This window comes from Physeter macrocephalus, chromosome 1 (assembly GCF_002837175.3).
Source record: "Physeter macrocephalus isolate SW-GA chromosome 1, ASM283717v5, whole genome shotgun sequence".
In the NCBI taxonomy this organism is placed as follows: domain Eukaryota; kingdom Metazoa; phylum Chordata; class Mammalia; order Artiodactyla; family Physeteridae; genus Physeter; species Physeter macrocephalus.
Window position 1 is genome coordinate 99,961,218 of NC_041214.2, and position 72,089 is coordinate 100,033,306.

Sequence of the window (72,089 nt, forward strand, 5' to 3'; positions counted from 1 at the left end):
GGCTGTTTTTTGTCGTTCAGATCTGAGCTTAGCCATCACATTTTCAGAGAAGCAAAGAAAACACCTACTCTACCATAGTCAGCCAATCACAGTCACATCACCCAATTCTACCTCTCTGTGTAATGTTTACCGCTTCCTGAGACTTTCTTTTGTTAGTCGGTTTTATTCTCTGTCTCCCTCTACCAGAGCAGGGATCTGTCTCTCATGATTATTGACTGTATCCCCAGGCCTAAAACAGGCCTGGTATAAATCGATGCTCAATAAGTATTTGTTGAACAAATAAATGAATGAATAAAAAATTGAACTGCCTGAGACTTTGGACTCTGGTAGGTGAAACCATTCTCCTTCACCATATCCCAGCTCAAACCTAACTCCCATGCACTGTAGCACCCAAATCAGTTTCCAGCTTCTCTGGAAAGTCTTCCCATCCCACTCAGATGCTGCGTTTTCTCTTTCTCACACACAGCTCTGTCTGACGGGTTCATTTGAATTCGATCACATCCTACCTTGAGGCCTCTCTCTGGCAGCCTGCTGCCTAGTCCTGTTAACTCTCCCTTTGCTTCTTAACTTAGCACATGTGCATGTTGTACCCACACACGTGCAAACACACATCTTTGTACCTTCCATAAGCAGTGCAGTGAACATAGCGAAAACTCAGTAACTAGTTGTTGAATAAATTTCTCAGAGGCATATCAGGTAAAATTAGGATAACATAAGGCTAAGTTGTGTAGGACAGAGCCAATGATGAACGAGGTCAAAGCAGAGACCTCAGAGCACTTCCTCAGTTCTACATGGATTCCCTATTGGTATAATGGCCCATATTTCCCATTGCCCTTTCATTGGTTTGTTCTGTGCGAAGTTATTTCATCTCTTTTTTCCTCTCTAGGATGCATCCTGTGCTCCAAAGGTAATGTTATGCATGGATTAGGATAACATTATTGAGGACAGGTTTATATGCCCAGTGGGCAGCCAGCCAGAAATTGCAGCATGAATGACATTTTTTTTGCTTGGCAAAGAAAGCGTTGCTTCACCACCCCGGAGCTCAAACACCACTTCACCTGGTTGGTGAAGGCTTCTTGCTATTTTATTGAAATTATACTCCTGAAAACTCAAATAGCAGTTGCTCCCTTAGAGTCTGGTTTGTTAACACTAGCTCTTTCTAAAGTATGTAAAAGAGCTAAAATAACGTTTTTAGGAGTGAATTTTCAAAAAAGATCAGCAATTCCACAGGTTACTCCGGCTTTTTTCCCCATCTGCTGTGACAGCAGGTGTGATTTCACAAGCCCACTCCCATCAATCATCCTCTCCAACCTGTCTCTGGTGCCTGACAAGGTGTTTATATGCATAACATGGAAACCATCACTAGATCTTGCGAACGAGTAAGGCTGCCTTTCGCAGTCCTCCAAAGGAAGACTTCCATGGAAACCTAGGTGCTGGGTTCAGGTGGGTGATTTATTTAATCACCACGGTCTTACCTCCATCCAGGAGTTGCAAACTCAAAGCCTTCAGGGGCAGGTGGGTATTATGAAAGTCAGAAGCATCCTAGTGTAAAACAACAGAGGTGAAAACTGCGGCCAAAGTACATAGTGCATACTCCATCTAAAAAGTATTTGCATTCATTTTACATAAAAGTGCGCTGGCTAAACCCAAGTTTAATGTGGCCGGGTATAATGTGGCCACCAGTTTTCAATCTCCATGCTTCTATTAAGTCGGTATCCTAGCCTGAGGCCCAAGCACTGATGCTTTCCAAAGAATCTTAGAATTCATAAAATTATGGACAATGGAAACTGGAAATGATCTAAGAATTTATTTATTTCAACTTCATCTTTCCAAGTAAGGGAACCAAAACCCAAAGGCTGATAAACCAACCAAAGGGTATACAGCAAGCATGTAGCATAGTCAAGACAAAAACTCTAGTCTCCAACTCCGATGATTTTTCAGCTGCTTGCCATCAGTTTCCCTATGTGTTAGTAACAACATTACGCTTCATGTTTGCTTAATATAAATATCACTTTAAAGATTTATCACAGTGATTTAATAACAGTAAAAGGTTCAAATGATAGAGGCTGGATTAAAATGTTATGTCAACACAATAAAAGGGAATTTAGTCATTTAAGATAACAATAATGTAAGGTGTACAATATTATTCACAGTTATTTTAGATGATAAACAATGACTACAAAATTAAGATTTCAACTATGTAAAAGTATGTGGGCATGTGGACAAGGACAAGAATGAAATTTGCAAAATGAAATTAATTAGAGTGGCATGATTATTGTCTTCTTTTAAAAATCATTTTAATGCTGTTATAATATTCCTTATAGCATTTTAGATTATTCTCTTTTAACATGGGGGTTCATTTTAATCTCAGAAGTAGCCAGTTACCACTTCCTTCCTTCTTTCGTGTTAGCAAAACCTCGTATTTTGTTCAGTTACCCAGGCTTTTTCCTTTGTGACTAAGGAGAATGTCCTGATAAATCTGTCAATAGCAGTGTGATTCCCTTTGTTAGTGATTGGCCCAAGCTTGGGCATATGATATAAATCTGGCAAGTGAAATGTAAAAGAATTTGGTGTGGAACTACTTGGAATGGGTTTCCTAATCTTAAAAGCAGGTCTCTTTTTCCACTTCTGGATGTTGTTGTGAGAATATGAACACCTGGAGCTGCTGCAGCCATTTTGTGACCACGTGGCAAGTCAGCCTAAGGACAAGACCTATAAGCTGGGATTAGCAGAGCAGAAAGATAGAAATGATCCCTAATGAATTAGTGTGAAGTCACCTACTTCTGTACATCTTCTGTGTGATAATCAACTCCTTATTTAATTCAGTTGAGAAGTTTTCCAGTTGTTTGCCAAAGCCCCAGCCAAAATAATAAACTTAATTCTCCCCTTATATTTTGGGAAGCATAGTGGGATACCTTTGTGAAGAGGGGAGCATATCCCATATTTTCTTCTCCTTTTCTCTTCCTAAGGCATAGGCAGCATGACTAAGTTGAAATTCTCTGGTGTCTCATTTCAGGGGTGTGATCAGGATGGATACAAGCACAATTCTTGTGCCTGAACTACCAGTTATGGTTCCACTTAGCACCCTAATATGAACAGGAACTGATGACAATCAGTACTTTAATATGGCATCTTTAAACCATAAGAGAGTTGAAACCAGTGTGAGAGAGAAATCCTCTCTTAAGGGAAAATAAGATAAGAAAGAGGAGGAAATGAGCATTTCTAGGAATAGGAATGCCAGCCCAATAAATCTGAGTTTTTAAAAATTCCCCCAAGAGTTCTAGTGACACCAAATACCCTTGTTTGGATGCTTATATTTGTCCTTTTTCAAACCAGCTACTTTGTAATAATCTGTCATTTTTCTTTACTCTGGGAGTGACTGTATTTCAATCAGGGCAGTGCAGTAGGATATCTGGACATCAATGACTTGCATTGACATCAAGCTTGCAAAGGGGCTGTGGAGGGGACAAAAGCTACCACTGAATGCAAGATCACTGTCATTAACATACAAAGTTCTACAACTCCTGTCTGCTGGGGAGAACTGAACTTTTGAGGATTAGAAAATGTAACCCACAGAGAATGTACTGCAGATATACCTTATACATGCTGAGAATCTTGAAAAGTCAGGTATGAAGATAAAGGAGCTCCTTTGTGCTCTAGGGCAGGGATCAAACTATTATAAAGGCACTTACCCAAGAGAGGCTTACTCAAGCCTCAATTTATGGCAACAATAATATAGTCTATTTTTAATCTGAGAGAACATTTCCTCCTGGGAAATCCTAAAGTGTTTAAAACTTTTTTTTTTTTACAAAATAAACAGATATTTTTCATCTATATTTAGGGATTTGCCAAAAAAAAAAAAAAGCACAACCTATTCTATAATAGAATGTTGTCAACTATGAAAAAGTTAAAGAACCTCTACTATTCCTCCATCTTATTCCCCCTATTGTCCCTCACCCCTTAATGTAAAACAGTTGAAACGTGCCTCACCCAGTCTAGAGCTTCTAGGTCTCTTTTGGGCTCCCAGATCCTTGCTTTCTTAGCCATCTCTACTTCTGTCATAACATTTCTCGTACTTCTCCCTCATCTCTCACCCCACACACATACAGCCTCCTGATTTCCAGGGGAGCAGTAAAAACAAATGGAAAATAAATAATAAATTTTTCATGTCGTGTCTGTAACTGCATCTCTTTTACAGCCTTTTTCTTTACACTAGTGCTTCTCAAACTTTAATGAATAACCTGGGCATCTTGTTAAGATGCAGATTCTAGACTCAGCAAGTCTGGGGTGGTACCCAAGATTCTCCATTTCTAACAACTTCCAAAGCGAAACTGTTGTTACTGCTCCTGGTCCATGGCCCATACTTTGAGTAACACAGTTTTATAAAATCAGTTACATAAACAGCATCTGAGATTCAAACAAAATTAATTAAATGGTAATTGCTTCAGAATGGGATTTGACAGAATTTGAGATGTGCTCTTCTGAACACTAAATATGACAAGTTCTAGAAAGATTGAATCTAAGTATATTACCTATTGCTATACAATATAATTATTTGCTTAAAACAGTATCAAACATTTATTGTGCTAATGAATCTGAAATCTGGGCAGAACTTTGCAGAGACAGCTTGTCTCTGTTCCACACGGCCTCAACTGGGACAGCTCAATTGGAGATTGGAGGAGCCACTTACAAAATGATTTACTCTTAGGGCTGGCAAGTTGATGCTGGCTTTCAGCTGGAAGCTCACCCAGGGCTGTGGGGAAAACTGTCTTGGTTTCTCTCCATGTGGATCCCTGCAGGGGTTTCTTGGGCTTTCTCAAAGCATGGGGACTGAGTTCCAAGAAAAAGTGTCTCAAAAGAACAAAATGGAAGTATGTGGCATTTTTATGGCCTGACCTCAGAAATCACATAGCATCACTTCTGCCATACTCTATTAGTCGAGAGAGTTACAAAGGCCTACCAGGTTCAAGAAGAGAGACATAGACTCTACTCTTGATGGTGGAGTGGCAAGGTTCTAGAAGAGCATGAAGGATGGGAGATGTAATTGTGGTCATCTTTGGAAGAGACAATCTGCCACACTCAACAACCCAAAGTCCTTTTTGAACAAATGATAAATTAATTAAGACACAAATATCTCTAATTCCATCCCATCCCCATTCCCTTTTATATGTAATTTGGGGAAGAAGAAAAGAAATAGAATATTGGGGGAGAAAATGAGAAAAAGGTAAAAGAATAAAAGATTATCTGATGGAGAGTAGGAAAAAACAGGAAGAAAATAGGTGGAAAAGTGAAGATGGAAGTATAAAAAGGAAGTAAGATAGATGCAAGCACACAGAAAAGTTGATATAAATATGAAGACAGATATCACTTATTTACTTCCTTACCTACTCTTACTCTGCTACCTGTAAAAGAGTGGAGTGGGTACTAATCTGATTGGTTGGGAATCTTCCACTGTCACTTGGTGTCATTCTCTGGTAAAAAAGAAGAAAGATTCGAGCCCAGTACTAGACAATAAAAAATGAATTGACCTATTTTTCTCTTTCATACATTTATTACAGCAGCAGAGTGAATTCAAACATAAAACCTAGGGCTTTCTCATCTATGGCAAGACCACCGTGTCATTGGTGAGGAATGGGGTCTGGGATTAGGAAGATGCTATCATATTACCTGGACCACTTACTGCATTTGCCAAATTACCTTTGCACTCTACAACTTGAGGTCTGATTCTAGTGAAAAACATACCAAAGGGCTATTCCTTGATGGTATTTATGTAATTTAATATCGTCATGCGAAGTGAGAGAGTAACACTGACATATATACACTACCAAATGTAAAATAGATAGCTAGTGGGAAGCATCTGCATAGCACAGGGAGATCAGCTTGATGCTTTGTGACAACCTAGAGGGGCGGGATAGGGAGGGTGGGAGGGAGACGCAAGAGGAAGGAGATATGGGGATATAAGTATACATATAGCTGATTCACTTTGTTGTACAGCAGAAACTAACACAACATTGTAAAGCAATTATACTCCAATAAAGATGTAAAAAAAAATTGTTATGATAATCAAATCTACCAGTTCACAGTGAAAAATCCTAGTTATGTTGACACATGGAAACAAAATGTCCCTCTGTTCATACAGGGCCCTGAAAATTGGCTCCCAATCCTGCCTCATTTGGTCTCCACACTGTCCTGCTGAGTGTGATCTCTGTGGCAGCTTAAAGTGATGTGAGAAAGTCATGTTGCACTCAATGGTTGGTGCTGAAGGCAAGATTCCTGTGATGAAACCGAAGAACTGCTACCCTGGAGCAGCATTTCAAAGACTAGAGGGGAATATTTCTACCACAGACTTCACACCAATTCCCTTTCAAACAAAACCACTGAGCATGCCTATGTATCAGACACCCACCACCTCTTAACTCTTGCTCTAAATCTCCCAGTTCAGGCTCAAAATATGAAGACTTCCCTGATGAAGCACTGTTGACTGGAACATCTTATGTTCCAGTCATGCTACTGAGATGGATTCATGGAAGGAAAATGAGAATGTTCTATATTTTTCTTGATTTCTACCCAAGCATATCGGTTTTGTAGGCGTCCTGGAGTCCTTCCCAGAAGGCAGGTCTCCAAATCTTCAATGCCAATCACGAATAAGAGTTCTGTTTACTTAAAAGACTGAAACTTGTTCAGTGTTGTATGAGTGGAAAGTGCCAGATTAAAAGGAGCAATTGCTGACTGTCATCTACATTGAAGTCCTGAGAGAAAGGACCCCCTTATTCACCACCCACTTTCTGTTCCCTAAGGCAGTCAGGGAATCTACTAGAGAGACAGTTGAGTCAAGACTGAGTTGACTGCCTAGATGTGTGACTTTGGGCATGTCGGTTAATTTCCCTCTTTATCTTCCTCTGAAATTTGCCAAAGAAAGACATTACAAAAATGCTGAGGAGAATTCTGCCAGCAACATTTATAGCTGCTGTGTGAGGATACACCATGTACTCTCAACACAGAAAGTTTAGAAATGTGACCTTTCCTGCTACATTCATGCATTATCAGGGCAGCATTATCATCAGATATGATATCATCAAATGTTAAAGAAAATAAACATAGGATACTCAAAGTGGAACCATGATGCTGAAAAAGAGCAATAAGACCCTGAGCTCCTTAATATGATTCTGCTAAATTCTACTCGTACATTCTCTGCTGTTATATATCAGACATGCCAAACCTTGACAGTGCATATTCTCTTGGTCCCCGAATCCAAGGGAAGAAGAGCCTAGGGGTTTACATTCAAGCTGGAAATTCCAGTTTTAGGGCATATTCGATATATTTGTGCCACGTAACAGTACATTTATGCCCCGTAAATCATGAGCAACCTTGGATATGGCACCTAACCTCCCTAAACTTCTGTATTAGTTTGCTAGGGTTTATGTAACAAAATACTACAGTTTGGATGGCTTAAACAACATGAATTAATTTTCCCACACTTCTGGGGGCTAGAAGTCCAAGATCAACTTGTTGACAGGTTTGGTTTCTCCTGAGGACTCTCTTCTTGGCTTGCAGAGGGCTGCCTTCTTGCTGTGTTCATGTGGCCTTTTCTCTGTGTGTGTCTCCCTGGTGTCCCTCCCTCTTCTTATAAGGACACCAGTCAGCTTGTATTAGGGCACACCGTAATGGCCTCATTTTTACTTAATCACCTCTTTAAAGACCTTATTTCCAAATATAGTCACATTCTGAGATTATGGATTTGGGGAGGATACAATTCAATCCATAACAGCCTCTGTAAAAATGGGCATCATGAGGATTTACGTAAGATGCAGATGGGAGCATGAATTAGAAAACGCCTTATAAACTATAAGTCACCATAGCAATATTGTATCACTGATATCATCATTTTTGTCATCATAATTATTATTCTCTATGACATATTGTCAGTCTCCTGGGAAATCTAAATTTTCCATCTTTGGAAGAATTGTAGCATAGCAGTTAAGAGAACATGCTCCAGAATTAATTGATGTCAGATCCAAATCCTGGCTCTACTACTTGTTAGCTGTGTGACCTTCAGAAAGTATTTTAACCTCTCTAAGCCTCAATTTCCCTATTTATAAACTAGGAATGGAAAAACAGTACCTACCTTTTAGGGTTGTGGAAAGGATTAAAACAGAGAATGCAGTAAAATGACTGGCTACTAGTACATGCTCAATAAATGATGGCTGTTATTAATAGCAATGTTTAGACCTTGTTGTTGCTGCCTTTCTCAGCCAGCAGAGGTCTCTATCATAGTTGAACTGGGACTAGCTTCCCCGTGACAGTCTGGACTGCAGCTGCCAGACATATCCACTGTTGGCAGAGAAAGTAGTAAAAGAATTACCACCCTTTCTGAAGGAAGGAAAAGAAATCGAAAACAAGAAAATAGGGAATAGTTAAGATTCCATGGTTAAATGTTATATGAACAGGTGACAATGAGTTAAGATTGTTTAAGTTCTAGTGCTGCTTCAGAAACTGACTTTCACTGACTGCCCTTCATTGCATCTCCTTTTAGCCAGTTCTAAAGTTGAGTTTTTAAAAACTTACCCACATATACCTCAGAAGAGCATTAAGAATGAATTGGCAAATGTTATTGTAAAGTTCTCTGAAAACAAGGAGTGCCACTAAATAAACATTTAACATTTCTCACAGTATTAAACTTATTTCAACTTTATCACCAGTTATACTTCATGCCTTAGTTTTGCTTCCGCTGTAATATATTTCCTTTAACCTTCTTTTCCAAGACAGGCTTACACCTCCAAGTTCAATTATTCTGTCAATTGTGTTTTAAAGTGTACTGATTTCTATTAACCACTTGTGGTATCAATTTGTTGATCTGCTCATTCTTCTGAACCAATCATCTTTACACCCACCAAAAGCTGGAATGACAATTAAACTGAGGAAAGTGAGAATTATTCAAGAGAAATTAAAGCATAGAAGTAAAGACAGTGGGAAAACTGAGATTCAAAAGAGCACTGAGGGGAAAATACACATGTACTAAAAAGCATAGCACAAAGCACATAGAGGCACAGAGGGAAAAGAGGAGAGGTGGAAAACGGATCCTGCTACACCTCTCTTTCAGCACCAAGGACAGAGCTCCTGAAGGGCTGACCCAAGCAACGTTCAGTTTAGGGTCCCTCCCAAATTCTCTAGAGAAAATGATGCATTCGAAAGCAGCTATGAAACATGCAGTAAGGTCTAATAGGGAAGCTGGAAGAGCAGCACACAAGTGATTTCACCTGAGAGGCAAAAATGGGTGATTTTCTTTCTGTTCATTTCCACAGTTTCTGTGTCCTGGGAAAGGCAAAGTTTGCTTTGCTTGGGCATGTCTGCTGTTAGTAAATGGCTGCAGGAGCTGAGGTGCTAAACCCCACAGTCTCCAGAAATCAGAAGAAATTTTCAGGGTAAGTAGTTTTTCTTTTCGTTTCTAGTTTAATACACAGTGTTTTCCTGAGAGGTTATTTAAGCAGTTTGGGGTTCTGTGGTTCTCTAAGAACATGCATTAAAACTCTGTAACCTCTCTTATTTAAAAACCTGAACCCCTGAGGAAACTGTTTTCATTTTCTTCTCATTTTTGGGGCAGTAGAAACCTGTTCTCTTTCTCTTTTTTTCCCCCCAAATTAGATCCTCATGGGCTCTAGAAGCTATATCAAGGCAGAATTAAAAGATGGAAAATAAAAAGCTGTTACTAATCCTGAGATTTTTATGGAAGTTGATTGTTTTCCTCTTAAGGGTTTTACTTAATTGGAAGGGTCTGTTATTTTAAATTCCCCATTTCAGCACCCTGGTAATCCAGGGTTGAGGGTTTGGAGAGGCACTGTTTTCAATGGTCTATTTTAAGTCAGGCTGTTTCCAAGTCAGAATCCAATTATTCCCAACAGAGATATGCAGTGCTTGAGATGATAATTGTGTATATTTTCTTTACTGATGGCATATGATTTTGAGGGTATTGTTGTTGTTTAATTGTAGGACTTTCGTTACTTACTGTAGCTTATTGGGTCAACGGAAGTTGTTGCAATTAGTCATTTTTCCAGTTCATGCCTTTAGTTTAATCAAACACTATCAAAATGAATGCACAAATAATAATGCAGCAATAGCAAAGTGAAACTTGGATTCTAAACACATTCTGCATGCTTGTTTGCACTTTACAGGTGAAGCCCTTTGCTTACTGACACTAAAAGGTCAGTAAAATGTCTGTCCATGGGTAGGAGTGAAGAATCACTGCTTGACATAGCATTGGATCTCTTGTAGCCAAAGAGAAGCAGATACCATATGAGAAAGATTCTTACTCAGACACGTTTATTTATAGTTGAACATTTTCAAGGGTCTGCTTGGCTAGCAGTGTTGCAGGGATGTTGAGCATAGAAAACACTGACAGTATCCAAATGCATGCCTGATATTAAAGAATCTATACAGAAGCCTGCTTATTATGGAATATGAATTTAAACAAATACAAAGTAGATTTTACCCGATACTAAATTCAATTTCTAATGTATGGAAGTTTGTCATCAATTAACATTTGCTTATTGATTGATTGACTAATCCATTGAGTTCCCCATTTTATCTCTGAATAGAATGGTAGGATGCTCAGACATTAGAATTTGTGGTGGAAAGTAGGGATGCTCTGCTTTACTGGGAAAGTTTAATGAAGAAAAGCTATATTACCTTAGCTACTGGATCTCAGTAACCAGATATGATTTTTCTCTGTACATTTACCAACAATGTAGATGTGCCCAAATATATAAATAGGCTATGTATTTCAATGCACTAGTGAATTTTCAGTAGGAAAATAAACTAGACAGCAATTTTCAAGAATAAAGTGCCATAGAAATGCTAAAGACTACCTCTAATAATGATGACAATGTAACTCCCACTGTTTCTATGTGCAGTGTGCATCTGCATTGACTTCACTGAGTTTGGTCAGGTCATGTGCACAAGATACTCTGAAAAGGCGAGGTTTTAAAATTAGCCCCCTTTTCAGGTTTGTCTCCTTCACCTGAATAATGGGGATGTTAAGAACATGGAGTTCTGGAAACAGATCTTGGGTTGAATCAGCTCCATAATTACTGGTGTATGACCTCAGCAAGATACTTAACCTTTCTGTTACTTTCTTCAACTGCAAAAATGGGGATAATAATAGCACCTATTTCCTTCATCAGGTTGTTGTGAGGGTTAAATAAGATAATGCTTATAAAATGTTAGTTATAATTATTAATTTTTTCAGGCAATATAGCAAGTTTGCATTGAAGCCCCAAGCCAGAGAAGCTCTGGAGACTACAGATCAGGATGTAAGTGAGTGAAAGTTTAGAGATGGCAAAAGACAGAGATCTATGATATAAGTAGTTGGTCTTGTGACCCTGCTATCAAGGCGTTTTGTTCTGGGTTTAGGAAAAACCATTTCTATCTGGAAATGACTGCCCACATCACCTTCCACTCCCAGCATAGACACATTAAATAAGTCACAAGTTTTGGATTTAGGGAGACACAAGATGAAAGCTGGGCTCAATGTAGCCCCCTACACATTGTGTAATCTTAAGAAAGTTACTGAGTCTCAATTTTTTAACCTATAAAAGGAAGATATCAATATCCACCTTCAGGGTTACTATAAATATTAAAACGAGGTAATATCTGTACAGTACTAGTGCCCGGCACACAGTAGCAGCCAGAAGTGGTAGTGAATATTGTCTTCAGAAGGAGGTTGAGAACTCAAGATGTTTTTGTTTTTCTTGTTTGTTTTTTGCTTAACTTGATAGCCTTGAGGAAAGAGAACAAACATTTAAAACCCTGTAAGTCTTAATAAATAACTTCTTAACAAACTCAGTGGGAGACGACTGGTATGGAACCAGGAGCCCAAACGAGGCAACCTACAGATAGATGTTCCAGGCAGACTGTGGTTCCACACTGAGGGACTGAATATCATCAAATCAGGATGTCTCTCATAGCTCGTGGGGGCCTGACCACGCTCTGTCCCCCTGCTTTTTAAAGCAGATTATGCACTCACTCTAAGAGATGCTAGAATAAACTATAAAGACTGTGTAAGAAATTCAAAGGCTCATTAAAATTTGTAAGTAGTATTATGTATAATGATTCTTGAAAGAGTAAGACCAGCAATAATCTTCTAGTCCTTGCCTTCTCCACTTTCTCACCTCCGTCCACTCTTAACTAACACTCTTTACTGAGGTCATCAGTAATCTCCTAATTTCCAAGTCCATTAGACACTCTGCAATTGTAGTTTATTTGACCCATGCACCTATTCCCACTTGCCCTTAAACAATAAAAGCTACAATATTTTAAGTGCAACGTGCCAGACATTATGTTAGAGCCATGAATCTCAATGGGGAGAGCAATTTTGCCCCACAAGGGACATTTGACAATGTCGGAGACTTTTTTCACTGTCACAGCTGGGGCAAGGGGAAGTGCTACTGGCACCTAGTGAGTAGATGTCAGGGATGTTGCTAAAAATCCTACAATGCAGATGACAGCACCCCCTGCCCCAACAAAGAATTATCCAGCCCCAGTTGTCAACAGTGCCAAGACTTTACGTATATAATTTTATTTGACTGCGCAATAACCCTATAGAGTGGGTATGATTATCCTCATTTTGCTGATGAGGAAACCAGGCTATCATTATGAATTACTTAGAGAGTGATTATCAAGTTAATGAATTCTCCAGGCTCTTTACTTCTCCTACCTGAGACCAGTTTACTATCTGATAGCATATCTATCAAAAGGAGAAAGAAAGGAGAAAACCCAGCCCAGTTCTGTGTTATATAAGCAATGCTGGTTAAAAACAAATTTTTTTTTAATCTAAGGAGGGAGGAAGTTGAAACAATGAAGCTGAAAAGTGGGGAGTAATCTAGCATCTCACTCATTTTCTGCTTTCATCTCCCACACCCACAACTCATGAGGAACTGCCTGGGCAACCAAGGCTTACCCCCACCTGCTGCTCTAAAGAATCTAAGAGCAGAGACAGTGCAATGCACAAAATAAGTAAATCAGAAACTCAGGCAATGGTGATCCAACGTCAGGCTCAGAATTGATTTTCAGAGTTGAGGGTTTCCCTTCATATAGTTAGTCATTGACACTTAGCTGTACTATTTTTAAGTAGCTGTCAAACCTCGGCAGAGTAAAATGTCCAGCAAGATGGTAACAAATATCCCAAGGTTTTATGCCTCCCTCCTACCTGACAGGGAAGATGAGGCTAAGACATCATGAGCCAACTACAGACCCTAGGAAAGAGTGATTTCCGGCCATTGATTTCCAACGTGGCCCAGTTGCAGAAGGAAAGGCATTCTGGGCCTGAGCCTGCCTCGAAGGTGAAAATATCCTTGAACAATCAGAAAGCTTTGTATTTTTCCAGAAGCTCTTGGCAGCAACAGTGCTATCTCCGGGGTAGTGGCTGCCCTTCTCTGAATAATGAGAAAATTATAATTATTATCAAAAATTATTATTATGCTTTAAAATATATTTAGTGCAAACAGTGTGCCAAGATAAAGAAGGATTTTTTTTAAACAATTCTCTGAATTCATTCCAAATCACTCACCCCTTACAATTATTTGTTCATTTTAACACTTTCACATTCCAGGCTGAAACATTCAAAATGGCATACAAAATGACAGCCAGGATTAAGCCAATCTCCTAATCAAAGGAGAGCAGCAGTTAGCAGAATTGAGAGCAAATCCTGGCCACCAAGCCAGCCTCTACCTCTGCCACAGCCTGGAGCAAGAGTTCCCATGGAGACCCATATACTCCATGTCTAAATATTTTAGTTATAATTAACAAACACCATTGAATGAAATGTTTACTCCTCCTGCCTTGATAAAGGTACCTTCTTAACAATCTGGAAGGCCAGATTTGAAATTAGGGTTCCTGGGCCTTAAGAGTTCCATACAAAATGTGAGAGGACAGGAGAAGCTGCCCCACCTGACATCCTGTCCCAGGGACTCTGTCCTCTTCTCTCCACACCTCGGGCTACATCCAAGCTATTCATCTGAGCTCTTCCAAACAGCTACCCTTGGAACCCATGGGTCCCACACATACATGCCACAGTCTTCCTTCAGGGTGACAGATCCGAAATGAGGCTGGTGCTGCCCTAGAAATAGGTTCCAAGCAGTTTGGGCAGAGAATCCTGTGATCTTGGTACCAAGAGTATGGTCTAGAATGGGAGTGTGGACTCTTGATGGATCTGCTCCTTGGTGCCATGGGAGAGCATGACCTTATCCTCTAGGAAGGATATGACCAGATGGGGTCCAACGTGAAGCCCTCGGAAGCACAGAGCCCAGGGCAGGAGTCACTCTTACCCAAGTCTCAGGATCATACCATAGGCTATAAGCCTGTGCTTCCCCCAGCATGTGGCTTTGATGCACTGCTACCCTTGGCACAAAGTCATTTCCATATTTTTCTTCAGGACACAATGACTTTTGTCCCCCACAGACACACACAAACCTGGCTTTAAGAGCCCAGAGTCTCTTCTGGCCCCAACAGGTTGGTGTCATGGGGGCAACCAATGGGCTCTGTTGCTTTTCCCACGCTATGTCCAAAGTCCCCACGGTTGGAGGATTGGCTTTTCCCAGTGGGCTAGTGATGTGACAGTTGCTATGGCTTTCAGATGTCAAAGGAGGGCGTTGGAAGGCCTGCATGCCAGTTCTGCCACTAGGAAGCTGTGACATAAGATTTGTTACTCATCTCTCTGGGTCTCAATTTCCCTGTTTGAAAAGTGAGGGCATTGGACTAGGTCAGAGATTGAAAACTGGTGATGCATGGGTCATTGGCCCATGGATGTGGGATTTTGGGGTGGAGGGGGACGGGAGAGTTCATAAGGCTTAAATATTTTTAAAATTAGTAATAAGTCTTTAAACATTAGGAGGTTTCAGGAATTCCCTGGTGGTCCAGTGGTTAGGACTGGGCGCTTTCACTGCCATGGCCTGGGTTCAATCCCTGGTCGGGAACTAAGATCCCACAAGCCACATGGTGCAGCCAAAAAAAAAAAAAAAAATTAGGAGGTTTCAAATAAAATTCGGTACATGGATTTTCCCTAAATATAAAAACCACTGTACTGCCTCTAAACCCCATTTTTCTTGAGATTTTCTCCCACAGCCCAGTCTCCCAAACCCACCATGTCCTGCTACATAAGACCCAAGAGAAAGAACGGGACATTGAAGGAAGTGAAGGGAGGCATGGGAAAGGCAAATGCGGGCAAGAGAGACAGGGAGGGAGGAGACAAGGAAGCTAAGAGAAACAGACCAATCAGGGAAAAAGAGCTAAGACTTGCATAGCTTTCTAGGTGTCGGGCATGGCTGTCAACGTCTTCCATATGTAATAGCTCATTTAATCTTCACAAAATCCCCGTGGGACGAGTTCCATTATTTCTCCCATTTTACAGAGGAGGCAACTGAAGCTCAGAGAGGTGAAGTTACATGCCCAAGACCCCAGAGTTCGGAAGTGGTAGAGCTGGGATTCTAATCCTGCAACAGCTCCCCATCTCACTCAGAGTCCAAGCACGGTTCTTTCAATGGCCCAGCAAGACCTCTCAACCTCACACCCTTCCACTCTGCCCCTGCCTCACCCGGCTCTTTCCACTGGCCTCCCTGCTGTCCCTTCCACCTGCCAGCCGCCCTACCGCCCTGCCTTTGTACCTGCCATTCCTCCTGCTCGGCTATCAGCACAGTGGGCTTCCTCCAGGTCGTGACTCTACGGTCACCATCTCCATGAGGGCTTCCTGCTTACCCAAGTACTCACACACACACACCATCCTCACCCTGTCCTCACCCCCTTCCCTAATTTTTTGTTCTCCAAAATACATGTCATCATCGAACATACCACATCTTGGATTTATCTTGTTTATTACTGTCTTCTCTGGAATGGAGACTTCATGAGGGCAGGGATTTGTATCTATTTTTTTCATTGCTGTATATCCAGGGCTTAGAATACTGCCCAGCATATAGAAGTGCTCAACAAAATATTTATCGAATCAAAAAATCAAAAAATGTACCCAGGGCTTCCCTGGTGGCGCAGTGGTTGCGCGTCCGCCTGCCGATGCAGGGGAACCGGGTTCGCGCCCCGCTCTGGGAGGATCCCACATGCCGCGGAGCGGCTGGGCCCGTGAGCCATGGCCGCTGAGCCTGCGCGTCCGGAGCCTGTGCTCCGCAACGGGAGAGGCCACAACAGAGGGAGGCCCGCATACCACCAAAAAAAAAAAAAAAAAAATGTACCCAAAGCAGCCAAGCTCCAAAGAGTCTGACTTGACCGACATTGTTTTCTATCTCCTCCCAGTAAACGTGTCGGGGTCCCTCCTCTCCCTCCGGGCTATGGCGCCTCTCAGCCAGCTGGGGGGCCACATCAACACCACGTGTGCAGCAGAGAACTCCACCGGGGCCGGCCGGGCCCGCCCACATGCCTACTATGCCCTCTCCTACTGCGTGCTCATCCTGGCCATCATCTTTGGAAATGGTCTGGTGTGTGTGGCTGTGCTGAAGGAACGGGCCCTGCAGACCACCACCAACTATCTGGTGGTGAGCCTGGCCGTGGCAGACCTGCTGGTGGCCACGTTGGTGATGCCCTGGGTGGTGTACCTGGAGGTGAGTAGGTCGCAAGTGCAAGCTGCCCATGTGACCGTGCTTGTCTTTGTCTTCCGTGAGCTCCTGGCGTCTGGGGTCAGAATGCTCCCTGCCATGATCCAGGGTCTAGGGAGGGAAGGAGAGCTCCTGTCATTCTCCCTTTCATGAGGGACCTGAAGGTCCTGAGAGCAGCATTATTCCAGCATCACTTGCCCACGTCAGAACCAGGGAGCTGGGAATGATTCTCTCCCCAGGCCTCCAGCATCCAGGTGACTGGACTTGAGTGATGGGACTTGTCCTAGAAATGCACCAGGCTTACTCTCTGTGCCAGTCATGTTGCAAAGACACAGGGGGTGGGGTGGGAGCAGTCCAGTGGCCATCTTCATCAGTGTTTCAATGTATATAGGGGTGGCGATGTGCAGGAGGCATGTAGGGGCAGAGGAATTAATTTTTTAAAAAAGAATTTTCTTTTTTAACTGAATGAGAGGAAAAGAGAGCAAGAACAGTCTGCAGATAGATCAGACTTCTGATGGTTCAGTTGCCCTCGGACTCAGCATTTTCCTCCTGGGTACCAGCCCTCCGCAGACTCTGCTTCCAAAGGAAAAGATGAAATTTATGTTTTTGGTGCCTCCCTCACCAGTTAGATAATGCAGCAGACCCTGGAGAATTCTGCCAGAGAGAAACATTTCTTAAATTTTAAAGTATTTTCATTTGAAAGTGCAAAACAGAGTCAGGAGGTGATCAAGACAAAACATCCATTTGCTAACAAGGAAATCAGGGTGCCTACACCTGTTCAAGAAACAGATATTCTTACCAGGAAAACATGCAATTACTAAAGAGTTTTTTTTTAAACCCTTAATATCCTATTAATATTTCTCCTCTGCACTGTGTATCATTCTAAAAAGGTATCCAATGAAGGCTCAAAATGATGCCATGATTAAGAGAAATTAAAATTCATCAAATTAATATCTCAGTTAATATTAATAGTGAAGATGACAGTTAATTAAGTATGACATATCACAGGAGAGCAAAAACCTCGAACATAGACTGCTTAGGCAAGTAACCATATTAAAGAATGACTGGGAACTAAAATTAGACTTATGATCTCAATGGGGAGACATTAAGGAAAGAAATCAAGGAGATAGAAAAGGAAAGGAAAAGAATAAAAACAACTAGGCTGATTGGGATAGATTTAAAAGCTAAGGGAATACTCAGAGAAAAAAATATGCATTAATTTTTCCCAGTTAGGATTATCCTGATGTCAAAGGGTCTTGTAATTATCTTGACTTTTCTCAACCCAATTAGGCCGAGACATCCTTGAAGTCAGAAGCTATGTCTTTGTTCTTTTTTTCCCTGTAGTCCAAACATACTACCTGGCACATAATATGTACTAAATAAATATTTGATGTATGAATGATAAATGAATCTGGTCTGTAATGTATGCATTAGATGGGCCATTCCTGCTTATACCATCTGCAGCTACACCTATTGTTACAATGAACTATTTACTTTTATTTTATTTTTTAATAATGATACTGAAAAGGAGTTAGAAGTATATGATATTTCTGTTCAAGAGTGAGGCAGACTTTAGGTGCTACAACCCAGTGTGGATGGATTAGTCAATGATTCAGAACATCACCGCACCCTCCTCAAAAGTGTTTCTGTCCATCCCTATACATTACAAGGATTCTTAAGTCTGCCAGAAGGACGAATGTCAGAAAGAAAGGCAGGAAGAGAACCTTCACTCTGATTAGCATTTTAATTGCCTCTGAAATAAAACCAGGCTTTTGGTGTCTGTGCACTCAGGGCACTCATTGGCTGTCCATTTGTGATTGCTTCCAGGACTCTGAATGGATTATATTGGAAAACCTCTGTAGATACTGGTATAGGAGATGGACATTGTGACCTTCTCACACTGGATACCCCTGGCATCCCCTTCTAGCTACACCTGCCAGTATGGGTGGTACGCCCACTCTACTGCTGAGCATAGAGGAGTAACTCAGCAACAGAGGGCCAGCATGAAATCTTGCCAAAGGCCTTAGTGCTCTCTGCAGGTTGTATCTATGGGTTTTCCCCTGTGAGAAGAGCTCTGGTAGAGCTCTTGTTTCCCCTCATTAAAACCAAGATGCGGGCTTCCCTGGTGGCGCAGTGGTTGAGAGTCTGCCTGCCGATGCAGGGGACATGGGTTCATGCCCCGGTCCGGGAAGATCCCACATGCCGCGGAGCGGCTGGGCCCGTAAGCCATGGCCGCGGAGCCTCTGCTCCGCAATGGTAGAGGCCACAACAGTGAGAGGCCCGCGTACCAAAAAAAAAAGAAAAACAAAAAACAAAAAAACAAAACAAACAAAAAAAAACCAAGATGCCCTCTGTCCAACAGGTTATTTATAACAGGTAGGTGTTCAGTAATCAAGAGTACAGTCACATAAGTTTAAAATCATACAAAAAAGATTTGGGGGAGCAGAGACATCTCTCCACTGGGAAATGGGCTTTGCGACCTCTTTTTGGTCCTACCCACTTGCTTCAAGGCTCTAGTAACTGCAGCTTAGTATCTCTACGTCACTTTCCCCAACAGTCAACTAAGGGTCTGTCTCAATAAAAGACAGAATATGACATTAGGTAGCCATCATTAACAGACAACCAGTTAAGATAAGAGAAGGCTCTATTCCAAAGGATCAGGTCTCTCTATCCCACCCCAGCCTGTATATTTCCCTTAGTCTTAAATGTCTGCCTGCTTTCTGTGGACCTCAGAAGTAGACTGGGTGCTTTAACGAGAGAAAAGAGCACTTTGAGCTCTTAAAGTGATTGTGAATACATACATTCACATGTCTCAGAGAAGAGCAAAAAGTGTTACTCTCACTAACTTGTCCTAATGACGAGTAGCTGGTCTAGTAATTAGAAGATCATACCAAAGAGCTCCCTTGAAAAGAGGAAAAGATGCAGTGTTGACCACAGAGATTGCTGGAGGTTTGAGGGCCCCCAGGAGGACAGAACAAACATGAGAAGAACACCATGAGGGGGCCAAATTAGCTGTCAAATTCCCAGCTTCCTGTGCTTTGATTTGAATGTATCCATCTTGTTTGAAGGGAATATTGGCTCACATTGGCCAGACCCCTTCCTTCAGAAGAAAACTGGCTCATAATGACAGACACCAGTATATATGAGTTATGAATGTTTTGACTGTAAATATTGGAAAATTTGACTCACTGTGGCTTAAACAAATAGGAGTTACTTTTCTCACATAGACAGAATTCTGGAGGAAGGAGTTCTGTTGGTATTGTTTCAGCTGCTTCAGGTGTCATCAAGGACCAGACTCTCATTCTTTCTGTTCCTCATCCTTGGCAAACTCACTTCCTCATGCTACTCACAAAAGGGCTGCCATAGCCCCAAGCATCATGGCCATACTCAAAAATAGGATGGGTGGGGACAGCAGAAAAAGAAAAAGTAAATAAAAGCCCTTTCCCTGGAGTGGCTTGAAGCATCTCCCTAAGGAACATCATTTGTCTAACTGGCTACACCTGGAACATAAGGCCACTTTTAGATGCAAGGGAGGATAGAAAAGGAAAAGTGAAAAATGTGGGTTTTATTAAAAAAGAAGATGTGGGGGTGATGTAGGCAATAAAATGTCATATAACTTTGTGCTTCTGCTGGAATTCACTGGGATGAATGTTATTCTGATGCAGGGCTGTGCTATGAGAAAGACTCAGAATTGGGAGTCAGAAGGCGTGGAGTTAAATGAATAAAATGAAAGTGACGACTATACTTTCCCTACCTCACAAGGTTGATTTAGACTCAACTGTCATCAACTGAAAAAATGCTTCGATAACTACAAAGTGTGATCTATAAATATCTCAGTTTAGACAATTTTATTGTTAAGTAAAAGAAATCTTAACTCCGATTGACTTAAACAATGAACAGAATGCATTGGCTCTCATACCAGCAAGTTTAAAAGTCCTGTGGTAGGGTGGACTGCAGGCACAATTTGAACAGGGCTCCAGTTCCACTTCTCTACAGTTTTCTCAGCTCTGTCTTCTTCCATATACTGACCTTATCCACAGGCAAAGGGTAAGCTATAGACCTCACATGTGTGCACCACACCATTCACAGCAAAAGAGAAAATCCATGTCCCAGAATTTCTAGTAGAAGTGTCAAGATGTACTTGGATTAGACTGGCTTATGGCACACGATTTTCTCTGAACTAATCACTGAATAGAATAGTCAGTTTAGCATAGGTTATGTGTACCTTCCATAGAACACACCAACTGCTCAGGAATCTCAGGGATTCCCAGTGGAACCCAAGGACTATTGGAAAGAGGAAAGAAGACAGTCAGCAAGTATGCACCACAGTGGCCTTCGCTGGTACCATTCTCATCATGAAGGTACAAAGAAGACTGGGCCTGGACAATATATTAAAAGGGATTAGCGGGGGCCAGTCACTGACCTTCTTCAGTTTCCTGAGTCCTCAGGCCTAGCAGAGAAGTTGAGGATAAGAGCAATACAGGTGACCTCAGAGTAAATTATATTCCAGAGGGCCCTGGCCTGGCCATCTCTGTAATTCAGTTTGCAGCATTTTCATGAAAACTCTTTTCTGTTCTGTACCAAATAGCTCTATCTCAGATTCCCTCTCAAGTTTTTAATTTCCTGCTCTAGAAGCTGCAGTCTGTTTGGAGCTCCCTCTCTAAGCACCAACATTCCATTGTGTTCCACTCGGTTAAGCACCTTTTGTGATGTTTAATACACTTGTATCAGGGCAGAAAGGCAGCGTAAGCAACCAGGGGAACATTTAGAATACTAAACTCAGAGTACTTGGGTCCCAGTGTGGACTGGAGAAAAGATTTGAGGGTTAGGGAATATAAACAAGCAAAAAAGTGCCAAGTGGGTTCAGGCAGGGAAACTCGCCGTAGAGAGCCTGATCAAAGGTCAGAGAGTGATGACAGGAAGGAGAAGTGCTGTTTTGGGAGACAGGTGCCTTTGGACTTGTAATGATATTGATTATTAAAAATAAAGACATTTTTAAGAAGAATTTTACCTTTGCTCAAAAAACCCCAGATGAGGGGCTTCCCTGGTGGCGCAGTGGTTGAGAGTCCACCTGCCGATGCAGGGGACGCAGGTTCGTGCCCCGGTCCGGGAGGATCCCACATGCCGCGGGGCGGCTGGGCCCGTGAGCCATGGCCACTGGGCCTGTGCGTCCGGAGCCTGTGCTCCGCAACGGGAGAGGCCACAACAGTGAGAGGCCTGCGTACCACAAAAAAAAAAAAAAAAAACCCCACCATCCTAGAGCCATAAGAATTTCAAACAGGAAAGCCACGAAGGGTGGCCTGAATGGGATCAAAAAAAAACCCCAGATGATAGCAATTTAAAAGCTCCCTACTGGGAAACAAAAGCAGGAGCATCTCACAGTCTCTTCACCAAAGTCTGGATTTTGATGGAAGTCATAGACTATGAAAGCTGGAAGGGCTTGGAGAGTATTTCTGCTGTCATTTCTAAAGTTTGATCCAACCTCAAGAAATTTCTGGCCACATCTCAGTGACCGGGATTCTCTGTGGGCATGGGCCTCAGGGTCTGCACTTTAAAAGAGCTCCTCCATGACTCTCATGAACCTAAACTTTGAGCTAAACCTTTATGACCAGGAGCTGCTTGTTCAAAATACAGACTGATGGGTCTACCCCAGATCTACCAAACCGGAATTTCTAGGGGTGGTCCTGAAAGTCTATAGCAATTGTAACAAGCCCTTAATACCAGGCCCATTCCCACCCCAGCTGATTTGTGCAGCCAGCTGTCCATCTGCTACAAACTGACAGGTAGGAACCACTAATCTGTAAAAACCCCATTTCACAGATGAGGAAATTGGGATTCAGAGAAGTGAAAAATCCTTATTTAGTACCCTATTTTGTCCCACAGCAATCCCCTCCTGCAAAAAAAAAAAAAAAGGAAGGAAGGAAGGAGGGAGGGAGGGAGGGAGGAAGAAAAAAAAGGATTTCAAATGTGGCAAACAAAAATGGAATGAAGAGGCTAATTAGAGAAGTAATTCCATCTTTGCTCCTTGGATATCTCCCACAAACAACTAAAAATCCATCCCTTAGAACAAGAGTTCTTAAACTGGGGAGTCCATCAACTTGGATGTAAATAAAATTACTTCTTTATTTTCACTAAACCGAAATTAAGCACTTCCTTCAATTATGAATGTCAGCATCAACCCACAGCAGAAGAAATCCTTAGCGTCCCCGGCGGAAATCACAGATATTTATATTTTCAAATCGCATTACAGTTTTTGCAGACCCCGAAATACCATTTACACTCATCAGTGCTTTGAAACTACTAGGTCTTGTCATTTAGTGCATTCTTAAAGAATCACATATTTTTTTTTAAAAAACTTTGGTAACTATATTTTGATATAATCACTATCCTTTGTGATCCACTGTATTTTATTTCATGCATTTAAAAACATTCTTCTGGGGCTTCCCTGGTGGTGCAGTGGTTGAGAGTCCGCCTGCCGATGCAGGGGACACGGGTTCGTGCCCCGGTCCGGGAAGATCCCACATGCCGCGGAGCGGCTGGGTCCGTGAGCCACGGCCGCTGAGCCTGCGCGTCCGGAGCCTGTGCTCCGCAACGGGAGAGGCCACAACAGTGAGAGGCCCGCGTACCGCAAAAACAAACAAACAAACAAACAAAAAAAACATTCTTCTGAGAAGGAACTATGAGGCCAAAGGCATCCAAGGTATAAAAAATGCTTAAGGAGCTCTAGGGACAACCATTTCTTTCTTTTTTTATATATATGTTTTTTTAATTTTACTAAAGTACAGTTGATTTACAATGTTGTGTTCATTTCTGCTGTACAGCAAAGTGACTCAGTTATATATATATATATATTATTTAGGGACAAAGTCATGCCCCCCCACACCCCCTAGAGCCAGCATTTCCCAACCCTCCCAGGCAGCAAAAATCACTGGAGGGACTGATTATTCTGAGTAGGGCCTAAGAATCATTTTAACAAGAGCCTCAGGTGATTTGGGAAATGCTGCCTTATCAGAAAATTTGGGAAATGCTGCCTTAGGCTGTGTCTGTTGAAAATCAATAGCCAACTTCAGTACCTGAAGACATTCTTGCTTCTCCCACCTTCTGTATTGCCAAAGGGAGTTAGTTATATTCATTAGCAAGTGAGAGTAACACCATCTGGCCTCTGTTTAATTCCAAAGTTGAGTTATTCATTAAAATTTAGGAAAAAGGTAGAATCATGTTTCTAAAAAGCCTTAAATCAATCAGATTTTTTTTTTTTTACTTTGCTTTGCTTCTGCTTTAATTTCAAAAATCACTTTACCTTTCATGTTCTCCCAACACTCTGTAGTACTCATCTCACTGTCAGCGCTTATCATACTGTATCATAGTTATTTTCTTAGCATCCATCTCCTGGGCCCTCAGTTCATCCCTTCCCATTCACACATGACTCCCGCTAACACACAGATACTATATTCTGAGGTCCTGGGAACAAAAACAGGTTTAATTCATTTCAGTACACCCACCCCAGCAAGGTATCAGCCCTATAATGGGCCCTCAGTGAACACCGGCTATGTGGGTGGGTAGACAGACCAATGCCAACTCTTCTCCCTCCTATGATAAGAGAATGGAGTTAAACTGTACACTTCCCAGCAGCAGCGTGTCAGCGTGCTGACCTCTGAGAGGCAAAATAGAGTAATGGTTGATATTAAGGGTTTGAAATTCCAGCTACTTTTACTAGCTATGTGTCCTTAGGCAAATTATTCAACCCCTCTCGGACTCCATTTCTTTATCTATAAATTGGAAAGAACATTTACCTCATTTGGTTGCTGTAAGAGTTACTTAGCATGTTCTTGGCCCTTTCAGCTCTTTATTGATCTTTCACTATTATTTACTTGGCGTGGAGGACCTAAGTATTTCCATTACACATTCCACCAATTAGGGAAAACCAAGTGATGGCACTTTAGCGGGAATTACTTAAATTAGCTAATCAGGTTGTTTTCTTCTTGACACTTAGCTGAGATCAAGGAGTGAATGGAGATTTTGCTGGCAGAGTTGGAGACAGGATGAGAGGAGAGCCAGAATGGGGTAGCACAGTGGAGGCCTGGAAGCCAGAGGGCAGCTTGAGGGCTTCGGTCCTTAGGGGCTCAAGAAACCAGGGACCAAAGAAATCTGCCAGGTACATATTTTCACTAGGCCCCAAAGTCAGTAGGCCCCACTGTTTTGTGCTGTTTTTCTACAACCCTGGGATACAAGCAATCAGAAGGAGGTGTCTCATTCCCTAAAAGGGGGTTGATGCAGTCTGTCACACAAAAATCCTTGATGGCACATGGTTTTCTCCTTCTCCCTTGTGTCACCCACTTCCATCCCTTTCCAACAGCTGCCCCTTCCTTGCCTGACACCCCCATACAGCAGGTGTGTAACAACCTACATTCCAGTGCCCCATCTGCCTCTATTGCCATGCCTCTCTGGGCAAGGTACTGAACCTCCCCAAGCTTTAGTTTCTTTCTCTGCAATGAAGATAGCAATAGTCCTCTCTCACAGGACCATAATCAGCAATAGAGGCCATGTATGTAAAGTTCAGACATTGGTAATTATTAGTATTAACACAGATTATGTCAGAGACCATTCATTCTGTCAGAATATATTTGCAGGCTGGGCATTGCTCTAGGAGCCTGGATGCAGCAGCAAACAAGTAAAAGTCCCTGCTCCTATCAGGTTGATTAAGTTGCAGTCATTTAATCTCCTATCAAATAAGTGTATAATTTGTCCTCAAAAAGCTTTAAGAGGGGCTTCCCTGGTGGCACAGTGGCTGAGAGTCCGCCTGCTGATGCAGGGGACACGGGTTCATGCTCCGGTCCGGGAAGATCCCACATGCCGCAGAGCGGCTGGGCCCGTGAGCCATGGCCGCTGAACCTGCGCGTCCGGAGCCTGTGCTCTGCAACCGGAGAGGCCACAACAGTGAGAGGCTCGCGTACCAAAAAAAAAAAAAAACTTTAAGAGCATATACAGTTTTTAAAAATTCAGGTATCAAGTTATCAGAATCAATATTTCAAAGTTATAGAACTTTCTGGAATGGGTCATATGGGTTGGTGACACACATAGATTGAGTTCTCAATAAATGTTAGCTTGTATTAATGATATTAAGATCTCATGATGATCTCTAGTTACTTTATTTAAGAATGCCTTGCTTCTCCAGTTCTCTTCAAGAACAGGGCCTGAAGATCTTTTTTAAAAACCTCTTAAAACATGTAACAGGGCTTCCCTGGTGGTGCAATGGTTAAGAATCTGCCTGCCAATGCAGGGGACACAGGTTTGAGCCCTGGTCTGGTAAGATCCCACATGCCGCAGAGCAACTAAGCCCGTGCACCACAACTACTGAACCTGCGCTCTAGAGCCCGTGAGCCACGACTACTGAAGCCCGCACGCCTAGAGCTTGTGCTCCACAACAAGAGAAGCCACTGCAATGAGAAGCCCACACACCCGCAACGAAGAGTAGCCTCTGCTCACCGCAACTAGAGAAAGCCCACGCGCAGCAATGAAGACCCAACATAGTCAAAAATAAATAAATTAAATAAATTAAAAAAAAAAATTTAGGGCTTCCCTGGTGGCGCAGTGGTTGGGTGTCCGCCTGCCGATGCGGGGGACGCGGGTTCGTGCCCCGGTCTGGGAGGATCCCGCTTGCTGCGGAGCGGCTGGGCCCGTGGGCCATGGCCGCTGGGCCTGTGCGTCTGGAGCCTGTGCTCCGCGGCGGGAGGGGCCGCAGCGGTGAGAGGCCCGCGTACCACAAAAAAATAAATAAATAAATAAATGTAAAGCACATAATATACCCTCCTCCAATGAACTAAGTATTAGGAGTTTCACAAGCACTTGTTTTATGAATGAATGAATGGACAAATGAGCAAACAAATGAATGAACAAACAGGACATCCAGCAAGCCTGCAGTTTTCTATTGTTCTAATGATCGTCTCTCACCTACACTGTCCCCCAACATATGTACACAAACAGGCACTCACAATTTTGCAAAAAAAAAAAAAAGTGGTTTTCCCCAATTTAAGGCGTAAATTGCATAGTAAACATATGTTAAAAGAGATTTAGTATACAAATTTCACCTTTTGCAAGAAGCTTTTACAGCATACAACTGTCCTATGGATTGAGCAAAACCATCTTCTATTCTCCTGGTTCCTCTCATTGTGTTATGACTATACATGTCCCTTTTAAAAAGTTTTCATTCTCAGAATTCCTTTAAAATTCATGTTAAGCCTTTATTTACATAGAGCCAAATGGTTGGACTAAAAGAGAGAAAGTAAATCCACAACTAAATGAACAAAACTGATGACTTCATCACTAGTTTGAACTTTTCATTGTTGCTTTTAAACAAAATATTTTCGGTCAGAGTTTCTCATAACAGAGCTTGGAAATGACCAAATATAGGGAAAAGATCAAATGCTGAAAAGGAAATAAATCTAAGGGGAAAGAAATTAGTAGGGAAGGAGAAAGAGAGAGAGCCTTTCAGGAACTTGCATTAGTGCCAAAAAACAATGATGTATAGTCAAGTGGCCTGGTGATATAACCAGCATCTTGGATGAGAAAAATTAGACAGAGGGCCAACAGCATCTTCATGCACTATTTTTTGTAGCTTTTTTCCTTGAGAAGCTACTTCAGAGGCTACTGTACCTATGTTTCACTCCCTTTCCTCTTGAATAGCCATTGCGCCTGCCCAGCAGAGGTAACATGAACACCCAGCTACAGCCTGGGGTGCAAAGCTTCACGGGTTTCCCCTTGAGAACCATGGTGCCCAAGAATGGCAGCCCCAAGGGCAGGAAGCTGGCAAATGCACAAAAGCCTCGGGGCCCCAAGAGTGGCATTTGTGGATGAAAGTGATAATCTCCCTAGCATATCTCTCTGGCTCAATTAGGTAATGTAAAAAAATTTTTAAATAAAATAGAAATGTGCTAGAATGTAACTTAAATTACCTAAATTCCTGACTTACTTATAAGTGTTACTCGGAGGAGTTATGGAGCTTGGAACACATGTGTAAATGCGTGAGGTCAGAACCATCCTCAGTGATTCCGTGAATAGTAAAGAGGATCTGGGCCCCTTCCCAATGCCCTGGACACACCTCCCCCCGGACCTCTTGGTGAGTGGGACCATGGTGACGAAGGCAGGCACACCGGCACAGATTTATTTTACATAGGCTCTTATAGATGTTGTTAAAGCTTCAAAACCGGAAGCCAGATAGATTTTCATTTTGGAGGTAAGTTTTATGAAAAATGTGTTCAGTTTATTTCCTGGTAAATGGTGAGCTCTCCACTGGGCGGAGGGCTTCAGAAAGGCAGTTTTGGCACGGTGCACACATCTGGCAGTCACCCAAGTTCTTTTACTCCCAGCTGTGCATCTATGGGCGTATCACTTAACCACGATGAGCTTTAGTTGCCTCCTGAGTTTGAACCAGATCAGCAATTCACAGACCTTGGTGTGATGGGAGACAGGGGGGTTTATTTATTTAAAAATGAAGATTCATGGGCCCCAGATCCAGAGACTGTGACTCAGGAGGTCTAAGGAAGGGTGCAGAAATCCACATTTTTAATGAGCACCCCACTGTGGACCACACTTTGAGAAATTCTGGACTAATTGATTTGGAAGATCCCTTCCAGCACTAACATTCTATGGATTTGTCCTTTCTTGGGCGACCAGTCTTGGGCAGCCTGACAGTCCCTCGATGCCTGCCTACCCTTGGTAATGATGTTGTACCAATAGGGAGGGCATGTCTGCGTCTGTGCAGGGCAGCCTAGGGAAGGCGGTAGAGTCAAGCGGGTTGCTGTCTCTTCGCTGGGGGGAAACACTAACATCCTTGTCTCTGATACCCAGGTGACAGGTGGAGTCTGGAATTTCAGCCGAGTTTGCTGTGATGTTTTCGTCACTCTGGATGTCATGATGTGTACAGCCAGCATCCTGAACCTCTGTGCCATCAGCATCGACAGGTAAGGCTGGGCTTCCGTTCCAGACTTAGGAGAGAGGTGGCCTAGGTCAGGTGGTGAGGGAAACCACCTAGGGAAGCTGCTCTTGCTATATCCAAGGCACAGGCTTTGCATCTGAGGGCACTGGGGTCACTGCCATGTACAACTTAACTCTGGGACATTCTCTTTTCTCTCTTTTTCTTTTAAGCGATGGTTTGTAGGTGAGAGGAAACTCCTGTGACAGGAGAGAAATAACTATCCTATAAGCTTTCCTTTCCCCCAGAGGATTCTGGTTTTGCTTTTCTACCACCCTTGGGGCTTTTGTGATTCCTAATTTTTTGTGGGGAGAAAACGTGAGGGGGACAAAGAGGTGAGATGAGCTGACACATTTAGGAGAGACTGTTCCTGTTGTTATGGTGTTTTGGTAAAGGGAGGGAGATAGAGAGAGAGGGGCAAAAGACAGAGAGAGGAGAGAAAAGCTTGGGAGCTTGGGAGTACCTGGGAGGAGGGAGAGAGGAGTAGAGAATGGTAATTTTAGAAAATGTGACTGTGCCCTATTTATTTATTTCCTTCATAGAGTTTAAGAAAAACAAGTAAAGAACAATGTTTTTTAGAATTGCCTTTTGGTTGCTGGAGTGGATTTCTGTGATTTTGACTAGAGCCTTTGTGTGTTCCACCAGAGTAACATCATTCTCTATCCCTAAGAGTGTACCGCCTCGGCTCTGGGGACCTCTGTTCCTCTCTCTTTCAGTTTCCTCTCCTCTTTCCCTTTCCCCTTCCTGAGTCTTAGATCTGCCATGGCTCCCAAGGACATCTCCAGGCCCACTGAGCGCCCTGGGTTAAGGAAGTCGCTTTTGAGCTTATGGCCCCTGTTGCCAGCCAAGAGCCTCCAATCTTCCCTTCTCCAAGTCCCCGTCCACCTCTTCCTTTCCTACAGTCTCTCCCAGGAATATTATTCAACCACTCCATAGCTCCAACAGGTGACCCCAGATAAAATCTGCCATCTATTGCGAATTTAGCACATCGTGCTAAGGCACGACAAAGCCTTAACTCATCTCCTCTTCACAACAACTCTCAGGTACTATTACTATCTTCATTTCCAGCTTCTTAGACTAATTAAGGAATTTGCACAGTCACACAGCTGATAAGAAGCAGTGCCAGGATTTGAATTCATGTCTATGTGACTCCAAGTTAACAATCTTAGGCTTTGTGCTAAGGCTCCTCAAATCTCCAGCCTCACCCCTAATTTCTCCCCTGATATCCAGACCACATTACTTCCTGGATATACCACTGGCTCCTACAAGGCAAAATGTTAAAAACCAAACCATCAAACCATCACAGCACCAAACCATCTTGACTTGATGATCTCTTACTGACAACATCATTCTTCTGAAAACTTGGATTTTGTTCGACTCCTTTCTCTTCCTCATCTCCCACATCTAAGCAATCAACGCTTACAGACTCTATTTCTGAAATGCTTTCTAAATGTGACCCATCTTTCCCTTCTTACCTCACCTGCTTATTTGGGGCTCCTATGACCTCCCACCTAGACTTCTGCCACAGCCTCCTAATTGGCCCTTCAACCACTCTCAGAATTATTCCCCCAGAAGTAAAGCCCCAATGTCTATTTCCCTACTCAAAACCCTTCAGTGTCTCCCTGGCCTGTGGAATAAAAACTGAAGTTACCCTCACAGCCTAAGATTCAAAGTTTTCCACAATATGGCCTCACATTACTTTTTCAATCTCATCTCTTTCTGGGTTGCCTTCTAGCCCTCTCATGCTCCAAGGCCAATCACACTGACCCCCTTTTCCATGTAGCCCTTCCAAATGTCTACAGCTTAATTCAGTCACCCCTGTACTCTCACAGTGCTTCCTCTGTAACCATGCTGTGGCATCTCCAGGCTCCCTTTGCAGGAGTCCTAATGCACGTCCTCCTCACGTCTCCAAGTGTGACATTCATGTGACCCACTGTTGTGCCCTCTGTATCAACAGCCCTAAACTTCCTTGCATGTGTGTAACCAAAGAATGGGCATGAAAACCCTATCCTCTAGTGATACTGCAAACCCAACCAGTCAACTCGGTGGGCTTTTGACTTTTATCATTTACTTTGCTATCACTTGACTTTTATTACTGGATTGGCTAGCCTGAGAAGGAAAATTAAAGAACGTGTCCATAATGCTGAAACTAATACCATTAAAGAATGTGTTAAAAATAAAGGGATATAGTTGCATAACTGTAAATATACCCAAAAAATCCACATTGATTTGTATACTTAGATGAATTGTGTGGTATGCAAATTATATCTTGATAAAGCTGTTAAAAAGTGAAGGGATAGTTAGTGATTTTATAATATTTTTAGCTCTCTGAGAACAGAATTCCTCCAATAACAACTAAGTCTTTTGTGTGATTTCTGGACATTTAGTACATGTTTTAGTACATGCTTTCAGAAATATATCATTTACAGAAGTAATAGACTGCATCTGGTTTGCTATATCATCACCTCCACCACCCCAAACTATTATATCATCCTAGTTCCTCATTACCTGTGAATCTCCCTGCTGTGCCTATTACAGAGCTTTGAACAAGGAATACTAAACCAGGGAATTTCCCTGGTGGTCCAGTGGTTAGGGATCCGTGCTTTCACTGCCGAGGGCACAGGTTCAGTCCCTGGTAAGGGAACTAAGATTCTGCAAGCCACCTGGCACAGCCAAAAAAAAAAAAAAAAGGGGGGATATTAACTGAATCCTGAATCCGGTGGTCCATGCCTGAGGGTAGCCAGTGCTTATACCACAAATATGCACCTTCAGAAAGGCCATGAGAGAGTAGGATCAGATCAGCCTTGGAGGAGGGAGGGAAGAACTGTATAAAGAGAGCTTCTAGAAGAGGCTCTGGGACAGCCCCCTCCCAGCCTTCCAGTTCCGACGCTACCCTCTACCATCTTGGAAAGTGTGCCTATACACTCCACCCACACACATTCTCACACATGCGGCTGGCAGGTGAGGCTGTGCAGGCTGTGCACTGGAGTGTGGGAACTGAATTCAGCCAAGGGCTTCATTGCCAAGCCTTGAGTAAACCAAGAGAGGGTGCCCTTTACCAGCCAGGAGAGGGTATCTTTTTGTAACTTGCACAAAAGCACCATTTTGCTGGCAGCGGTCATGCTTAACACACTCTTCTACTTGCACCACCTAGTAGATACAACCAACAAGAACAAACCTTGAACTGGCTTCTGTCCCATACAGGGAGAACTCCCAGAATGCATAGCATTCACCTACCTGAAACCTGAGGAACAAGTCCTGCCTTAGACCACAAAGGACAAGGATGTACCCCTCTTGGCCTGTAGGTGTATATGAACCAATCCTCACCAAACTTCAAAATGGAGCCTCCTTTCTCTTCTAGGACTGAAAATAGCCCTTGGAAAAGCGGTCTCCATTATCCTTCACAGCAGTTTGCAGTACATAGCATTAAATTCTGTTCATGGGATGCCAAATAGTTGGTCAATTCATTAAAAATGCAGTCATTCATGCAGACCTTTGGTCTTCACACAATGCTAGTCACCCATCTGACAAACTTGACCAAATGGATTCAGCATTTTTTGGTCATGAAGCCCTGATCTGTAATAACAGGGTGGTAAGAGATAGGAAAGAAAAGGAAATGATAAAAGGGTTTTTGAAAGCAAGTAATGCCATTGTCATTAGATTCGTAGGCATAGCTCTGGATGTTGGGATTAATGCCGCCTTTTCTTTTTTAAAAAGCAGAGTGGGTGAGCACAACCCCCTAACCCGCCCTTGGCTCCTTGCCTCCCAGTAGGCCAGCCCCCTCCCGCCACATCCTGGGTCAGAACTAACTCGGGGAGAGGGCTGAGAAAGTGTCAAAGGAGCAGGACAAGATCCGAGCAAGCGGTGAGAATTCGAGTCCTCCGCAAGGAGCCCAGGAATAATGCAACCAAATTCATTCACCAGGGAGTTCTTTAAGTGGCTCTCAAACGGCAGCCATCACACAGGCAAGCCTCCGCGTCTCTGCAGCAAGCACAATAGGTACCAGATGAGTCACAGGCACCTTGGATTTTTAGTTTGCATCTAAATAAGCACTTTATATTTGCAAAGGGCTTTCCAGTCATTTGCAAAAAGCTTTCTCCTTCAACCATTCCGTGAGGGGAGTCCACAGAACTAAAGATTTATTGAGCCCCCTGTCTGACCAAATAAAAGGTGGTGAAAAGCAGCCCTCACAGAGCTCGGGGGCTCATTAAACCCAGGCGGGGAGTTAGGCTCAGGTCCTCCCACCCAGCCCAGCCTCCTTCCTCCCCCCGACTGCTGCTTCCCCGGGACGCACCTTCCTCAGTTCCCCCCCGCCACACACACCTCCCACTTGGGGACAGGGCCCCAGGCAGAGGTCGAATCCTGTGAGGATCCTGAAACCTTCAGCAGAGTGACAAGCCCACGAACCCCCGTCACAGAATTGGGAGTCGGAAGGGGCGTTAGAGTTTAACTCATTTGTGCAGAAATGAGTTAAACTAAAATGCCCCCACGGGTACCCGTAGCCTCTTAGGTCTGAAACTAGAACCTGAGTCTCCCAACTCCCACACCACCGGTCTGTCTGGCCCCTTCATTGGTGGAGGCGGGGATGGGACACCGAGGGAGGGGCCTCTGGCCATGCCGGCACCCAGTTCTCTAGGTCCTATTTCCTGGGAGTAAACCAGTCACATTTCCTTTGTCTTCAATGCCCTGGCTACCTCTGTGCTAATCCTAACTTGAGTGAATCTAAAGGCAACAGCGGTAGAAATAGCTACCATTTCTTTAGCATGTACTACGTGCCGGGCACCAAGAACTTGTCATTATCGCTAACCCTCACGACATCCCAGCAAGGTAGGTGTATTACCCGCACTCTACAGGTAAGGATTCTTAAGACTAGACTGTGTGGGTAACCTTGCCCAGATCACACAGCTGATAGGTGCAGGAGAGGGGATTCAGCCAGCCTCTTTCTACTGCAGCTCACTGCCTTTCTCAGAGGCTTAGCCTGCTCCGGGCCCCTAGCTCTGGGTCACACTGCCCGGCTGGAAATCCTGGCTCTTTCACTTAATAGCAAGGTGAACTTGAGCAAATCAGTTAACCTCTCTGGGCCTCAGTTCCCTTACCTGTTTAGGGGAGATCAGAGCAAAAGTGTTGTTATGAAGAGTAAATGAGTTAATGTTTGTAAAGGACTTCGAACAGTTGCCTGGCACCTAGAAAGTGCTGTACACTTGTTTGTTTGAGAAATAAATAAATTTAATGTTCCCTGATAATCAGGAATAAGGGGCAGACACCCCTAAACTCACTGATATGAACGATCACAGATCCCTTGGGCTAGCACGATAATAATGACAATAATAATAATACTGTTTTTTGAATGCTTAAGATGGACCGGGCATTGTGCTAAAAAACTTCCCAGAGATCATCTCATTCAATACCCATAACAGCCCTATCAGGCGGACTCATTATCCCCCCTTGTGCGATGAGGAAACTGGGTCTCAAAGAAGTCAAATCTGTGGTCCATGGTCACAAGGTTCAGCGGCAGGCCAAGAGGGATTCAGACGCTCATCAGTCTGTTTCCAACGTCCATTGACTTACCCACTGAGCACACTGCCAGCGTTCCGGCCACGCCAGAAAGGACCCAAAAAGCTAGGAGCTCAAAGGGAGGCGGCTGGCCACGCAGCGATTGGGCAGCACGCGCAGCGCGCGCTCGCGCTCCGGCCGAAGACCCGGAAGCGCCGGGTGAGCGCGTCGGGCCCACGCCCAGCCCTGCCCTGGCCTGCTGTCGGTCATCTGCGATCGATTCGGGAGGAGATCAGAGGCTGAGCAGTCTGCTTGAGTTGGAATTCAGGGTCGCTGCAGGGCTGCAGGAACCAGGGTGGCCGAGCTTTCCCTCCCCGCCTCCCCAGTGGGGGCCTGGAGAGCCCCCAGGTGAGCCGTGAACTTCTCACCCCGCCGCGCTGGCTGGGTTCTTGCTGCATTCTGGTGCCCTCAGATGGCCAATGCCGGAACAGCCTCTGTGTTTCAGCCCCGATGGCAAGCCTCAGGGCGTTTTTCACCCTGGAAACAAATTTGGCGGCGGGGGGGGGGGGGGGTCTCATTTATTTTAAAAGTTTAATCATGTTTTAAAACTAGGAAGAAAAAATATATAAATGTAACAGTGGTAAACGTAGTCTCATCTCTCACTTTTTACCCAAGTTAACAAGAGTTTTGACACAGAAATTTTCCCTAATGCAGACTTTCTCCAACTTGTCTAATCTTATAAGATGCACTTGCTTGTTAAAAATACAAACTTCTGGAGTGGAACAAGTATCCAAGGGTGTGGCCTTGGAATATGTGTTTTAACAGGACCCCCAGGAAATTAATAGAATCAAGCTAATTGATGGGGAAACTCAGTTCTGGGTAGCCGCGATGCTCTCAAAGTACAAACCACCTTTCAGTGCCACGTTTCCTGAGGAAGCCCTTGTCCCCGTAAGGCCTCAGAGACTTGCAGTGCCCTTGGCAGGGAGCAGGGCACCCAGGAGAGACCTGGCCTCGGAGACTGCTACCACCAGCTGTGGGAACTTGATTTCATCATGTAACCTCTCTATGGCCTTGATTCCTCCTTTATAAAATGGAGCTAGTGCTCCCTACACTTACTGACTCATTGAATTAATGGGAGCCTCCAAGTTGCTGAATATTAAAGCGGATCTAAGAAAGTGTGTAACATTCAGTGGTGGGCTTGGAGTCAGCTTGTAATGGCTAGTGGGAACTGATTGGCAAAATTTTAGTTTTTTGAGCCAGTTATTAAACCATTGGTGTAACTTGAAGTGGACAATGGTGGGAGTATTTGTACCACAGAAATTGACAAATGGTATAAATTAGGGCTTTTTTTCACCTGCAGAGCCAGTTGTTAGGCATTTAGCAGCACACTACCAAATTATGGAATGGTCGGGTTCTTTTACATCCAAGATCATTATGTAAATGAAGGCCAACAGGTCTGGACAGGAATAAGTGTACCATAACTTTCCTTCCTGACCCTCATCAGCTGTTTGGCCAGGACAGCTGCGGGGCTTCAGGCTCAGCCTCTCCTCCACAGTGCCTCAGGGATCACTGCTAAGGGCCAGGCCCTGGTTGACATATTTGACGTGAAGCCCCAGCTCACTGCCCCAGCAGAGTCGGAAGTCCTGAGAGAGTGAGAGGCCTGGAGGAGTGCCAGGTGCTACTTGCCCTGCTCCTTCATCGCCAAGTTAGGGATTCAAGGGAGCATCTATAGTGTATGTGCATCAGGAGAAGGGAACTGGGTTGTCATGGGCCTTCCTTGAGGTTGGTGGTGGTGGGATCGTAATTTGACCTTATTAAATAAGGACTCTATTTCTCCCTCTTGACAAAGAAGCCACCTCTGTCACATGTTAGGGTGCCAAGGCCAAGTTCTGCAGAGTCTGCCTCCATCTCAGCCCTCAGAGCTGACTCTCAGGCTGCTCTTCGGGGATACAAATGTTAACACATGAACTTTAAGGCCAGATGCATATGAGGCAGATGAGTCAGGTGGCTGGCACATATAGGAGGAGCATCGGGGAGCAGTACCCCACCCCCTCCAGCCCAGGGTCTGTCCTTCCCTTCCTCAGCCCCAAGCCTTGAGGTGCACAAGAGGAGCTAAGGGGGTTCCTACTCTGCATCTGGCCTCCAGGTTCGCTGGACACTGACAAGACAATGAAAAATTGAGCATATGTACTATTTACAATTGCCAAGACATGGAAGCAACCTAAATGTCCATCAACAGGTGAATGAATAAAGAAGATGTGGTATATATACACAATGGAATAATACTCAGTCATAAAAAAAGAATGAAATAATGCCATTTGCAGCAACATGGATGGACCTAGAGGTTATCATACTAAGTGAAGTTAGACCGAGAAAGACAAATATCCTATATCACTTATATGTGGAATCTAAAAAAAAATGATACAGATGAACTTATTTACAAAACAAAAACAGACTCACAGACATAGAAAAAAACTTATGCTTACCAAAGGGGAAAGGTGGACGGGACAGATAAATTAGGAATTTGGGAGTAACATATACACACTACTATATATAAAATAGATAAACAGCAAGGACCTACTGTATAGCACAGGAACTATACTCAATATTTTGTAATAACCTATATGGGAAAAGAATCTGAAAAAGAATGTATATGTAAAATAAATAAACAGCAAGGACCTACTGTATAGCACAGGAACTATACTCAATATTTTGTAATAACCTATATGGGAAAAGAATCTGAAAAAGAATGTATATGTAACTGATTCACTTTGCTGTATACCTGAAACTAACACATTGTAAATCAACTATACTTCAATAATAAATAAATAAATAAATAAAAATTGAGCATATGTAGACCCAGCTATATATATTAGATCCCTTGAGCTGGGCTAGGATTAGAATTGTCCTCTTATGAGGAAGGAGGCCTTCAGAGTTCATGAGGCAATCAGTCAACAGCTTCTTACTACTTGCTTTGTACAAGGACCTATATGGAATACCAAGGCTATAAGATGATTTGAGCCATTAAGTAACTTAAATCCTATGGGGTCTATCTCTCTCCAGCCATGAGGCAAATTCAATAATGCATGCAGAAGGGCAACATGATTGATTGGCATAGGAGTGATATGCATTCAGAGTTAGAGGTCTCTGTAAGATAGAAGGACTGGGAAGGTTACTGGAGAGCTGATCTGGGATTAAAGGAGAGAAAAAATGAGCTACCCAGGGAAGAAAAAGGGATAATGGATTGAACAAGACTGTTGAAGATAACCCATCACTAGGACAGTATGGCTGCAGTTATATGTAAGTGTCAGGTCCAACAGGAGGTCAGATTGGCTGGGCAAGTTGGGGTCATGTTGAGGAAGGCTAAGTATTGACATTGTATTTGTTTTCTGTTGCTGTGTAACAAATTATCACAAATGTACTGACTTTATATCTGTTTTTAATCTCACAGGTCAAAAAGTCTGTGCACCATGTAGGTAGGTTCTCTGCTAAGGGTCTCACAAAGCTGAAAACGAGGTGTAGGCTGACTTGTGTTTTCGTCTTCCAAACGTATTCAGGTAGTCAGTAGAATTCAGTTCCTTGCAGTTATAAGATTGAGGTTCCCACCTTCCTGGTGGTTGTCAACCAGGGGCTGTTCTCAGCTCACATAGGCCTTTTGCTGTTCCTTGCCAAATGATCTTTTCCCAAACATGGCAGTTTGCCCCTTACAGGCCAGGAGGATAATTTCTCATGCTTTGAATCTCTCTGAATTAAGGAAGGGCTCAGTCCCTTTCAATGGCTCACCCAATTAGGTCAGGCTCACCCAAGATAATCTCCTTTTTGATGTACTCAGTCTGTTGATTTGTAATCTAATCACAGAATTTCTACTAGTTCTACTAGTTCTACAGTACCTAAATCTTGGGTGCCATCTTAGAATTATGCCTATTTCAGACAGTTTTCATCTAGGTGGGGGGGAACATGGGGTGGGTTGGACATGATGAAATCTATTTGGGGACTTAGCAGTAGGAGACCAGCCAGGAGGCTGTGGCCATCACAGAGAAAAAGTGGTAGAAAAGAAATGCATGGATAATGGGGAGGATACCATAATGGGTAAATTTACAGGACCTGCTGTCCTTCTGCCTAAAATGTTCTTCTCCTACCTTCTCTCATGTCCGGCTCCCTCTCACCCCACTCATTTTCCTACCCACTTATGTCATTTGCCCCTTCTTTACATCCTCCACTATCCTTAAACACATCACCCAGCTTACTTCCTTCGTGATACTCTTCATTTTATATTAACATTTTTTTCATCCATCTACTCCACTCAACTCCCAGCTCAGTAAGGACAGAGACAATGTCCCATTTGCACATCTCTATATTTCCAGAATAAGACCTGGTATATAGTAAGAACTCAGTAAATATTGAATGAATGAAAGGCTAAATGAATGGGTGAGCAAATGATACGGAGGGGCCAAAGAAGAGTCAAAAAGCCTGAGTGTTGGGTGCGGATGTCTGGAAGAAATGCAGGAAGTGGAAGCAGATTAAGAGAGGTAGGGAAATAGGAAGATCTATTTCAGATAATTTGAGGTTGGGGCAACCATGGAGCAATCGTGCAGGTAAGTCCAATAAGCAGCTGTAAATGTATGTGTGGATATACCACAGAAAAGACAACAATATCCAACAAGAGTAAGAAACTGTGCTTTGACCATGTAAAAGCATGTGCTGTAGAGTGAATGTTTGTGCCCCCCAAAATTCATATGTTAAAATCCTAACTGCCAATGTGATGGTATAGGAGGTGGGACCTTTGGGTGGTGATTAGGGCTCCACCCTCACGAATGGGATTAGTGTCCTTAGAAAAGAGACTCCAGAGAGCTCCCCTCAGCCCTCCCACCGTGTGAGAACACAGTAAGAAGACTGCCATCTACAAACCAAGAAGTGGGTTTTCACCAGACACCAAATCTGCCAGCACATTGATGCTGAACTTCCCAGCCTCCTGAACTGTGAAATATAAATATTTGTTGTTTAAGTCACCCAGTGTATTGTATTTTTGATATAGCAGCCCAAGCAGACTAAGACAGCATGAAAACTTGATTTTAAAATAAGCCTTCATTGGATATTACTCATCTCTATTTACAAAATCTCTGCTACTTGGAATAGTTTTCACTACGAGGGTTAGAATTAATGTTAAGATACAGGCAGGGCTAAACATCCTCTTTGGGCACAGTTCCATCATTATCTGAAAAACCGTGGGAGAACGTAAAGACACACAAACCAGCATCTAGAGTCTTCAAGGTTAAGGGTGTGTGAATATAAGGCTGGGATAAGCTGGGCCGTCAACCAGCACTGGTAAGAAGCTCTCCGGCAACCCAGTGTTGTTATGCTATGCTTTCTATTCTTTCTCCCTTTCTCTGCTCACCTCCCTCAATGAGTACTTCATCTATCTTGTCTCAGCCTTTCTGCTATGTTCACTCAAATACCCCTTTCTCTCTAAGTTTCTCCAACCAAATTATTTTTCTCCTGCCACATGTATCAACCTGAGTATTTCTCTAGTAACCTCTTTCAACTTGTCTTTAGAACCTTTTTCATCATGTCTATCCTCTCTCCCTTCCCTTTCACAGGTACACTGCGGTGGTCATGCCGGTTCACTACCAACATGGTACAGGACAGGGTTCCTGTCGGCGCGTGGCCCTCATGATCACAGCTGTCTGGGTGCTGGCCTTTGCCGTGTCTTGCCCTCTCCTCTTTGGCTTCAACACCACAGGTAACAATGACCGCCCCACTTCCAACAGCGGCGTGATTCACAGCACATCTGAATGGTTGTGAGTGGTGCTGAGCCCTGAAATGTCTGACCCCTGGTCAATCTATAGGATGCTATAGACTGCAAAGCGTTGGCCTTTATTGATTACAAGTAAAATAGAAGGCAAAACCTCTTCAATTAATGGCACAGGAATAATGTTCTGCCCCAATTAATGAAAAGTCTGCTTACTCCTATTTTGAAAGAAAAGCCATTGTATTCATTTGAAGAAATGTGCCAGCTAAAAAACTATGCTATATGAATAATTCAGGTGAAGCTTACTAGTGAAAAGATGATAATTCGTAATGGATTTACAATGCAAAATAACATATCATGAAAGCCCTGGAGTAGGGTATACATTTCTAACTTTTTATTCAATAAAAATCATTTCTGGTGTTTGGGAACTAGGATGAATTCCTAAATTACTGGAGGATGTATTTTATATTTTTTAATATACAAAAATTTTGGCCATGGTGCTTGGCACATGGTACGTCTTCTGTTGGATGGATGGATGGATGGATGGATGGATGGATGGGTGGACAGACAAATGGATGAACAATATGTGTATCTGAGATGTCTGGGATTTTAGATATGACACCAATCCAAACTGACACCTCACAGTGCCTTCAGTGTCTGTTCCATGACCATCTTTCAGCCTCAAGAATTTCATGTGTTGTATGGAAACTATTAGCACATATAGTATAGTTACAGGTATTGAAAATAAACACTGAGTGTTCACTAAGAGAGAGCTGATTGACTCATGTTCTAGTGTTCATCTGGATTTCTTATTTTCTCCATTTGAATTGATTCTTTCAATTCCTACTATGTTCCATGTTCATGAATTGCTGGTATATATGTACAAGTCACATAGCTGTGTACTTATGTGTATACAGATATGTTATATGTAACACATTACATATAAATACAGGCAAATCTTAACTTATATATAGTCTTCAAAGAGTCATTTGCTAGTCAATTATTTAGAAGTCAAAATACATTTAGGAAGACAGAGGCTCTGGAGTCAGAAAAATCTAGATTCAAACTCCAGTTCTGCTGCTTAACAGCTGTGTCTGCTTGAACAAGTTACTTAACTTTTCTAAGTTAAGCTTCCATGTTGATAAATTTGGGATAACAATATAGCGCAGCATAAACTTGAACAAAATCAAATATGTGGACTATGTATTTAGTTAGGAAGTTTTCAATATTTATTTTTATATATGGCCTCCTACAAGTAAGTCCAGCAACTTCATCTCTAAAATTATATGTTAGGTTGAACTCTTTATAATAGATGACATATTACTGTATGTGTCATATGTCTTTACTTATTACTGTTCAGGGTTGTAATCAAACCATGTGTATCTTTATATGTGATTCAGGGTGAATTTTGACTCTATAATTTTCATTAACTCTAGAATCTAAACCTGCATATGTTATAACTCCACTCTACCTCCTTCACAGAGTTCTTTTACAAGTAAGTGAGGATTAAATTGGGATAACATACATAGATGTGCCAAGCACATATCACCTGCTCAAGGTTAGGCTTGTTTCTCTGCTGCACCAGAGCTTAAGTAGCCAAGTTATCCAATAAAGATGTGCCTGGTTAACTCAGGGTGTTCCTAAAATATGATGTTGTTATCGTCTTTGCATTACTCTTTAATGCTTCCCATTATCAGTCACCAATGTCACGTTATAAACACAAACATGCGTGTGCATGCACCAAGGCAACATTCTCTAACACGACTGTAGAGGCTGACTCTGGCGCTCAAATACCATTTCAATGAGTCTAAGTGTGCTTTGGGGGTTAGTCCAATAACTAAGCCACCTTCTATATCCATGTTTCTATGAGAAAATGCCTTCTAAGTTGGAATTTGTAGTATGGGCCACTTCCTACCACTGCTAGACCAAGGCAGTCCTTAACCCGGGCAGCAGCAAAGCCCCACCAACTTTTGCTGGGTGGAGTGATTCCTCTTCCTCATTCTTAGAGGCTGGCGCGGGCAGTCTTACTCATGCGCGCGCAGGCACACACACACACACACACACACACACAGATACACAGACACACAGATACACAGACACACACAGACACAAAGATACACACACAGACACACAGATACACACACACACAGACACACAGATACACACACACGCACACACACACACACCTGGTAACAGTCAAAATCTGACATTAGACAGAGTTCCCAGTTAAAGTCAACGTATAAAGTGAAGAAGAATGACGACCTAATTGCAGTGTTGTTGCCACCAGTGAGATCATTATTGTTTCAGAAACAAAACTCAGAAAAATCTTTCCAAAAGGATTTTCAAATATAGAATTGAGAAGGGAAAAAGGCTCATGACTTACCACGTATAGGCTCACTTCTTTCTCATCTCTCTCTCTCTCTGTCTCTTACTTTTAAATGTATTAATTAGACTACAGTAGGCTCTCCACGTATTCATGTATTGTGCTCAAGTGTCAGGTCCATTGTAAAAGCCCAGTAGATACTAGCTAGTGTTACTGTTGTTATTATTATTATGTATTAGAAAATGTTCCTCTGCCTCAAAATTTAACTATGCCCCTGCTCCAAGGGATATCTAAACAGTGGTAGTCCTGTTGGTGGTCAGAGAGCAGCCTAGTCGTCTCATTCTAGAACATTAGTTCAGGGAATTCGCGAGCCGGACTCAAGGCAGAGAAGCCCCACCGGCCTTCTCTGCCTCAGTCTGACCTTCACAGCAAAGCTTCATTATCTTGATAGATGTGGATTCCTCCAGCACCTCTTACACTCTAAGGAATTTCCCAAGTTCATTCAAAAGCCCAATATAAATGACTTCTCTCGGCCATTTTTTTCTACTCCTCCTGTGAGAAGGAGAGGAGAAAAGGGCAGGATACTGCCAACAACACCTGATATTGGCAGTGACTGGACTTTCATGAGGTGCAACACAAAACAGAACTTTCTGGAAGGGCTCTTCTTTTAAGGAAATGGGCTGCCACGTGGGACTCTGAATTGTCAGAGAACGTAACGTAGAGGAAAGTTGAACTTCAGGTTCTTCTATCTTGGAGTTGCTCTTATTGTCCGAAGAAAGAGTGACATGCATGTCTGGATGCACACATAAAGCAAGATCTTGGGTCACAGAGAGTTCCAAGGCCGTGGGGCCTGGCTGGCCCGTGTTGCCCCAGGTCCCAGCAGAGACCCAGCAGTCAGCAGCCAAATATCACATCATCAACAGCCCCTGATGGCAGCAGAGGATGGAGTGTTAGTACTAGAGGAAACCTGAAAGATCCCTGATCCTTTTATTTCACGGATAAGAAAAATAACTAGTATTTAAATTTCTGTTAAATCAGATAGCTATTGGGTTATTAAAAATTCCAGAATGGATAAGCAATAGCTGGTGACCAGGGTTTAAGAAACTTTCAAGGGCAGAAAAACTTAAAGTTGAGAAAGTCCTACCAACTGACTTAATTTTCCTCTGAAACAAAGAAATGGCGGAGGGCTATTTAGATTTTAGCAATAGAACGCCTCACCTGGCTTTCAGAACCCTGCATCTGGGGGTAGGGGGGAGCTTGGTTGAGAAGCACAAAGAGAATACTAGGCTCATCTTCGATCAAATTCATTAAGATCCCCTGTCTTTGGAAACAAATTGAGGACAAATCCTTCAATGAGCTAGAAGTTCATGAATCTCTCAACTCACCTTGCTTTTGACTTTGCCATTCACATGACTGTGGGACTCAAGTTCCCAGGCTAGCCCATGAAAGATATTTAGTGTATCACCGAGCACAGTGCCTTGCATACAGCAGGTGCTCCACAAACTTGTGTTGAATGAGTCAGTGGATGAGTCCTCATCATCATTCTTTCCTCCTTAGCTGTTGAGATTAGTTGGGATAAACATCCCTATCTCGGAGGATGGGGAGTAGCCTCCTGGCCTTCCCTATTATGCTCCAGCTAGTGACTGCTGATGTGCTTATGGAAAATGTTCATCTGTACAGTTTGCTCGTATATTCATCATTCATGTATTCATTCATTCAATAACTGTTATGCTGACAGCACACTACCCTTTCAGTTAAATAATCAAGACGAGGCACCTCATCTCCTGGGGAAGCCTAGCTCCTGGGGGCCTCACTGCCCTCACCACCTCCTCAGGACTCAGCAGAGAGAAGCTTTCAGAATTGCCATGTGTGGTGTTTCACTCTGCGCCGCCCACAGGACACACACCCAGGCCAGGCCTGGCGGAGGCTGGGGCAGGGCCCCACTCACTGCCCAACCGCCTCCAGCATCACTCTGCCTGCTGACAGGCCTCACGGGACGCATAACATGGAGAAATTCTGCAAAACTCTGTCTAAGGACAGGCAGCAGTTTCTTAGGTAGGGAAGGAAGGAAGGGATGACAATGCAGGTTCAGGGTCTGTATACTGAAGATCTTCATTGATCAGCAATTTCGAAATAGCTATGTGCTCTCTCTTCACTCTGTTTCTCATACATACGCTTTCAATATTTCAACGTGTCAATATTTCAATGCTTTTAATGGAAAAATAAATACTTGCACACGATAAAACATAAGGTATAATGAGGTATATATACAGACTTACCTGTACATCTCCCTTCTACCCTAGATTGCCAGTCCCCCTGTCCCCTCCCTAGAAGTGAACACCCATATTCTTAAAAGATAATGCTCGGGACTTCCCTGGAGATCCAGTGGTTGAGACTCCAAGCTTCCACTGCAGGGCGCACGGGTTCAATTCCTGGTCAGGGAACTAAGATCCCCCACGCCACGCTTAAGCAAGTGCATACACACACCCGTGCATGGACACATGTGAGTGTGTGTGTGTGTGTGTGTGTCCATGTTTACACAAATGGAAGCATACTATACCCACTTAGGCTCCTGGCTTTTTAAATGTAGTAGTTAATATATAAAATATAGAGGTCAGCCTCCCAAAACCCAGAGGAGGATAGAGAAGGGTAGATAGTATATCTGCAGAGACGCGTGGAGACTATCCAGCACACCAAGGATGGCGGCAAGACGAATAGGGGGAAAGTGGCCCTGCCACCCCTCTGACCCCCTCTCACTACAAAACGTGCTGAGGTACCTCCTTATTAGAAGAAGCATTTCAATCATAGTCAGACGCTGACAGCAGGGGAGCTGACTGCAGGGGAGGGGTGATCACTGCCAGCATGGCTCCTTACAGATTCAGAAAGACCACCAGCCGCCACCCTATCCTTATTCCCAAACCCACTCCCCTAGAAGACCAGAAGATGCCGTTTGGGTGACCACTGTTCAGAGTTTTATGAGCCATTACCTAAAAGATGATGATATAGGCTTTGGTGAGATGACATTAATTTTACCTGAATTTTACCCCCCTACCAAGAGAATCAGAGAATTTGGAGTAGCTCATAAAGATTCTGGTGGCAGTGCCGTCATTAAAATGCCTAACTGAGCACTGAATATATTCTTTCTTGTGGGTTTTGTTTTAATTCTCAGCTGTTGCTCCCTTCTCTCCCCCACAAATATTGTTCCCTATAAGTCTCTCTCCAAATTTTCATACCAAGTGATACCTTCCCTTTCAAGTTCAAAAAGCTCAGAGGAAGTATCTAATAAATAATAGTAAAGAATAAATAATAATAATAGTTACCATTTCGTCTCACAACCACTACATGAGACAATATTTTTGTCCTTCTTTTACAGACCATGAAACTGAGGCTTGGCATAGTTAAGTAACATGCCCAAGGTCACACAGTTAGTAAATGGAGACCTGGGTCTCCCACTTCAGGCTGCCTGGCCTCTGCCTACCTCCGTAGACCAAGAAGCAGAATGAGGGGCCCATGTGGCCACGGCCCTCTACCCACCAGTTCACATCTGAGGCTGCATCTTCCAAGGCCAGAGTCTGGGTTGGAGAACGCTCATCCCTTTATTAAGATTGGCTGGATGTGCCAACACCTGTTGCTGACAGGACAAAGTGCAAATTTGTCATGCCCCAATAGTAGAGGGAGGTGGAGAGTCAAAATCATAGAAAGAACATTGGTTTTGGGGTCAAAATGACTGGAGGAACCCATCGAGACTGTGTGATGTTAGGCCACTTACTGAATAGCTCTGAGCCTTAGTCTGCTCATCTGAGAATAGAGACGGTAATGGCACCTGCCTACATCATGTTGCCACACTTATTAGGTAAGATAATGTGTCTAAAGCCCTTGGAATCACCTGGAAGATATTAGTTTCCTTCCACTTTCTTTTTCAAGATGGGGCAAGTTGTAGGCCTTACTCTGGCTACTGGAGGGATCTCAACATCTGCTAGTGAAGAAGACAAAGCTGCAGGGCCCCCTAAGGAGGAAGGACAGGAGCATTTCAGGACATAAAGCAAGGACAAGGATGTGCCTTGACTCACATTGCCCATGATGACAGTAGGTTTACTGGCCCTTTTTTCCATCCCAACCCTGAGCAGTACTGAGATTCGCCGAAAATTAGACTTGCCTGTTTTCAGCCACCACCCGCCCGACAGCTCAGATTCAAGATCAGGGACCTGGCATTCTCAGCAAAGAAGCCTTCCTCCTTTCTTTCATTGCATGCAACAATCCTCTGATGCCTCCACACAGGCAGGCCCTTTTCTGGGGGCCGCATCCCTCCTGGGAGCCTCTGCTCTGTTGCTCTATGACACCCCCCACCCCAGCCTCCCAGGCCGCGTTCCTCTGTGACGCTTAGTGCGGCATACGGAAGGGATCGTCTGTCTGTCTAGACTGGGAGCTCCTTCAAGGGAGGACACTGCGTCTTATTCATCTTTGCAGCCCCGGTGTAGAACAGTGTCTGGCATGTGATCATCGGTAAATTTTCTTTTTAGTGAACTGTGTGTGACATCGGGATGAATTAGACCTCCTACTCTCAACAAGCGGACGACTTAGGTGTCTGAGATGGCACCCTCACGAGTTAACAGTCAGGCCATGTGTGCTAACTGCACAGTAAAAGGCTGTGGGGCACAAAGGAAGTAAGAGTCGCTCCTGACTGAGAAAATCAAGCAAGGAAGCCTCCACGGAGGAGGCAGCACATAGACCGGGACATGATGAGGGGGTAGGTGGGACTGGCCAGCGCTTCTCGAAGCTCCACTGTGGATTCGATGGTGGAGACACCACACGTGATGTGAGGCCATATTTTGTGCTCCCCAGCGAGGTCCCATACTTGGCCAACTACTGTGCTCTCTCCCCTTCTCTCTCACAGGAGACCCCAGCATCTGCTCCATCTCCAACCCTGACTTTGTCCTCTACTCTTCAGTGGTGTCCTTCTACCTGCCCTTTGGAGTGACTGTCCTCGTCTATGCCAGGATCTACGTGGTGTTGAGACAGAGGAGACGGAAACGGATCCTCACTCGACAGAACAGTCAGTGCATCAGCGTCAGGCCTGGCTTCCCCCAACAGGTAAGCACCCTGGAGGGACAGAAGGAAGACAACACCCAGCCCCGTGGCCTCCAGCCTTGCGTCCAGCAGTGCATGCTTTTGCCTGTTCTGCCACATCGGGGACACACATCTGATACCCACCTTTTACCCTGCAGATATCCGCTAGGCTTTAAAGGTAGGAAATCCAATCTCAAAAGTGCAGCGATAGTCTTCCCTAGAGCACACTTGACTTAGCAAGATGATAGGATAGTTTCTGGGCTTGTTCTACTCCCCTTCAAAGTCTTTCATTGCCCCTAAATGGCCAGCTGTTCAGATGTCACACAGGTATGAAGTTTTAGTGTGGCAGCTTTACCATTCGCTGATGCCGGGTTTCCAGGAATGACTTTTTGGCCAGATCATTACATCAGGAATCACTGGGGGTCCACTGAAACTTCTTGTCCTTTCTAGATCTGCCTCTGTGTTGAGGCACTAACCAGCTGAGGGAATGGGAGATGCTGATGACACATTTTACTAGGTCTTTCAAGGCTCTGAAAAGGAAGGTCACTGAAATCTTCTGATTGCTTGGGCTGTAAATTCTGCTTATTCCAGTACCTGGCACATGCTTCAAGGTGTACTTGAAGCATGAATGGATGAATACCAATCCCTTGCAATCTGCTAGGGAAGAGACAGCAGGAATATTACACAGCCTCTGCCTTCATGTAGCTTAGAATCTTAGACAAGCAAATAAAACACACCTCCACCCAAAATTAATGAGCAGCCCAACACTGACTGGGATGTTTGCCAAATGTGAGATGAAGACAACTAAGCATCTAAATATTAAATGCTGGAGAGGTTATGAGAAGATAAAGGTCAACATGCTCCGGAAAGGGCTTCACAGAGTAAGAATTGAGTTTGATGTTGAAGGCAGGTACACATTGGACGTCTAGATCGACCTATAATGACTTGAATGAGAATCAGAGCCTCGAACTCAAAGTCCCAAGACTTGCGTAGAGCAAAAATATTGGCCCCTGTGAAATAGGAGGTCAGGACCCAAGACGGAGGATATGAACACACTGTATTCAAAGCATTGTCACCTATATGGGCCAACTATATAGAGCTTAACCCACAACTGTTTCTCCTCAACCCACCCTAGTCTTCCTGGCTACGGTTGCACCCTATGTGGCAGTTTTTCAATAAGGGCCAGATTTCCATCAGATGCCATGGGGAAAATGGTGAGTAAGACATGCCTTTGACTGTAGGAAAAGAATAAGAGACCCTTTCTCAAGAAATTGGCTTGACTTAATTCCGCTTCCACCCCAAAATCAAATTTAGCGCCAACCTCACACTTGTGTCTGTAATAAATAACAGATCTGAGATTCTGCCTGATTTGAGCTTCAGAATAGGCATTATCAAATAATATTCCAAAAGCATATGACTGTTGGGCTAGATCCCAATGACCAGAGCCAATGACTCTTGGATGTGTTGTGAAGATACCATCCAGAACAACCTGCATTAGAGGAAACAGGGCATCGCTGAAACAGACATGGGCAGATCCAAGAAAAGCCGAAAAGGGAGACCAATGGGAAACTTTCAAGTGCCTTATTTGCCATTAAATATGGGGAAAACCGAGACAATTTCATAGTCACCCTGATTCTTATCCTTCCAATTCAAACCAGCTCCAAGAAAGCCAAGTGCTGCATGGAGCCTGAAGGTGTTAGACAAAAGACCAGTATTCCTCTCCCTGAGCTCCACAGCCAAGTAAATATTAGGAATGAAGCTTCAAAAACCCATAATGATGAATGTCTAAGCCTTGTCTAATCTCCGTATAGTTAATTAACCACTTTTACACGGGCCGGATGTAGCTGTTACAGACTCTTGCTGTAAATGATTTTTTTTAATAGATAAGAGATTTAAAGTCCGAGAAGGCTCCAAGGCCAAAAGAAGGAAAAGCGTTGACTACAGAGGAGAGATTGAAGAGTCAAGAAGCTGGCATTGCCTGGAGTGTGGAGAATTGGTTCTGTCCTGCCATCTGGGAGTGGAGGGCTCTGCCAGCCAGATCCAAAGCAATCCAATGTTTCTTCATGTCAGTCATGGAGGTGGTGATAAAAGTTTGCAGAGAGAGCTGAAAAATACACTCATCAATATAGAATCTTGGAAGAATCACTTTCCTTCTACAGAAGTGAATTTCCAAATCTGTGAAATGGAGACAAGCTGTACTAGATCAGTGTTCTCAAATCTGAGATTTCATAATTTTTTTTTTTTTTTTTTTGGCTGTGCTGGGTCTTCGTTGCTGTGTGGGCTTTCTCTAGCTGCAGCAAGTGGGGCCTACTCTTCGCTGTGGTGCATGGGCTTCTCATTGCAGTGGCTTCTCTTGTTGCGGCGCATGGGCTCTTGACGCGCAGGCTTCAGTCATTGCAGCACACAGGCTCAGTAGTTGCAGCACGCGGGTCCTAGAGCGCAGGCTCAGTAGTTGTGGCACACAGGCTTAGTTCCTCCGCGGCAAATGGGATCTTCCCGGACCAGGGATCAAACCCATGTCCCCTGCATTGGCAGGTGGATTCTTAAGCACTGCGCCACCAGGGAAGTCCCAAATCTGAGATTTCATAAGCATTCTCAAAAATTTGTCCCTAGTCCTTTAGTTTCAGAAATAATGCATCTTTTAGAAGATCACTAGATGCCAGCTCAATCATAAAATATAATCTTGGTTACAAATGGTCATTCAGATAAAACACAGTATACTTACATTAATTATTAGAAAATTCCATCAAAATGAAAACCAAATTTTAAAAGAAATATGTTATGATAGAATTCCTACAAACACCTCTGTGGAGCACAGTTTTTAAAACACTAAATAATCTTGAAGCCCACTTACATTCATTCATTCATTCATTTATTCAACAATGTTTCTAAGTTTGTACAGTGTACCAGCCCTGTGTGTCTAGAAAACTATGATTCCTTGAACTAAGGAGAGACTAGTGAATGTTCTTGGTTGTTGACACTGACTAACTTATGTAAAAAAGGAATTTACTGGAAGGATATCAAGTAGCTCAGACTCAACAAGAAGGCTGAAGAACAGCTTCAGAAGATGCTGTTCATGCCTAAGGAAGAATCTGGTTCAAATACCTAGGACACTGGACATTGACTGTCACCACTGCTAGATGAATTCTGAAGTCTCCCTGCTTCATGAGCTCTAATTCAAGGTTGTAGGTGCGAATCTCCAATTGGCTGGGCTTGGTTCAGGTACCAGGGTTCTAGCTGCCCAGTGGGGAGGTCGGGGAGAGTGAATATCTGGCTTTTATGGCTTTGGTAAGGGTGCTGGGGAGTCCTGCCTTCTACTCAAGATTGACACAGCATCTGATTTTTCAAACATGGAAAGAAGTTCAGACGTTGGTACACACACGTCCTCCCAAAATACCAGAAACTTTCATGTATCTTCAGTTTCCTACTCTCAGAGCCTGCTCATCCCAAACCTGTTCCTTTTCATTTCTTTTCTGTTTTACAAATGAGGCTCAGAGACATTTAATTAACTTGCCCAGGATGCATCAACTAAGTAGGAAGCTGAGATGAAAATCCTGGGTTTTTAAAACTTTTTATTATTGAAAATTTCAAAACTAAAAAAGTAGGAAGACAAATATAACTAAGCCTTCAGTAGGCATCAGCCAGCTCCAGCAATTATCAACTCATGGCCCTGTCTTCTTTCAACTACACTCCCACCTACATTCACACACCCCCACTGGATTGTTATGAAGCAAATCTCAAATATAACAACATTTCAGCCAAAAATATTTCTCTGACTCTCTAAAGGATATGGGCTCTTTTATAAAACATGTAACCACAATACCACATCACACTAAAAAATTTAATAATAATTCCCTACTATCATTAAATATCCAGTCAATGTTCAAATTTCCCCAATTGTCTTACAGATTTTTTATAGTTGGTTTATTTGAATCAAAATTCAAATAAGACCCACACCTGGTAAGTGGTGGTGGTGTTGTCACTGCAATTTATTTGTTGAAGAAACTGAGTCATTTGTCTTATCGTTTCCCACTTTCCAGCTTTTCTGCTTACATCTCAATGGTGCCATTTAACATTTTCCTCTGTATATCCAGGTCATTCTACCTTCAAAAGGCCAGGCTATAATTCTATTCTACCCTCCTCAAGGGATTATTGTGATTCTCAGATGTTCTTTATGTGGTAGGTGCTTTTGAGTTGTAAAGGCAGAAGCAGATATTGTTTACCTTAACTTCCCATGAGCCCACCACTCTCAGATGCACCCTCTGTAGGTTTCACACAATGATGGCTTCTTCTTCCTTCATTGCATTCTGTTTCCCTTTCAGGAACATTCAGAAGATAAACAATATCCCCAGAAATGTCAGGACCCTCTCTTGTTACACCTACAGCCCCTCTCCCCTGGTCAGACACACATGGAGCTGAAGCGCTACTACAGCATCTGCCAAGATACTGCCTTGGGAAGACCAGGCTTCCAAGAAGGGGAAGGAGAGTTGAAAAGGGAGGGGAGGACTCGGAACTCCCTCAGCCCCACCATGGCACCTAAGCTCAGCTTAGAGGTTCGAAAACTCAGTAATGGCAGGCTGTCGACATCCCTGAAGCTGGGCCCCCTGCAACCTCGGGGAGTGCCGCTGCGGGAGAAGAAGGCAACCCAGATGCTGGTCATGGTGCTTGGTGAGTCAGGTTAAGTTGGGATGGGTTGGATTACGTTGGGTTAGGTTGAGTTCAATGGAGCTGGTGGAGGATACTAAGGTAACCATATTTAACAGAAATTGGAAATCCAACGACTGTAATATTTATAAATGTTTATAATGTAAATGAAAAGAGTTTGTGAATAAATCTTTACTCTGGTGGAAATTGAAAACACCTAGGCTGAAATTTATGAAACTGAACAAGTCACGTAATTGAGCTGTGTTTCGTGTCTATCACTTGGAATTATAATGGATAAATCAAATAATAAGTAAGATAATGATTCATTAAAAGCATCTGGCACATACTGGATATTTCCTACCTGCTTACCTATTTTAAAATGTTAAGTGAAAAATGTGAGGATGCAAAAAGACTACTGTCATATGGTATTATAACATCTAGATTATTTTAAATACAGAGAAAAAAAGACTGAAAATTAATTCACTCAGATGTCAAAAGTGATTGATTGTCTTTGTGTGGTGGGTGATTATTTCACTTCTTTCTACTTTTGCATATTTACCCAGTTTTCCATAATGTATAAAATCAGGGCTGGTTTTTATAGTAGAAAAATATATATTTATTTAAATAAAGAAATTAAAAATTGATAAGTTGCGGTTCCATACAGAGTTTGTGAAGGTGATCATATCCTGTTGACTGTCACAGACAAGCCCCAAACTATTCATGTCTTAGGGACATGAGTAGGTCTTTTTTCCTATCAGTGCCTAGGAACATGTCTTGCATGGATAGACATAAAATAAATATTCGAATTAAATTGAGAAGTAGAAAAGACTAGCGAAGGACTATCTAAAGATCAAACCAGAAAACTGATTTAGGAGCAAAGGCTTGGGATGAATCAAAGATGTTAGCATCTGGTTTTTTCACCTAAAAAAAAAAAACAGTGACTAATCACACACCTACTTCATAGGGTTGGCGTAAAAATTAAAAGGGTATGTGAAACTTCCAGCATAGTAGCTGCCGTAAAGTAGACAACTGTGACTCATTTCCACGTTACAACAAAGGGAGTAAACAAACCCCTGACCCAGTTTTTCTCTTCCTTTGCAACCTAGGGACCTTCATTGTCTGCTGGCTGCCCTTCTTCTTGACCCACATTCTCAATACCCACTGCCAAGCATGCCACGTGTCCCCAGAGCTCTACAGTGCCACCACGTGGCTGGGCTACGTGAACAGCGCCCTGAACCCTGTGATCTATACCACCTTCAACATCGAATTCCGAAAAGCCTTCCTCAAGATCCTGTCTTGCTGAAGGAGGAGAGAAGTCTCCCTGTGCCTACCTTTAGCTGCCAGGCCACCGGGCCACTGGCCAGGGCCTGCTCAAAATGACAGTGCGATGTCTGCTGGCATGTGGCAGGAAGAAGATTCCTGAAGGCAAGATGTCCCTGAGTAGCAGGTATAACCAACTGCTTCCTCCAGAACAGACAGTCGTACCTCCCCAGCTAAACTCTGACTTCACTCTGGCAATCTTCAAGTCGTTCGGAGGCCCCCAAGGGATAAGCAGTAATTCGGCGAGAAGATGATAGAACATGACTCCACACACAAACACAATTTTCATCAGAGGCATGATTCAGTATAGCGAAGGAAAAATGAACAGATCTCATAATTCTCAACTTGCCAAGGGTCCTTGAAATCTCAGCCAGTACACTGTCTTGCAGACAGCCAGTCTCTCTTCCTTCAAACTTCTAATTAACTGTCAGGCTAACCTTGTACTTTCATGGGCCCACTCTCTTTGGTCATTCCTTTCATTCATTGCATCCTGAAATACAATAGCAAGACCAGTGCTTCCACCTCTCTGTAGACTCTGATTGGCTACATTTGATTTGGGAAATTCCTCACCCTGAGGGAAACATGGTCCCACACTGGGACCTGGGCTTCCTTTTCAAACCTTGCTCCCCCTGTATTTTAGCTGTAGCTAAGAAGCCCCTTTGATTCCATTTCCTTACTCTCAGAGTCTCAGTTCCAGAGTAATTTAAGATGGGGATGTTAAGTGACAAAGGAATGACAATGCCCACTACAGTATCACTGTTGAATCTTGTGGTTCAGAGCGTGCTTTAGATGTGTTTTCATAACGCTGTGAGGTTTTCCTACCCAGGCATCTCCATCTCCTGCTTAACAGAGATCCAATACTTTCAGACCCTGAAACCCATTAACTAATAAGTGTCTACAAGGTGCCATTCACCTCCCAGGTTCTGGATATATGACATTGAATAAGACAGCTCCTGCACTCAAGGAGCCCACCGCCTGCTCCTGTATTTGGCAGTTTACTTGTCTAAGGGTGGCAGGGACCCACCTAAACTGCCAGAGGACCCCAGAACTGAGACAGACTAGCTGTCCAAAGCCATCATATGGACACTCTTTGTAAAGTCCTAATGCAGATGCTAAACATTATCCTCTCACAATTGAGATTAAAGGTATAATAGAAACAATGTGTAAATGTCATTCAAAATTGCATTTATAAGAAACTTGAATATCCTCACATTTACCTTTTCACCTACAGAAGCTATTTCTTATTGATTACAGAATCGAGATACAATCTGTGGATAATTTATGAAATGTTATCATCCTGAGCTTCAATAAATTTACTGTTAAGACCTGTTAGGGCATAGGCGTGACAGATACCTGCTGCAATGCTGTTAAAACCTCAAAATACACAGGAATTTTATATGGAATCCGAGGTGTCCCTTGCCCCTTCTTATTCCTCTAACCCTTAAGTGTATGAGGAGGAAATATATACCCCCCCAGTGAGTCAGTTATGTTACTCCTGAATGCTTTTAATGCCAATATTTTTATATGTTATCGTTGATAACAATGCTGTCTGCCCACTAGTTCTTGCACCTGGAGCCATCTAGCTCAACAGGTTTATGGTACAAGCAGAACTAGGGACTGAGACAATTAAATATCAGAAGAAGTCAAAGTACGTGATTCCTAAGTTTTTTCAAGCAAAATAAACAGCAAATGGGTAGGAGAGTGGGGTGAAAGACCACAGAATTTCATGTCAAAACCAGAGTTTTAAAGAGAGAAATATAAACAGCATCAGTATTCATATATTTGTGAGGAAAAGTGATAGCAAATATTTTGTTGCATTTCTTTACATCAGGTCAACCAACCCTTATGATGACTTTAGGAAGATAAACATCATTTTGTAGGTGAGGAAACTGAGACAGAGGGAGGTTAAGAAATTTGCCTCAGGTCACACAGTCAGTAAGTGGCAGAGCCGGATTCAAGGGCATGCCTGCCTGATTCCCAAGCTCATGCAGTTAACCACTATGGTGCACTGCCTCCCACCAGAGTGGCAAAGGGGTGGGGAGAAAAAGATGGAGCAAGATCCCTGGGAGAGCCTCACCCTGCCCTACCTAGCTCCGCCTTAGACTTTCCTGAGAACCCAGCCCAAGGCATTACTCTCACTCTCCTTCCGTATTCAACCTCTGAACCAGTCACATGGGACATGCATAGCCTATTTTTATAGAATCATGGAACAGACCCGAGGGAGTATTTGGTTCTACCCTCACCTTCTTTTACAGAAAAGGAAAGCGAGGCCAGGAATTGTTGTCCCATGGTTGGATAATGACACACAAGTATTCAAATCCGCTGAATCCTAGTTCAGTGCTCTTTCTACTTTACCCCACTCCCTGAGAAGCCCATAAAAACTATAAACTCCATACAGATACAAGGATGAACTCTTATTGTCATCTTCATCGTTAAACTGAGAGGCACTTTTTTCCCTAGATAGTATCTATGAGGAGACAACATCTCCTTCCCAGGATTTTCTTCTGATCCAGGAAGAGCCTCCTAGGGGAATCCCAAACACATCTCCCAAGCACTCATTTCAGCCTCTTCATCCTGGGATTCTGCATTCTATCTCTTCCAACTCTACATTCCCAACATGAATCAGTACGCTTGACCTCAGAGCTCGCTACTTTCAGAGCCAGTATGACTCTAGAGAGATGTTGGCCTGAATAAAGCAGAGCAGAGTTCTTGGGGCAAACCAGGTCTGGAGCCCAAAGACACCTCACAGCAGTCCATTCTACTTGGGTGAAATCCAAACAGCATCGAAATCCAAACAGATTACAATCAACGTTCAACTCTAGACCTTAAGTAAATATTTTCTTCTTCTAAGACAGCATCCTGAAAAAATTCCATTCTTCACTCATTTATTAAATCAGTCCCTTATTCAATAAATAGATTGATTACCTTCTATGTGTTCGGCATGATGCTTGGTGCTGGGAACATGATCAAGGAAGACATAGTCCTTGCTTTCAGAAGCCTGTAGACCACTGGGGAGGTAGAATTCCTGTGTACAGTGATGACCTGCTTGTCATCTACAATAAAGGGAATTCATGGTGTCTGGAAATCCCATATTCGGCCTTGAGAAGGCTTCGCAGATGTGTTGCCAGGGTTGAGACATAATGAAAAAGTAGGAAGAGTGTTCTCGGCAGAGAAAACCTCTGAAAAGTTAAAGAAACAAACAAGCAAGGAACATGCAAGGAATCTCAAATAATTCCAACTGGCTGTAGAGAAGAGATCCTACAGATAGCACAGGAAAGGAAAGGGCCGCATCTTTGGAGACATCCTCTGGCTCTGCTCAGGTGGCAGCTGAGCTGGTGGTGACACCTCTCACAGAAAATCTCAAGATTTTGCCTCCACTTTCCTCCAGGTGGGCAATGCGCATCACAGAACATTTATCACTGACTAACTTATTAACTACCTCTCTCTGAGCTTCAGTCAATTTCAGCAAACTCAGAATTCGATTCGAATTCTCTGCTCTTTTCTCTACAAGAGGAGGGGTGGCTGGTTGGGTGTCTGTAGAGTCAAAGATGATTAAAATAAGGCAGTTCAGAGAGTTTAGGTCAGAAATCAAGGGAGGTCAGGCAGAGAGATTCGTTTTTCTGAATGCTTGGGTCAGAACTAAACAGAGAGACAGGTTAAGGGATTCTCTAAAAACTGGCTGTTTCCTGGAGATCCTGACTCCCAGGCCTGTGCTCTGATCGTATGGTATCTGCTGACATCAGAAAACTGAAAAAGCTTAATTTGAATCAACACACAGAGAGCAGAGAGCGGATGACAGGCAATTAATTTGATTCCTCCTTTCTACCTAATTCTCTCCTCATCAGCTTAGAAAGGGAGTGAGTTTCCATGACTACCTCCTGCCACGGAGACTCAGTTGAGGGTGATGCCAGGCAGCTCAGCTTTGTAGCACACACTGGCAGAGGCCGAACCTGAAGTCTGTGCCAAGCACAAGACCTAGGGCCTCTCGCTCCACCTACCCTCACCTCAATTAATCACCCAGCCTCCACCGTTGTGCATCAAGTCCCTGCTTTGTGCAGTCTGCTGGGTACTGGGACGAGCGGAGAGATGGCCATAGGCCACTGAGGATGGATGTGCCCCAGAGAGGGGGTTGGGCTGAACCCAAGGTTTCTCTGACCAGCTTATGGGAAAAACAGTGGACCGAAATGAATCAAAGACTGGAGGACTAGCAGGGACAAGCGACCTTGGGCAAGTGTTTCACCTCCATGAGTTCCAACCTCCTCATTAGTAAAATGGTGACCTGAAGACCTAGCCTTCTTCATAGACCATTGAAAGATTAAATAGCTAATATTAAAAGTGCTTTATTGGGCTTCCCTGGTGGCACAGTGGTTGAGAGTCCGCCTGCCGATGCAGGGGACACGGGTTCATGCCCCGGTCTGGGAAGATCCCACATGCTGCAGAGCAGCTGGGCCCGTGAGCCACGGCCACTGAGCCTGCGCGTCCGGAGCCTGTGCTCCGCAACGGGAGAGGCCACAATAGTGAGAGGCCTGCGTACCGCAAAAAAAAAAAAAAAAAAGTGCTTTATTAACTACAAAGCTCTAACAAATGTAAGACATTATTATTATCATTGATATTATTATTATTATTTCCCCCCTAAGCAGCTGTTTCTACGCTATCTGGTTCACAGCCCACCTTTCTTTCTCTTTGCTGATTCTCTAATAGTCTCAAGTTATTAGGCATAATCTGTTCAGCCTCCCACTTGAAACTGATTTTTCTCTTGTCTTTTATTCCCCAAATGTGCCCAAGATACTTGGCTGAATTTGTAGTCAGATTGTTAGGCAATTGGCTAGTCCCTTTCCCTGTTCACACAGCCAAGTACACAATTGTGGCATGATCTAACACCAGACTGACGGCAGATGCTCGCTTGCTAAAGTGACCTCAGGGCCTCTCTTCCTCTCCTGGCCAGGAAAAAGCAGCAGAACACATCTATTCCTTAGGACTTTCCAGCTTTGTTCCTCATGATGTCTGAGCCAAACATGCTTTTCTCTTCCTCCATCTCTTCCTTTCTGAGACAAGTGCATTGGATCTGGTGCAGTAGTTTCCTGGGGCTACTGTAACAAATTACTACAAACTGGGTGGCTTAAAACAACAATAAAGAAATTTATTCTTTCACAGTTCCAGGAGCTGGAGTCCAAAGCCAAGGTGCTGGCAGGGCCATTCTCTCTCCGAAGGCTATAAGGGAAGATCCTTTGTTGCCTCTTCCTAGTTTCTGGTAGCTGCCAGCAATCCTTGGTGTTCCATAGCTTGTGGCATCATGACCCTAATCTCTGCTTCCATCTTCATATGGGTTTCTCTCCTGTGTGTCCATGTCCAAATTTCACTCTTCTTATCATTCATTGATTTAGGTCCCACCCTAATCTGATATAACCCCATCTTAACTCAATTACATCAGCAAAGACCCTATTTCCAAATAAGGTCACCTTTACAGGTTCTGGGGAATTAGAACTTCAACATACCTTTTAGTGGGAACACAAATAAATCCATAAGCTATGGTGAAAGTGATGTGAAAGGCAGGAGGACTTGGAACTTGGATGACTTGGGGAAGTGTACAAAGCTCTGTCATTCAGAATATGAGGTCTGATTTCAGCCTTGGCATATAGTCCTTTTCGTGGCCCGAGTCAAATCTGCAGACTTCCTGGAGCTCAACTTTCTTATCAGTAAAAGTGATAAGTCTGAATTCCTAAGCTATGATGAGACAAGTTAAAATAATTCTAGAAGGATATAAATTATCTTCTGAGCCCTAAAAGCCTACAAATATGCTTATTAATAAAAGTCAAAACTGTTCAGAAACAACTCTTAGTTGCTTCTCTGTGTCTTAAGAAAAAAAACTAATTCAACAGCAATTGGGGCTGAGGAGGAAAGCTGAGGGAATATCTTGTAGGTCTCCTACTCCATGTAGCAACACTTCAGACTGACTAAGGTGGAGGAGGGTGTTTTTTCCTTTAAGAAAAAAAAACATAATTGAGTCTTGCGTTATGGTTTGAGCAGACTCCATAAAACTCCATAGTAAAGACCTAAAAAGCTTACAGTTTGGGCTTCCCTGGTGGCGCAGTAGTTAAGAACCCGCCTGCCAATGCAGGGGACACGGGTTCTAGCCCTGGTCCGGGAAGATCCCACATGCGCGGAGCAACTAAGCCCGAGCGCCACAACTACGGAGCCTGCACTCTAGAGCCCGTGAGCCACAACTACTGAAGCCTGCATGCCTAGAGCCCGTGCTCTGCAACAAAAGAGGCCACTGAAATGAGAAGCCCACGCACCACAACGAAGAGTAGCCCCCGCTCTCTACAACTAGAGAAAACCTGTGTGCAGCAAGGAAGACCAAACACAGCCAATAAATAAATTAATAAATTTATTTTTTTAAAAAAGCTTGCAATTCATCACAGTGTATAATTATGGGATTTGAGAGTTGGAGGGGACTTTACTCCAATCCCCTGGTTATTGTAGAAATTCTCTCTAACATCTCTGATTCGTTATCACCCAGCTGTATTAAGGAGCTGGCTCACTTCTTTCCAAGACATATAACAAGTTATCCTTTAGAAAATCCCGCCCTCTTTTAAGCCAAAATTTGCCTTCTTATAAAATCCACCTTTTGGTCCCTATTCTCTCCTCTGTTCCATCTTCTCAATGATAGCCTTTGTGCGATTAAGACAGTTCTCCAAAGTTTCAATCACTATATCTCTACTTCAAGTTACATTTTCTTACACTCTCTATCTTGGTTGCTTTCCTCTGGATGTAACCATGTTGTTAGTGTTTCTCTTAAAATATGAGGCCACAAATAAAATCCAATCTTCTAAATATTGTTTAACCAGTTCAGAGTACCATGGACTCATTATTCTGCATGATTGGTATATTCCATTTTTAATGACCCAACTCAAATTGCATAGACTCTTAGGGCTCATATTGAAACTCTAAGAAGGAAATTTGCATCCTGAATGGATAAATTTAATGGGGTATGCCTTAAGGAGCAACACCTATACTTGAAGGAAGTAGGATTCAGCAGAGGGAGGAATTGAACAGAGTTGCAGTCACACAAAAATCTTGGATGATCCTACAGGGAGTTCTTGAGGGAGCAGGATGTTTATGGTCCCAACCAGTAATTGGATGCAGGCTACCTCTGGGAAGGAATGACTTAGGCAAGGAAGCTCTCTTCAGTTGAAAGGTTTCAGCTGTCAACACTCCTAGCAACTGGGGGAACAAATTCCTCCGTCCTGAAGAGTGATCTGGGTGGCACACCACAGGATCCACTACAGTTCACCCTTTGTGCCATTCGGCTTCACTTTTCCTCATATGGTAAATTCTAGAAACAGCTTCCTCAGGAATCTAGTTGTTCTCTTCCTATGGAAAGTTAGTGGAATGGACTATAATCTCTGCCACAGCAAATGGTTTCAAAGACAAGATAACTCTCATCATTTCCCTTTCTACTGTCTATTCTAGATTCCCCTCACTATTGATTATCACTCTACTGGTCCAGGTGGCTTACCTGGTAGAGTGATCCTGAGAGACATGGCAACTTTCTCAGGCTGTGACTGCTACACTTATCCATTACCATCAAAATAAACAAAGGAATACAAAGAGATACCTCAGTGGATCATCCAGGTAAGCAGATGTATTCTTCCCTGTCCCCATTGTGTAACAACATCCCTAATTTCTCCTAATGATCAAGATTCAATTATCCAGGATGCTCCATCACTTGCCTGTTGGTCTCCTGGCACAAGGAGCTCTAAATGACTAGGTGAAAACTATAACTTAAAGCTTAATGAGATTCTCATCCCCTAGTGGACATGTTCCCCCTTTAAAAACAAGGACCCTTACCTCAAAAAGTTAAATATAGCATTGCTATATGATCCAGCAATTCCACTCCTATGTATATACCCCCCAAATTGGAAACAAATGTTCAAATCCTTGCATAGAAATGTTCATAGTAACATTATTCATAATAGCTAAAATTACATGTGTTATATATATATCACATATATAGTATATATGATTCCATTATATAGATAATATATATACCACATATATTATAGATAATTCCATTTTACATATATATATGTAAAATGGAATATTATCCAGCCATAAAAAGGAATGAAGTACTGATACATGTTACAATGCAGGTGAACCTCAAAAACATTATGCTAAATGGAAGAGGCCAGACATAAAGGTCACATATTGTATGATTTCATTTAAATGAAATATCCAGAATAGATAAGTCCACAGAGACAGAATAATGATTGGTGGTTTCCAAGGGTAGATAGTCAGGGAATGGGGAGTAATTGCTTAATTGGGTACATGATTTTCTTTGGGGGTGATGAAAATGTTTTGGAACTAGATAGAGGTAGTGGTTGCACAGTTGATAGATGTACTAAATGCCACTGAATTGTTCACTTCAAAATGGTTAAGTTATGTGAATTTCACCTCAATATATATATTTTTTTATTTTAAAAAGAAATAAAAATGAACAAGGACCTAGAGATCCCATGTTCTTGGATTGGAAGACTCAGTATTGTTAAGATGGCAGTTCTCTCTCCAAATTTATCTATATATTTCATGTAATCCATCTCAAAAGTCCAGCAGACCTTCTTTTTTTTTCTTTATCAGAAACTTATAAGCAGATTGTAAAATTTATATGGAAATGCAAAAGATTCAGAATAGCCAAAATTATTTTTGAAAAGAAAAAACAAAATTGGAGAATGTTTACTTCCCAATTTCAAAACTCACTATAAAGCTACAGTTATCAAGATAATATGGTATTGGCATAAGAATAGATATATAGATAACTGAACAGAATTAAAAGTCTAGAAAGAAATCCTTACATTTATGGTTAATTGATTTTCAAAAAAAGGCAATCTGTTAGCGAAAGGAGAACCTTTTAAACAAATGGCGTTAGGACAGTTGGATATTCATATGCACAAACATGAAATTAGACCATCCCCCCATATTAATTCAATATGGATCATAGAATTAAATGTAAGAGCTGGGCTTCCCTGGTGGCGCAGTGGTTGAGAGTCCGCCTGCCGATGCAGGGGACGCAGGTTCGTGCCCTGGTCCGGGAAGATCCCACATGCCGCAAAGCGGCTGGGCCCGTGAGCCATGGCCGCTGGGCCTGCGCGTCTGGAGCCTGTGCTCCGCAACGGGAGAGGCCACCACAGTGAGAGGCCCGCGTACAGCAAAAAAAAAAAAAGTAAGAGCTAAACAATAAAACTTTTAAAAGAAAACCTAGGTAGAAACCTTTGGACCTTAAGATAGACAAAGATTTCTTAGATATAACACTATAAGCACCTTAAAAAAGAAAAAAGTGATAAATTGATCTTGTGAAAATTTAAAACTTTGCACTTCAAAAGACACTAATTAGAAACAGCAGACTGGCTTGCAAAATATTTGCAAAACATGTATCTGATAAAGAACTTGTATCCAGAATACACAAAGAACACTTACAACTCAATAATAAGAAGACAACTCAATCCCAAAATGGCAAAATATTTTAATGGCTATTTTACTGAAAAAGATAGAAAAATTGCTTATAAATACATGAAAAAGACACTCATCATTTTCATTAGAGAATAACTAAAAATTTTTTTTAAAGACAGACAATAACAAATGTTGGAGAGGAGGTGGAGAAATGAGAATCCTCATACATTGCTGATAGGAATGTAAAATAATGCAGTCACTTTGGAAAACAGTTTGGCAGTCTCTTAAAAAGTTAAATATAAATTTACCGTATCATCAGGTGATTCTGCTCCTGGGCATCTATCCAAGAGAAAGTAAATAAAACAAATATCCACACAAAGACTTGCACATTATATTCTTTGCAGCATTATTCATAATAGCCAAAAGTTAAAAACAACCCAAATGTCCATCAACTGGTGAATGGATAGACAGATTGTGGTGTATCTGTACAACAAAATATTATTCAACGATGGAAAGTAACAAACTGGTTGTACATGCTGTGACATGGACAAATGTCAGAAACTTTTACTAAATGAAAGAAGCAAGCCACAAGAGACTATGTATTGTATGATTCTGTTTATATGAAATGTCCGAAAAGGCAAATTTATAGAGAAAGAGAGAAGATTAGTGGCTTCCTGGGGCAGGGAGATGTAATGGGCATGAGGATCTTACTGGAATGATACAAATGTTTTAAAACTGATTTATTGTGATGGTTGTACAACTTGGTGAACTTACTAAAAATCGCTGAATTATACACTTGAAGTATGTGAATTACACACTATGTAAAATATGCCTCAATAAAAATGTTTTTAAAAAAAGACCTGTAAATCTGCAGAGTCCTGAATAGCAGGGACAAGAAGTACAAAATTCCTCAAGTGCATCAGAGAGAATAATGTTCAGCAGTTGTGTTTGTACTTCTACTTCTCGTTTCCCAGATCCATGTATTTTACTGATTGGATTGGCATCATATAAGGGTCTTTAGTTTAGAGCATATACTCTGTCTGAAGTCTGGTGCCCATCATCAGAAGGCATCATCTCCAAGCTGATGCCTCTATTGTGCATCCAAAAAGCTGTTGCACATCCATTAGACTAGTAGCTTCTGGGAGGTGTAATATGTGATAGAAACAGTGGATCACATGGTCATGTGCATACGGCCATCCCTCCATCCATACAAGCAATTACCTGGGTCTGAGGTAATATTTGTCAGGCTTCTATTCCAGTGGATCAAGTATCACATAAGCACTGTTGGGCTAAGATTGTGTGAGTAGGAAAGGTAAATCCATACTGGAATATGTGTCAATTCAGTCAATTCCTATCAAGAGGAATCACAAGATGGAAGGGCCCATTGTAATAAACTTTCCATTAAGGAGCTGATGGGTCTCTTCAAGAGGTGGAGCCATATTGGGAGTTCATTGCTGGTGTTTTTTGGTGGTAGGCTGGATATTCAACAGTGGCAATAATTAGATCAGACTTAGATAACTGGAGCCCATGTTTTGGGGCCATGCGTAGCCTCCATCCTTGCTATCATTTCACAGGCCATGGTTGTTGTACTTGTCCATTACCATCATATTTGGGCAACTGAGTATTCTTTTCTGTCTCCATTATGTAAGAGCAAGCAGAACTGTCTTCTCCTGGTGATAAAGGTCAGTGAGTCTTGCTAGGATGGTGACTCCATTTCTTACCTACTAGTGCATTAATGTGCCTTTTGTGCCAGCACTGATAGAAGTTGGCTGACATCAACTAGCTAAGACATTCTGTTTCTTAGGTTGTAAAGCATCAACTGGCCAAATCATTCACTACTGCCCATGGGTGATATATATTCTTACCTCAAAGTATTTCTCTTGACAGGCATACTACCTGAGGCTTTGTCCCTTAAAAAGAATTCCCCTCATCCTTGGATTAAGTCTGTAACCCTCTAAAATCCATCCTGGCAAGGGGAATGGAATACCATGTTTGGTTTAGCCTTAAACCAGTCATTTGCAATGGAATCGATGTCAGGCTTCCTGATCCATAGTTGGTAGAATCTAATCTGTTCCCCTGTGTGAAAAGCCTTCAGACTTCAGCCTTCAGGCACCTCTCCCTTTTGCTGTAACCCCCAATGGTTTACTGATAGAGGCACTGGGAATCCCTCTGCACTGCACATTATTTCAATTTCCTGGCATTTAATTCCTCCAGCACTAGAAACTTAAATCCACTAAGAGAGGTTCCATGTTTTCTTAATTTCTCACTTATGTGGGACTTCAATTCTCCTTGCACCTTCCTTTCAACATTGAATGTGGTATATCCTGGTATCCCCTTCCTTTGGTTCTTACATTTGAAAGTTGGTTTTTATTTTCCCCAGGCCCTCTAGGGAACTGAGCTGAGTTCCATCTTCTATTTCCATAAGAAGTCCACTCACACTAAGCAATTAACAAGCTTTAATGGAATTTACCCAAGATCTGAGCCCAGTGGGGAAGCAGGGAGGGGCAGATCACCATCTTCCTGGCTTGGTCTTTCTCCTGTATCTTCTCACCACCTTTCTCCCAAATTTGACCTCGGGGCTCCCAAGTCTTCTCCTGTCTTTTTTTTTTTTTCTTCTTCTCCTGTCTTTGATGCCTAGACTCCAGGAATCTTCATTTCTTTTCCAAGTGGGATAATATCAATATACTCCTTCCACACTAGCCAAGAGACATACAATTTTTTTCCATCTTTTTGCATGTCGTTGAAGACAGAGCAATATAAACAATAGAAAAAAGTAAGAACTACTTAACTTATGTTAACATTATACCATCTCACTTACTGAAAGAGCAAGTTTCTCCATGTTTGGGCTTCTCCTTACCATAACAAAGCTTTTAGGGTCCTTACAGCAGTCTTTAGCACTTTTTGTAAGGCTAGGTTTATTCCCAACTTTAGCCTCCTTCATTCTGTTTTTGAAGGTTCATGACAGTCTTTTGTGTTCAAGCTCATCTGTAATCCCCTTTCCCTGTCTTTTGTGCATGTCCTTTTAAAAGCTTGAGCTCTGCAGAGAGCTCCCTGTACAACCACCTCCTTCTTTAGATGTCTCCCCTTTTATCCCTGGATTATTTCCTATTATATTATAATCAGGATTTTATTGTTTAAATCTCCCACCTCCCCCAAGTCATATTCCATTCTAAAGTCTCACAGCACAGAATCACACCTGTGGTAAATACTCTTTTGAAGTGTAGAGTTAATTTGTAATGCAAATAATTTATCTCATTTTATTATTTATTTATCTCATTTTCAAGTAGGAATTTTCATATATCAAATTTTCATAAAGACAAATTAGGAGCAAATTCTTTCACACCTTTTTTCTTCTCCATTACTTACTCTCCTTCCCCCTCCCCCTTCCCTCCTGTCTTTTTCCCCTGTTTTCCTGCTTCCCTCCAGGATCTGTGTAAGACCCCAGGCTTCTCTTCCAGACACTGCTTTTGTTGGACTGAAATACCTTCTGTTCATGTATTGGAGTGAGCCTTTGCTGTACCAGGCAAACTCACCTACCACCAGCCTCCAGAAAACTCGTGAGCAGAGCCAAGTGAAGAAAGCACTTCTACAGGGAACTGGCTGTCTCCGCCTGTAAACCCTGACAGCTGGGGATTTCCATCTCCTAACGGTTCTGCTTCTATCGACTTCAATTAAAATCCACCTTCTTCAGCTGACAAACTCTTAAGGAGTAAATCTCTGCCTCAGCCTCCTCAGTGAGGGCAATGAACTCTGTCCTGTCTACAGAGTTGTTGAAAAAAAATCACATGTAAGAAAATATAAACTGGAAACCATGATCTATCTATACAAGAATATCTACTACTTGTGCTTAACATAGATATGTTGCCTAAAAATATCAGGGATGGGAGTTATGAGTTGGAGCTGGGTAGAAATGAACAATCTTTAGGGAGAATTTTGAACAAGGAACGCTGAGAACTGAGTTTTTAAAAATTTATTTTATTGAAGTATAGTTGATTTGCAGTGTTGTGTTAATTTCTGCTATACAGCAAAATGATTCAGTTATACATATATATATATATACATTCTTTTTCATATTCTTTTCCATTATGGTTTATCACAGGATATTGAATATAGTTCCCTGTATTATACAGTAGGACCTTCTTGTTTATCCATTCTACATATAATAGTTTACATCTGCTAATCTCAAACTCCCAATCCATTCCTCCCCTACCTCCCCCTCTTGGCAAACACAAGTCTGAGAACTGAGTTTTTTAAATCAAGAATTGCCCTGTCCCCGCCTCTCCCCATGGGGGTGACCCTGGGTTTGTGAAAAACAGGGGTGGCCCGTCTGTATTGTATTTGTGGTATCTGGTTGCAGTGCCCCTCTACATACCTGATTCCAGGGATATCGCAGAAGAGGAGCAGACCAAGATTATAAGGGTCATGCAGGGTATGTAGGGGTGGAGTGTGTGGTCAGGCCACTTAGGATGACTGTTCTCTTGCTCTCCGTACATCCCCTGCCTGACCAGTGCCTGCTTCACCTGTATCTTACTCATATGACTGACTTTCCTACATACTTACCCCAGGCCCCAGCTAGTGATTGTTCTTATCAAAGGGGAGGTGAGGGGTGTGACCCTCTAGTGGTTTCCCTGGTAACTAATGAGCCCACTTGACATGTCAGTTCCCCTATAACTGGTAATCTCCCCCTCTGCCCCCAACGAAGCCTGCCACCACCTGCGGCCACTCACAGTGGGGTGTCACTCCAGGACCTTTCTTCAGATGTGTAAGTTCCCCTATCGATAAAACTACCGATGTCTCAAAAAAAAAAAAAATGCCCTGTCCCCACACATATGGGGATTAAAGCCTGAGGACGTAGGAGGGTGTCATGAGATAAAAATGTCACTGCCTCTTAGATGATTTGTCTCACTTTTGAAAATACTATAAAGACAAAACTGTCCAGAAGAATGAGATAGAGGGAGGGGAGTGGAGATAAGGGCAAGTCTTGCTCAGGATTTGCAAAGGGAGGTAAAGTGAGGGAGCAAAGATTCTGTGAGATAAGGGAAGTTGTGCTGTGTAGAGTGGAAATTGAAAGGAAGTAGGAAAACAGCTTGATCAAGTGAAAATAAATTCAAATTTAGAAAAAAGAGAGAGAAGCTGTGAGATATGTTAGTAAGAAATAAAGAATTCAGTGAGAAGCTAGAAAGAAGCTAAGAAAGCTAGGAGGAGTAATTCCTCTCAGTGAAGAAGAATTGCCTGGTAACGCCATCCTACCCATATTCTCATTCGGCCCAGCACCATCACCTTCAAACTTCATCAGGTTTCAATCTGAAGAAATGTAGGAGAAACCTCAAAGTTCTTGTTCGTTTAATTATGTCAATCCATGAGCAACATCAGGGGGGTGGAAATAGAACATGAGTTTTAGTTCTTGTCAGGAAAAAAAAAAAAAACCATAGGGAACAAATAAAAAGTTGGTTCCTTTTGGGCTGCCCTGGTGGTTACACAAACATGACCTCATACTAACTTCCTAAAGAGGAGACAGGGAGCTCAGAGAGGGGAACTGGAACATCCAGCTGGTAGAAACACTAAATTCTGCAACCCTGGGAGTGGTCCATGAGATTAAAAATGTTGTCTTCTTAGATGATTTATTTCACTTTTGAAAATATCATAAAATGTATCAAATACTCAGAAAACTTTAGAGAATAATACTACACCTAATAGCTATATCAGATGTTAACATTTTGCTATATTCATTTCAGATCTTTTAAAAGAAAGAGTACATTACAAAAACACTTAATCATCTTTATAGCATTTTTCTCCTTCCATGCCCAGAAGGAATCACTATTTGGCATTAAATGTTTATCATTTTCATCATGTTTTATGCTTTGCTACATACACATATATCCATATTGTATTTTATTTTATGCTTTCAAAGTATATATAAGTACTATTCTCTGAAAATTCTTTTTTTACATTAGCTGATACATGGAAGTTTAGTTCAATCATTCATTTTAACTCTATATAAACATACCATTCTCCTGTTGATAATCTGTTCTGAAATCTTTATTGTTTTAAAAAGCTATAACAAATATTTTAATAATATATCCTTGAGCATATGTGCTGAATTTTTTCTAGTCTATAAACCTATAAGAGAAATTATTGGTAGAAAGATCTGCACATCTTTTACTTTAGTAGATATTATCAAATTTTTCTCCAAAGTGGTTGTGTTAATTTACTTCCCCATCTTTAGTTTATGAGTTCCCATTTATCCATATTCTTTCAAACCTTTGAGTTGTTAACTATTTAATTTGTTAATCTAATGGGTATTATTTGTTCCTAGACACTTTATAGTTTTATGGCTATCATTGATGAAATATCATTATTATAATTGCAATTTGCTTATTACCACAATATAGAAATACAATTGATCATTTTATATTGATATTGTATCCAGAAACCTTCAATGACTCTCTGATTAAGTCTTGTAGTTTGTAGATTCTCTTAGATTTCCTATGTAATCAAAAATGTTGACTGAAAATAAGATCTATTTTGGAACTTCTTTGTAATTTCTGTACTTCTTACTCTTTTTCTCCTCTTATTACATTGTTTAGGATGTTCAGTAGAATGTGTAATAGAAGTGGTGATATAGTTTTTTAGTTTCGTTATTAACTTTCTGCAAGATTTTGATAGATACCTTTTGTCCAGTTAAGGATATTTTCTTCTACCCATAAGTGCTAAGAGTTTAGTTGTTTACATCTTTTATGACTTAAAAAGCACTACACGTGTTCCCATCTCAAAGTCTGTATCCCTAACATTCTTCCCTCAGATGTCAGCATGGCTCACTGCCTCACTTCCTTGAGGTCTCTACTCATATGTCACCTATAAAAGGCACTCTTTATATATTGATATAATAGCAACTCTCAACTCCTCAGTACTTATTCTGCTACTTGTTTCCTTTAAATGAATGAATAAGAGAGTGCAAGAATGTTTGTTTAATTTTATCAAATGTGCTTTCTTTTTTCTATATCTACTAAGTTGATCATAGAGTTTTTTCAACCAATTTTCTTAATTGGTTGTGTGGTATATTAATAGATTTTCTGATGTAAAACCATTTGCATTTTGGGGATCAATTCGTCTTGGTCAGGAAAATTTTTTTTTTCAAAAGGTAGAGATTACGTTTGTTAAATTACTCTGTAAAAATCAACTGAGACTTTTGGTGAGGGACCGTGGGAGAAATGCTATAGGGTGAAGAGCTTTCTCCTAATGGAGCTTTGATTTTGTATTAAGGAAAGAATGGCCTACCCAGGGATTTCTGCTGGTATCTCACCATCCAGAACTGGTCACATGACTACCTTAGTTGCAAGGGAGACTAGGAAATCAAGTATTTTTAGCTAGGCACATTTCCTCCCTGAAAAATATCAAGATACTGCTATTAAGGATGGAGGAGTAATGCTGATTGGGTAGGCTGTTAGTAATGCCTTCTGCAATAAAAATCCTATTAGATATACTGGAATGTTGGAACCTTTGAATCTATCCTCCATGTCTCTTAACTGAAGTAAATTAATTAAATAAATACATCACACATATATAGTCTGAATAAATACACACACACATTGTCTTGTTCAGGCTGCTGTAACAAAAATACCACAGACTGAGTGGCTTATAACCAACAGACATTTATTTCTCACAGTTCTGGAGGCTGGAAGTCCTAGATCAAGGTGCCAGCATGGCTGGATTCTGGTGAGAGTGCTTTTCTGGGTTGCAGACTGCCGACTTCTCATTGTGTCCTCATATGGCAGAGAGCAGAGAAGGGAAGCAAGCTCTTTGTGACTCTTGTAAGGGCACTCATCCCATTCCTGAGGTCTCCACCCTCATGACCTTCTCTAATCTTAATTACTTCCACAGGCCCCACCTCCTAATACCATCACACTTGGGTTTAGTGTTTCAAAATTTGAGTTTGGAGGGGACACAAACACTCAGACCATACACATATGTATATATGGGTCTCTGGGCTATATTCTGGGTGAATTTCTCAATATATACTCTCTTCAGTTTACTAATTCAGTCTTCAATTTTATACAGATTTGAGTTTATATCATTGTTATGGGTTGAATTGTGTCCCTCAGAAAAGATATGTTGAAGTTCTAACCCCCAGTACCTCACAACACTACCTTTGGAGATAGGGTCTTTACAAGGGTAATCAAGTTAAAATGAGGTCATTAGAAAGGCCCCTAATCCAATATGACCAGTGTCCTTATAAAAAAGAGAAGTTTGGAGACTTATTTGAAGTAATAGTGGCTGAGAATTTTCCAATATCAATGACACACATCAAACCACAGATCCAGGAAGCTCAGAGAACACCCAGCAGGATAAATATAAAAAAATCTGCACCTAGGAATATTATATTCAAACTGCAGAAAACCAAACACAAAGAGGAAAACAAATCTGGAAAGAAGCCAGAGGAAAAGAGCAACTTACCTGTAGAGAACAAGGATAAGAATTACAACTTCTATTCAGAAACCATACAAGCAAGAAGAGAACAGAGTGAAATATTTAAAGTGTTGAAAGAAAAAACCACTCACCCTTATCTGGATTAAATACTCATGAAAATAAGCAACCCCTAACGATCAAAAGCAAAATAAAATAAACAAATCTGTGAATAGAGTTGATTTAGCCACAGAGAGACGAGTCATTCCAAGTGACTTTAAAACACATAATTGACTGTACATCTCTAAGAGGTGTACATCTCCAAAAGCATGAAGAATTATAAAGAACCTTTAAACTGTTATGAGACATCACATTGTTAGTAATAATATTAGAATTGTTACTCTGACACTGTTGCATATGTGGGTGGGGTAAATCAAAATAAGTAATTAGGCTGATGTCATTAAGGAACTAAAATTTTCAGTGTAAAAGGAGATATAAATGTAATATGTTTAACATAACAAAAGTTATGTTAAAACCCCATAATCTAAATTTGACTTTGAGTTCACAGAGTATCTTCTCTTTTAAAAAATATGTATTTCTTTGCTCTTTCCACTGAAAAAACGTAGAAGCAATGATCATAATGTACAGCAATAAATACTCCTAGAACCCAGATTATGGTCTCTGAAAAAGCATTTTCCAATAAAAGGAATCAGAACTTCTTTGCAAAATGGTTAATTCCAATTTGGGGCAGGAAATGTAAAATATGATCCTGGAACATCTTATTATACCAGAAAGAAAAAAAAAATATTGGGATTGTGTCAAAAGGACTCAGAAGCCAACAGGATGATCCTTCTAATGGCCAAAGTTGAGACAATTTGAGCATCACAAAGGATAACTGGAATGGTTTTTAAAACAACAGACAGTTAAAATGTTATCATAATGTTGATACTTAAAATATAAATTTTTAAAAACTCTCATTTGTTACTTTTGGAGGATGCTAAGAAAACGCAACACATTCTCTTGAAAACTGGTAAACACAAGAAAATAATCAAGCACTTATCCTATATAATCTGAACCTCAATA

At 42.3% G+C, this 72,089-nt stretch overlaps 1 protein-coding gene across 2 annotated transcripts; it reads left to right on the forward strand.

Moving 5' to 3' along the window:
• The first annotated feature begins 16,325 nt into the window (after window positions 1-16,325).
• On the forward strand, window positions 16,326-53,139 carry DRD3 (dopamine receptor D3). 2 transcript variants are annotated; one of them, XM_007107975.2, is made up of 7 exons: window positions 16,326-16,595; window positions 28,437-28,549; window positions 39,651-39,793; window positions 47,020-47,216; window positions 51,578-51,713; window positions 51,813-51,860; window positions 52,943-53,139. In XM_007107975.2, exons 1-7 carry the CDS (start codon window positions 16,326-16,328, stop codon window positions 53,137-53,139), a joined length of 1,104 nt encoding a protein of 367 aa, XP_007108037.1. The 2 variants fall into 2 exon arrangements, with proteins under 2 accessions (XP_007108037.1, XP_007108036.1); XM_007107974.2 differs by having other exon boundaries at window positions 51,578-51,860.
• The last annotated feature ends 18,950 nt before the right edge of the window (window positions 53,140-72,089 follow it).

Bases quoted from the DNA above. Each gene is read 5' to 3' on its own strand.
- DRD3 (XM_007107974.2), top strand. From the start codon at position 16,326: ATGGCGCCTCTCAGCCAGCTGGGGGGCCACATCAACACCACGTGTGCA. The intron at 16,596-28,436 runs GTGAGTAGGTCG...TCTGATACCCAG, and splicing joins CCTGGGTGGTGTACCTGGAG to GTGACAGGTGGAGTCTGGAA. The intron at 28,550-39,650 runs GTAAGGCTGGGC...TCCCTTTCACAG, and splicing joins TGTGCCATCAGCATCGACAG to GTACACTGCGGTGGTCATGC.